The sequence below is a fragment of the Salmo salar genome, chromosome 12, assembly GCF_965601325.2.
Source record: "Salmo salar chromosome 12, fSalSal1, whole genome shotgun sequence".
NCBI classification, from domain to species: Eukaryota; Metazoa; Chordata; class Actinopteri; order Salmoniformes; family Salmonidae; genus Salmo; species Salmo salar.
Window position 1 is genome coordinate 99,017,287 of NC_138302.1, and position 72,089 is coordinate 99,089,375.

The window sequence follows — 72,089 nt, forward strand, 5'->3', positions numbered from 1 at the left end:
CTCTCTCAATCCCTCTCTCTCTCTCTATCCCTCTCTCTCTCTATCCCTCTCTCTCTAACTCTCTCTCTATCCCTCTCTCTTTCTATCCCTCTCTCTCTATCCCTCTCTCTTTTTCTATCCCTCACTCTGTATCCCTCTCTCTCTATCCCTCTCTTTCTATCCCTCTCTCTCTATCCCTCTCTCTATCCCTCTCTCTCTATCCCTCTCTCTCTCTCTATCCCTCTCTCTCTATCCCTCTCTCTCTATCCCTCTCTCTCTATCCCTCTCTTTCTATCCCTTTCTCTTTCTATCCTTCTCTCTCTCTATCCCTCTCTATCTATCCCCCTCTCTCTCTATCCCTCTCTCTCTCTATCCCTCTCTTTCTATCCCTCTCTCTTTCTCTGTGTAGACTGTCGGGCTACACCACTCCTACTCTCTCTGTAGTATAAAGGGATTATTGGGAGGGTGAGGAGAGGAGAGGAGAGGAGAGGAGAGGAGAGGAGAGGAGAGGAGAGGAGAGGAGAGGAGAGGAGAGGAGAGGAGAGGAGAGGAGAGTTGGGGCTAGGAGGGAGAGGAGAGGAGAGGAGAGGAGAGGAGAGGAGAGGAGAGGAGAGGAGAGGAGAGGAGAGGAGAGGAGAGGAGAGGAGAGGAGAGGAGAGGAGAGGAGAGGAGAGGAGAGGAGAGGAGAGGAGAGTTGGGGCTAGGAGGGAGAGGAGAGGAGAGGAGAGGAGAGGAGAGGAGAGGAGAGGAGAGGAGAGGAGAGGAGAGGAGAGGAGAGGAGAGGAGAGGAGAGGAGAGGAGAGGAGAGGAGAGGAGAGGAGTGGAGAGGAGAGGAGAGGAGAGGAGAGGAGAGGAGAGGAGAGGACCTGCTTGCTCTGTCAGCTTGTTGTTGCTGAAACTCAAAACCTTATGTGGGAGGGAATCTACACTAACTTAGTCATGTCTAATGCTTGGCTGAGAGTCCCTTAAAGCTGGAATCCTTAATGGAGAATGGCCTTGTCACGTTTGTGATATGACATCAACAAAGAAGTTACAGCAAATAAAGACCGTTCTTTCCCCTCGGATGTCATTGCACGCGCGATAGGAGAGCACCATATCTACCGTGGATTCCAACTTTAAGATGAGGTTGCAGGTTATTACATTTGCAAAAGGATAAAAATGATGGAATGCAGCACAACGAAGAGTTAGAGACATTTCACAAGATAATCATTGGGTACAGAAGCACAACGAAGAGTTAGTGACATTTCACAAGATAATCATTGGGTACAGAAGCACAGCGAAGAGTTAGAGACATTTCACAAGATAATCATTGGGTACAGAAGCACAACGAAGAGTTAGTGACATTTCACAAGATAATCATTGGGTACAGAAGCACAGCGAAGAGTTAGAGACATTTCACAAGATAATCATTGGGTACAGAAGCACAGCGAAGAGTTAGAGACATTTCACAAGATAATCATTGGGTACAGAAGCACAACGAAGAGTTAGAGACATTTCACAAGATAATCATTGGGTACAGAAGCACAGCGAAGAGTTAGAGGCAACGCCATCACGGAGTTCTCAACATCCCACTGATGTCAACAAAGGAAATGTTGACAGCCGTACGCAGTCCCTGTCAAATAAATATAATAAATTAATAATAAATATCAGTGAGGATTAGTATGGGATGCGTTCCAAATGGTCCCCATATTCCCTACGTAGCGCACTTCTGGTCTAAAGTAGTGCACTATGTAGGGAATAGGGTGCCATTTGAGACACACCCTTAGTCCTCCCTCATGTCTGGGGTGAGTATTATCTATCTATCTATCTATCTATCTATCTATCTATCTATCTATCTATCTATCTATCTATCTATCTATCTATCTATCTATCTATCTATCTATCTATCTATCTATCTATCTATCTATCTATCTATCTGTCTGTCTGTCTGTCTGTCTGTCTGTCTGTCTGTCTGTCTGTCTGTCTGTCTGTCTGTCTGTCTGTCTGTCTGTCTGTCTGTCTGTCTGTCTGTCTGTCTGTCTGTCTGTCTGTCTGTCATCATTATGTTAAGGAGGCAGTCTATCTATCTATCTATCTATCTATCTATCTATCTATCTATCTATCTATCTATCTATCTATCTATCTATCTATCTATCTATCTATCTATCTATCTATCTATCTATCTATCTATCTATCTATCTATCTATCTATCTATCTATCTATCTATCTATCTATCTATCTATCTATCTATAATCATGAAGCACTGAAACTTGTTCCTCCAACTATCCAGCCAGTTGTTTAAGGTCAACCTTAGAAGTCTGGTCACTCGCCAGAAACTCATTTTGGTGCAGAACACATCATCTCAATATCCTCACTGTGTACTCTCTCTTATCGTCCCTCAAACTGTGATGAAAGCCAGACTCACTCCTACAGGTCCTTCTGGGTCACCTTTCAATTATCTATTCCAATAAAATAGTAATATTTCTGTAACACCTTCAATTCAGTTGCTGTTTGCATAGAAATGCTGCAAAAACATGTGTTGTTACATAGTACTTTAGTAATTACATAGGTATGAAGTCGAGCGTTTTTTGTTGTTGTTGTCATTAGACAAATGAAACAAGGACATCAATTAACCAATTAACCAATTTAACAAGCATCTTTTTTTTTTACATAAATAGAAAGGGGTATTCAGTGAGGGAGAGCGAGCGATGGCGAGCGAGGAATAGGACACTAAAGAACAAACTGAAGTGGAGCTTCGGGTCTCCCAGGTTAGAACTATAGCCACGGGTATGCATCCAGAGAGACATATTCTAACAGTATTATTCAAAAGTAATTGGTATAACAAATACCACAAAATCCTCCACTAAATACATTTATTCTGACAAAAGGACAAACTGTTAGCACTTTAGCCGAAAGGAAACACATTATTATAGTTTCAGTAGTTCCAGACAATGTGTTATTATTATTATTATTATAACAATTTATTATAGTTTCACCTCCAGTAAATGTGCAATTTAAATGCAAAAATCCTATATTAAGTCATGTGGGTTTGCTCTGCTTTGGCATTGCTCACAAAGACAATATAAAACATTTTATTTAACTAGGCAAGACACTTAAGAACAAATTCTTATTTTACAAGGACGGCTTACCCCGGCCAAACCCTCCCCTAACCCGGAAGACTCTGGGACAATTGTGCGGCGCCCAATGGGACTCCCCGAGCACGGTCGTTTGTGATACAGCCCAGGTTCGAACCAGGGTCTGTAGTGACGCCTCTAGCACTGAGATGCAGTGCCTTAGACCTCTGCACCACTCGGGAACCCCACTAAAAGTAATACTATTTATGCTTTTGTTTTGAAGCCATACGAGACATATAATGTCATTGTGATAGTCTAACTACTGTATACACCTATTGGCCTACAGTGGAATTGTACTGTGAATTTAAAAGACATTTCATTGTCATGAAGAAGAGATGCAATAGGTAAAAAATGAGGTGCCCAGCTAGCTCACAGGCGACACGGGAAGAGGCCCCACAGGGAAATAATACATGATGCACAGAAAACGTCAACACATTGATTTAGCCTGCTAAGAAGAAAAACACAAATAGCAGAAACGCAGTGAGGAACTCGGGGACAATGTTACGTGACGATGTTATGTGATTCCTCCAACCACTAATAACTTCTAGAAGTCATAGCTCTTGGAGTATAACTATCTTTAATCCCACAAACTTGACAGGAGAGCTCTATAGCCCTCAGCATTCTTATATCAAAGAGCAGTGTAGTCAAAGACAGTACAGATAGTGAGTCAAACAATACATTCAGCTTTACATACAGTAATAGTAGCATAGAGTAGTCATAGAGTAGTCCCACTGACCATACAGTACATTAAGCCAGAGAAATATGTTGAGCAAAAAGGCTTTTTCATTTTTGTTTCCCCGCATTAAAAATACAGGTCTTATGTAACGCTAGACGTGTGGGAGATATTTCCTTCAACAAATCACAACATTCTGTATAGATGACCTACTTGTTGTGTGTCTGTACTGACATGTATGTATGTAACTGATAAATGCACACACACACACACACACACACACACACACACACACACACACACACACACACACACACACACACACACACACACACACACACACACACACACACACACACACACACTACATTTTAATGTTATTAAATGTATGTGAATTGTAAAATATTTTGTCTGTGATGTCTTTTTCGTTATGTGTCGGACCTCAGTAAGACTAGCTGTCGTTGTTTGGCGTAGGCTTACGGGGGATCCTAATAAAATCACATCAAATCAAATAGCTGGTCACCTGTGAGACCTACTTTTGTATCATAGTTTCGGTAGTTGTTGAAATCTACTCTGTGATAGTCATGCGTGATTGTGTAAGAACTTTACAAACGGGCTATAGGCATTGGGTCAGCACCATACTGTTTTACCATGGTCTAAGTCAGCGGTGGGCAACACCAGTCCTCAGGGGTCTGATTGGTGTCACACTGTTTCTCCATCCATAGCAAACACAGCTGATTAATCACATTGCATTCTAACCTGAAGATCATGATTAGGTGATTATTGGAGACTGGTGTGTTAGCTGGGGACCTGGGGGCAAAACAGTGACACCAATCAGGCCCTCGAGGACTGGAGTTGCCCACCCGTGGTCTAAGTCATGCTTGGGTTATACACAATACACACATATCCTGTCGACTAATAGAGCTGATACACTTATTGCTGATGTAAACAGGATTAAATGATACATATGAATATCTAATCTTGCCGACTACGCCAAATGTAATGTGGGGGTTCACTGCTAACAAAGGTGTGTTCAACAACTCTACCTAATGTAATGTGGGGGTTCACTGCTAACAAAGGTGTGTTCAACAACTCTACCTAATGTAATGTGGGGGTTCACTGCTAACAAAGGTGTGTTCAACAACTCTACCTAATGTAATGTGGGGGTTCACTGCTAACAAAGGTGTGTTCAACAACTCTACCTAATGTAATGTGGGGGTTCACTGCAAACAAAGGTGTGTTCAACAACTCTACCCTGTTACACTGATTATTGCTTTCACATAGAGATTATATAATTAATCCATCGTAGATCTGCCCTATGGTGACGTTGAGCTTCTATGTTCCAATCTATCATTTAAATGTCATACTACAGTACCGGCTCTGAATACAAACACATTGTTAAGGAATCAAATGAGTACTTTTTTAAAGGTACATACCACAGGCTGCTGTACACTGTGGAAGTTTAGTTGCTAATTCATTACGTCAAATTATGCCTTGAATATCGGCATTATTGTTTCTATAATTATGAAGTTAACTATTAATCAAATGCGTCTCTATTCCAAGGACTTCCATTTCACCATCGAAATTCAGTCTGTAAAACCATTCAAAGTGACGTCTCATTAAAATTAAAATTTACACATCCAACATTTCAATGTCATGGGACAGATGACGGATAAGCGTAAGAGTAGCAATTAATAATTTGGTAAGTACGGCAGGGCGCCATAGCGATATTCAAAAGACCTTATTAAGCAAAGAATCTATCACGGGAGGTTTCAGGATATGATGTAAAGGCTTACTGAAGTATTTCCTCTTGTGATAGCCCTTCCCTTCATCTCTAGGTCTGTGTCACAACTGGCACCCTATTCCTTATATGGTGCTGTACTATTGACCAGAGCCCTCTGAGCCTTATAGGCCCTGGTCTAAAGTAGTGTACTATATAGGGAATAGGACCCTGGTCTAAAGTAGTGTACTATATAGGGAATAGGGTATTTCTTTTAAATGACTTTTTCTTTATTGCGTAAATTGCAAACAAGTTCCAATCGGGCTGCCACACTGTGAGCCCGGGGAGCTGTTGTTGTGGGGGGTTAACTGCCTAGCTCAAGGGCAGAACGACAGATTTTTCACCCTGTCGGCTCGGGGATTTGAACTAACAACTGTTCGATTGCTCTAACCGCTAGGCTGCCTGACATTTGGGACAAAGCCTAAGTCATCAATCAGAGTGAATGAGGAGCTGGTTTTATGGCTCAATCTAGAGATGTCATCTCTCCAATATTTTTCATCTCTGTCCACAGACAGAAAATGAAAGTACAGATCTCATCTAGGCCCAGGACCCCTTATCTAGGCCCAGGACCCCTTATCTAGGCCCAGTACACCTTATCTAGGTCCAATACACCTTATCTAGATCCAATACACCTTATCAAGGCCCAGGACACCTTATCTAGGCCCAGGACCACTTATCTAGGCCCAGTACACCTTATCTAGGCCCAGGACCCCTTATCTAGGCCCAGTACACCTTATCTAGGCCCAGGACCCCTTATCTAGGTCCAGGACCCCTTATCTAGGTCCAATACACCTCATCTAGATCCAATACACATTATCTAAGCCAAGGACCCCTTATCTAGGCCCAGTACACCTTATCTAGGCCCAGTACACCTTATCTAGGCCCAGGACCTCTTATCTAGGCCCAGTACACCTTATCTAGGCCCAGGACCCCTTATCTAGGTCCAATACCCCTTATCTAGGCCCAGTACACCTTATCTAGGCCCAATACACCTTATCTAGGCCCAGGACCCCTTATCTAGGCCCAGGACCCCTTATCTAGGCCCAGGACCCCTTATCTAGGCACATGACCCCTTATCTAGGCCCAGGACCGCTTATCTAGGTCCAATACACCTTATCTAGGCACAGTACACCTTATCAGACATGGACCAATAGCTCATCAAGACCAATAGTCTTCACCATGTGTTGATAGTCTTCACCATGAGTTGATAGTCTTGACCATGCGTCGATAGTCTTGACCATGTGTCGATAGTCTTGACAATGCAGTTGTCAGGGAACAGTCAGTAAATAAAAATAATTAGGCTATTCACTCAAACGTGTCCATGCAATAGAAACCTGAGCCAAAGTCATGTCAAAGTACTCCACTAGTGGAGGCTAAAGACCTGCTGAATTCAGGCCCAGTTTAACTAGTGGAGTCTACAGAGTTAAACACAGGCCCAGTTTAACTAGTGGAGTCTACAGAGTTAAACACAGGCCCAGTTTAACTAGTGGAGTCTACAGAGTTAAACACAGGCCCAGTTTAACTAGTGGAGGCTAAAGATTTAAACACAGGCCCAGTTTAACTAGTGGAGTCTACAGAGTTAAACACAGGCCCAGTTTAACTAGTGGAGTCTACAGCGTTAAACACAGGCCCAGTTTAACTAGTGGAGTCTACAGAGTTAAACACAGGCCCAGTTTAACTAGTGGAGTCTACAGAGTTAAACACAGGCCCAGTTTAACTAGTGGAGGCTAAAGATTTAAACACAGGCCCAGTTTAACTAGTGGAGGCTAAAGACCTGCTGAATTCAGGCCCAGTTTAACTAGTGGAGGCTAAAAACCTGCTGAATTCAGGCCCAGTTTAACTACTGGAGACTAAAGACCTGCTGAATTCAGGCCCAGTTTAACTAGTGGAGGCTAAAAATGTGTTGAACTCAGAGCTGGGAATTGCCAGGGACGTCATGATACAATGTTATCACAATACCTAGGTGCTGATACGATATGTATAGTGATTCTCGCAACTCTCATGATTCTATGTATTGTGATTAGATACAGCCATTTATTCCGATTAAATGTTCCAAACACCTTCCCAAGTTCTCTCACGTCTCCCCGCTCCTCCGCACACTCCACTGGCTTCCAGTTGAAGCTCGCATCTGCTACAAGACCATGGTGCTTGCCTACGGAGCTGTGAGGGGAACGGCACCTCCATACCTTCAGGCTCTGATCAGGCCCTACACCCAAACAAGGGCACTGCGTTCATCCACCTCTGGCCTGCTGGCCCCCCTACCTCTGCGGAAGCACAGTTCCCGCTCAGCCCAGTCAAAACTGTTCGCTGCTCTGGCACCCCAATGGTGGAACAAGCTCCCTCACGACGCCAGGACAGCGGAGTCAATCACCACCTTCCGGAGACACCTGAAACCCCACCTCTTTAAGGAATACCTGGGATAGGATAAAGTAATCCTTCTAACCCCCCCCCCCCAAAAAAAAAAGATATAGATGTACTATTGTAAAGTGGTTGTTCCACTGGATATCATAAGGTGAATGCACCAATTTGTAAGTCGCTCTGGATAAGAGCGTCTGCTAAATGTCGTAAATGTAAATGTAAATTTAGGAATCCTTGTGAGTAAGTATTAGCTAGGTAGCCACTTGTTGTTCGCCTATTGAAATTGAACTTCAGTTCATGAAAATTAACTAGTCAGCAACTTAACCCTGTTGCCCAAAGCTAACGTTATAAGCGGCCAGCTAGCTTCATCTAGCTAGTGAGGCTTGACCGCACTGGGTTACGTGTTGTGAAGCTAGCCACAATAAGGATTAGGCACAATAGTGGAATTTGCGGTTTGCCTTCAAAATAAAAGTAATGCAAATGAATACAAATAGTAGAATTATGCCATACTTTTATTTTGAAGGCTAACCACATAGTCCAATATTGTGGCTAATCCTTATTGTGGCTAGTTTCACATAGAAGGGTCCGACCACCATTAATCAAATAATAACTGTTTTATAAATTAGGGTTATTTTAGATGATGACACCTAGCTATATAGTTAGCTAGCTAACATGAAACAGATGTTGTGTTATTTGACATGTCAAATAGTGTTTATTTGACGTGTATATTTTTTGACACGCAAAGACCCAAACAACGTTATATAGAAATCCTGGTTGAGAATGAAACGACTGAACAAATGAACAATGAATCAGCACTGCAAGTAAGTGAAAGAAATAGGTTTTGATTACGTTTTACTTAATGGGGACATACGTAAATGCCCAAAAAATAACTTTTTTTTTGGTCAGTGTGGTGTGTGTGTGTGTGTGTGTGTGTGTGTAACCTTTATTTAACTAGGCAAGTCAGTTAAGAAAAATGTCTTATTTACAATGACGGCCCGGATGATGCTGGTCCAATTGTGCGCCGCACTGTGGGACACCCAATCAAGGGCCAGATATGATACAGCCTGGATTCGAACCAGAGACTGTAGTGATGCCTCTTGCACTGAGATGCAGTGCTTTAGAACCCTGACCTGTTCACCGGACGTGCTACCTGTCCCAGACCTGCTGTTTTCAACTCTCTAGAGACAGCAGGAGCGGTAGAGATACTCTCAAAGATCGGCTATGAAAAAGCCAACTGACACTTACTCTTGTGTTACTGACTTGTTGCACCCTCGACAACTACTATGATTATTATTATTTGACAATGCTGGTCATTTATGAACATTTGAATATCTAGGCCTGTTATAATCTCCACCCCTCATAGCCTGGTTCCTCTCTAGATTTCTTCCTAGGTTTTGGCCTTTCTAGGGAGTTTTTCCTAGCCACCGTGCTTCTACACCTACATTACTTGCTGTTTGGGGTTTTAGGCTGGGTTTCTGTTCAGCATTTTGAGATATCAGCTGATGTAAGAAGGGCTATATAAATAAATTTGATTTGATTTGATTTTGACCGCTGCGTCCGTGTGTGTGTGTGTTAACTACTTAACTGTACGAGAATGCTTAAAAGGCCGCTAAAATGATAAATATCGGTTATCGGTATCGTTATTTTTGTCAAGGAAAATATTGGATATCGGTATCGGGTAAAAACGTCATATCGGTGCATCACTACATATTACTCAACATATCTCTGCTGCAGAGGGACAAGAAAGAGCCATGAGCGTTGATCAGTCATGGAAATAAATGTGCTGAAAACAAATTGGCTCACTATTTAAAATGAAGATGAAAAACAAGCTATGGTGGAAAAATACTGGAGTTTTGGTGCAGCCAACTATCCCAAAAATAATACTGCAATATATCGTCAAAAATAATATCCTGATTTATAAATGTATCCATTTTTTTTCACCATCACTAGTAAAACACAGGCCCAGTTTAGCTAGTGGAGTCTGAAGAAGTTAAACACAGGCCCAGTTTAGCTAGTGGAGTCTAAAGAGTTAAACACAGGCCCAGTTTAACTAGTGGAGACTAAAGAGTTAAACACAGGCCCAGTTTAACTAGTGGAGTCTAAAGAGTTAAACACAGGCCTAGTTTAACTAGTGGAGACTAAAGAGTTAAAAACAGGCCCAGTTTAACTAGTGGAGTCGAAAGAGTTAAACACAGGCCTAGTTTAACTAGTGGAGACTAAAGAGTTACACACAGGCCCAGTTTAACTAGTGGAGTCTAAAGAGTTAAACACAGGCCTAGTTTAACTAGTGGAGACTAAAGAGTTACACACAGGCCCAGTTTAACTAGTGGAGTCTAAAAAGTTAAACACAGGCCCAGTTTAACTAGTGGAGACTAAATAGTTAAACACAGGCCCAGTTTAACTAGTGGAGTCTAAATAGTTAAACACAGGCCCAGTTTAACTAGTGGAGTCTAGATAGTTAAACACAGGCCCAGTTTAACTAGTGGAGTCTAAAGAGTTAAACACAGGCCTAGTTTAACTAGTGGAGACTAAAGAGTTACACACAGGCCCAGTTTAACTAGTGGAGTCTAAATAGTTAAACACAGGCCCAGTTTAACTAGTGGAGACTAAATAGTTAAACACAGGCCCAGTTTAACTAGTGGAGTCTAAATAGTTAAACACAGGCCCAGTTTAACTAGTGGAGTCTAGATAGTTAAACACAGTCCCAGTTTAGCTAGTGGAGTTTAACTAGTGGAGACTAAAGAGTTAAACACAGGCCCAGTTTAACTAGTGGAGTCTAAAGAAGTTAAACACAGGCCCAGTTTAACTAGTGGAGTCTAAAGAGTTAAACATAGGCCCAGTTTAACTAGTGGAGACTAAAGAGTTAAACACAGGCCCAGTTTAACTAGTGGAGTCTAAAGAAGTTAAACACAGGCCCAGTTTAACTAGTGGAGTCTAAAGAGTTAAACACAGGCCCAGTTTAACTAGTGGAGACTAAAGAGTTAAACACAGGCCCAGTTTAACTAGTGGAGTCTAAAGAGTTAAACGCAGGCCCAGTTTAACTAGTGGAGTCTAAAGAAGTTAAACACAGGCCCAGTTTAACTAGTGGAGTCTAAAGAGTTAAACACAGGCCCAGCTTAACTAGTGGAGTCTAAATAGTTAAACACAGGCCCAGTTTAACTAGTGGAGTCTAAAGAGTTAAACACAGGCCCAGTTTAACTAGTGGAGTCGAAAGAGTTAAACACAGGCCTAGTTTAACTAGTGGAGACTAAAGAGTTACACACAGGCCCAGTTTAACTAGTGGAGTCTAAAGAGTTAAACACAGGCCTAGTTTAACTAGTGGAGACTAAAGAGTTACACACAGGCCCAGTTTAACTAGTGGAGTCTAAATAGTTAAACACAGGCCCAGTTTAACTAGTGGAGTCTAAATAGTTAAACACAGGCCCAGTTTAACTAGTGGAGACTAAATAGTTAAACACAGGCCCAGTTTAACTAGTGGAGTCTAAATAGTTAAACACAGGCCCAGTTTAACTAGTGGAGTCTAGATAGTTAAACACAGGTCCAGTTTAGCTAGTGGAGTCTAAAGAGTTAAACACAGGCCCAGTTTAACTAGTGGAGACTAAAGAGTTAAACACAGGCCCAGTTTAACTAGTGGAGTCTAAAGAAGTTAAACACAGGCCCAGTTTAACTAGTGGAGTCTAAAGAGTTAAACACAGGCCCAGTTTAACTAGTGGAGACTAAAGAGTTAAACACAGGCCCAGTTTAACTAGTGGAGTCTAAAGAGTTAAACGCAGGCCCAGTTTAACTAGTGGAGTCTAAAGAAGTTAAACACAGGCCCAGTTTAACTAGTGGAGACTAAAGAGTTAAACACAGGCCCAGTTTAACTAGTGGAGTCTAAAGAGTTAAACACAGGCCCAGTTTAACTAGTGGAGGCTAAAGATTTAAACACAGGCCCAGTTTAACTAGTGGAGTCTAAAGAGTTAAACACAGGTCCAGTTTAGCTAGTGGAGTCTAAAGAGTTAAACACAGGCCCAGTTTAACTAGTGGAGTCTAAAGAGTTAAACACAGGCCTAGTTTAACTAGTGGAGACTAAAGAGTTACACACAGGCCCAGTTTAACTAGTGGAGTCTAAAGAGTTAAACACAGGCCTAGTTTAACTAGTGGAGACTAAAGAGTTACACACAGGCCCAGTTTAACTAGTGGAGTCTAAATAGTTAAACACAGGCCCAGTTTAACTAGTGGAGACTAAATAGTTAAACACAGGCCCAGTTTAACTAGTGGAGTCTAAATAGTTAAACACAGGCCCAGTTTAACTAGTGGAGTCTAGATAGTTAAACACAGGTCCAGTTTAGCTAGTGGAGTCTAAAGAGTTAAACACAGGCCCAGTTTAACTAGTGGAGACTAAAGAGTTAAACACAGGCCCAGTTTAACTAGTGGAGTCTAAAGAAGTTAAACACAGGCCCAGTTTAACTAGTGGAGTCTAAAGAGTTAAACACAGGCCCAGTTTAACTAGTGGAGACTAAAGAGTTAAACACAGGCCCAGTTTAACTAGTGGAGTCTAAAGAGTTAAACGCAGGCCCAGTTTAACTAGTGGAGATTAAAGAGTTAAACACAGGCCCAGTTTAACTAGTGGAGTCTAAAGAGTTAAACACAGGCCCAGTTTAACTAGTGGAGTCTAAAGAAGTTAAACACAGGCCCAGTTTAACTAGTGGAGTCTAAAGAAGTTAAACACAGGCCCAGTTTAACTAGTGGAGTCTAGATAGTTAAACACAGGCCCAGTTTAGCTAGTGGAGTCTAAATAGTTAAACACAGGCCCAGTTTAACTAGTGGAGTCTAGATAGTTAAACACAGGCCCAGTTTAGCTAGTGGAGTCTAAAGAAGTTAAACACAGGCCCAGTTTAACTAGTGGAGTCTAGATAGTTAAACACAGGCCCAGTTTAGCTAGTGGAGTCTAAAGAGTTAAACACAGGCCCAGTTTAACTAGTGGAGTCTAAAGAGTTAAACACAGGCTCAGTTTAACTACTGGAGTCTAAAGAGTTAAACACAGGCCCAGTTTAACTAGTGGAGTCTAAAGAGTTAAACACAGGCCCAGTTTAGCTAGTGGAGTCTAAAGAGTTAAACACAGGCCCAGTTTAACTAGTGGAGACTAAAGAGTTAAACACAGGCCCAGTTTAACTAGTGGAGTCGAAAGAGTTAAACACAGGCCCAGTTTAACTAGTGGAGTCTAAATAGTTAAACACAGGCCCAGTTTAGCTAGTGGAGTCTAAAGAGTTAAACACAGGCCCAGTTTAACTAGTGGAGACTAAAGAGTTAAACACAGGCCCAGTTTAGCTAGTGGAGTCTAAAGAAGTGTAACTTTCCCTTCCTCAGCTATTTTTTTATGTTATTTATTCAACCTTTATTTAACAAGGCAAGTCAGTTAATAAGAACAAATTCTTATTTACAATTACAGTCTACCCCGGCCAAACTCTAATCCAGACGACGCTGGGCCAATTGTGCTCCGCCCTATGGGACTCTCAATCACAGCCGGTTGTGATACAGCCCGGAATCAAACCAGGGTCTGTAGTGCCGCCTCTAGCACTGAGATGCAGTGCCTTAGACCGCCGAGCCACTCAGGAGCTTTAATTGATTTGTGAGGAGCAACTTTGTGATCGAACCTTTCTGTTGCTAATAATCCATTTTAGAAGGACACTATTGATTACAAAAGTAGAACACAAAACTTTCTCTCACTAAAATCAACAATAACTATGGCAACTATAAACCCTTGGTAAAGCCGTTAGACGTAGAGTTTCCTTGTATTTGGGGTCAAAGATGAGATGAGAGAATAAACAGATCCATGACAAATGACGTTTCAGGAACACTAGAAGGAACACTAGAAGGAACACTGGAAGGAACACTAGAAGAAGGAACACTAGAAGGAACACTGGAAGGAACACTGGAAGGAACACTAGAAGGAACACTAGAAGGAACACTAGAAGGAACACTAGAAGAAGGAACACTAGAAGGAACACTGGAAGGAACACTAGAAGGAACACTAGAAGGAACACTAGAAGAAGGAACACTAGAAGGAACACTAGAAGGAACACTGGAAGGAACACTAGAAGGAACACTAGAAGGAACACTAGAAGGAACACTAGAAGGAACACTAGAAGGAACACTGGAAGGAACACTAGAAGGAACACTAGAAGGAACACTAGAAGGAACACTGGAAGGAACACTAGAAGGAACACTAGAAGGAACACTAGAAGGAACACTAGAAGGAACACTAGAAGGAACACTGGAAGGAACACTAGAAGGAACACTAGAAGGAACACTAGAAGGAACACTGGTGGGAACACTAGAAGGAACACTAGAAGGAACACTGGAAGGAACACTAGAAGGAACACTGGAAGGAACACTAGAAGGAACACTAGAAGGAACACTGGTGGGAACACTAGAAGGAACACTAGAAGGAACACTGGAAGGAACACTAGAAGGAACACTAGAAGGAACACTAGAAGGAACACTAGAAGGAACACTAGAAGGAACACTGGTGGGAACACTAGAAGGAACACTAGAAGGAACACTGGAAGGAACACTAGAAGGAACACTAGAAGGAACATTAGAAGGAACACTAGAAGGAACACTGGAAGGAACACTGGAAGGAACACTGGAAGGAACACTAGAAGGAACACTAGAAGGAACACTAGAAGGAACACTAGAAGGAACACTGGAAGGAACACTGGAAGGAACACTAGAAGGAACACTAGAAGGAACATTAGAAGGAACACTAGAAGGAACACTGGAAGGAACACTGGAAGGAACACTGGAAGGAACACTAGAAGGAACACTAGAAGGAACACTAGAAGGAACATTAGAAGGAACACTGGAAGGAACACTGGAAGGAACACTAGAAGGAACACTAGAAGGAACACTAGAAGGAACATTAGAAGGAACACTAGAAGGAACACTAGAAGGAACACTGGAAGGAACACTAGAAGGAACACTAGAAGGAACACTAGAAGGAACACTAGAAGGAACATTAGAAGGAACACTAGAAGGAACACTAGAAGGAACACTGGAAGGAACACTGGAAGGAACACTGGAAGGAACACTAGAAGGAACTCTGGAAGTTCCAAAGGGAAGTCAAATACAGTACATATAAAGCGTCATTAAAATAAAGACAAATGCAAATAAAATCTTGAATATTATTTTTTTTTAATTGTGTATTAACACGTTAAATGAACTCCTACAGTGACATACACAATGACGCCCCTTTCGGTCAACATTGTATTTCATCATCTAGTCTAGGACATGCCTCAGATCCAGCCAGACTTGATGAGACCAAGCCATTTGTCAAAGTGAAACTCGTTGATGCTCCAACTATCCAATTGGGACAGACGCTGGGAGACGAGAAGCTAGAACAGGGAGTGAATATTTAATAAATAACAGACATGAAATAAAACACAGACAGCGTCTGGACAAGGCAAACATAACGACATTAATGCAGACACGGGGATGAAACTGAGGAATAGACAGATATAGGGGAGGCAATCAATAAAGTGATGGAGTCCAGGTGAGTCCAATGAAGCACTGATGCGCGTAACGATGGTGACAGGTGTGCGTAATGATGGGCAGCCCGGCGTCGTCGAGTGCCAGAGAGGAGGAGCGGGAGCAGGCGTGCCACTCATACCATCAACAGCAGAGCTTCATGAATCTGTTTAATCATGGCCGCAGAAAATTAACTTCTAAATCACAGCCTTATTATCTAGCTCTTGGAAGGCAAACATTTGGAAGAAAATTAAATATACAAAGTGGCAAGACAATATTCTTTTTAGAATAACAAAACAAGAAAACATGAAACAAACATTATATGAATTCCAGGGAAAACAAAAGGTGGATGTATTTGCAAATGCAAATCAAGTCATGCATTCAAACTGCTGCATAAATAACATTGAATTTTCTAACTCGAGTCAGTGAGCGCCTTTGAAGTAAACAGTACAAAAGATTAGGATTGGGCGGTATCCAGATTTTCATACTTTCATACCGTTCCGGTACCATACTGGGGTATACGGTAATATGGGCAGTGCACACAAGTGGAGCCATTTATTTCCAAACATACATCTTTTTTTTTTAACGAACTAAACAAATTTAGGCAGCAGGGATCTTGATTCAGGAGGGAATTCATTGTCTAACTAAGAAGCTTGATCTAGCAAAATAGCCACCTAGCTAGCAAGTTACCAAACCAAATGCATAACTGAAGCCATGAGCTGAAGATTGCTCAGGCCTCCCCATACCTTCGGTATTTCAGCACACACACACACACACACACACACACACACACACACACACACACACACACACACACACACACACACACACACACACACACACACACACACACACACACACACACACACACACACACACACACACACACTTGAAAGCTCTGCTCTGTTCCATAACTACATCTCAACGGTACTGTACAAAAATATCTCACATGACATTCCAACATGAATCATAGTGAAACAGCTCTCAGAACAGAGCTCTGCCTAACACTCTAACCATGCAATTCTAGAACCCCAACATTCGGTTCTATGGATTCAATTCCACAAGAACAGAAGATGAATATGAAAACACAACAACCCCACATCATATGTCAGTGAGCATTGAATCTCAGCTCTGATCAGGTCAGAAACAGCAAAGATAAATGCTTTTTAAACCATCCAACCCTTTATTATAATCCCCAGTCCGACCCTCTCACTCTTTCTCCCAGCCACACACACACACACACACACACACACACACACACACACACACACACACACACACACACACACACACACACACACACACACACACACACAGAGTAAAGCGTTAGTTGGAAGAAAATGCTGCATTGTAACAACATCAACAACAATACCCTACCCTTGATCCTTCGTCTGATGACCCCCAGTCGGCACTTGAGCGAAACAGAAAACATATCCTCCTTTCTCCTCCTACTTTCCTCATCGACTCATTGTTAAAAAAAAAAGGAAGAGACTTCGGAGGAGAGGAGCGAGAGGAGAGGAGCGCTCTGTAACAAGTCACATTGTACTCAGCTCAGAGGGGCGAACCGTCTCAGTCAAGTTCTCTCTCTCTCTCTCTCTCTCTCTCTCTCCCTCTCCCTTTCTGTTTCTCTCTCCCTCTCTATTTCTCTCTCCCTCTCTATTTCTCTCTCCCTCTCTCTCTGTCGCTTGCTCTCCTTGCTTTCAACACATTAAACCTCCCTTCCTTCAGACTAGAGAAACTCTCTACACATTAAACCTCCCTTCCTTCAGACTAGAGAAACTCAACACATTAAACCTCCCTTCCTTCAGACTAGAGAAACTCAACACATTAAACCTCCCTTCGTTCAGACTAGAGAAACTCTCTACACATTAAACCTCCCTTCCTTCAGACTAGAGAAACTCAACACATTAAACCTCCCTTCCTTCAGACTAGAGAAACTCTCTACACATTAAACCTCCCTTCCTTCAGACTAGAGAAACTCAACACATTAAATCTCCCTTCCTTCCTTCAGACTAGAGAAACTCAACACATTAAACCTCCCTTCCTTCAGACTAGAGAAACTCTCTACACATTAAACCTCCCTTCCTTCAGACTAGAGAAACTCAACACATTAAACCTTCCTTCCTTCAGACTAGAGAAACTCTCTACACATTAAACCTCCCTTCCTTCAGACTAGAGAAACTCAACACATTAAACCTCCCTTCCTTCAGACTAGAGAAACTCAACACATTAAACCTCCCTTCCTTCAGACTAGAGAAACTCAACACATTAAACCTCCCTTCCTTCAGACTAGAGAAACTCTCTACACATTAAACCTTCCTTCCTTCCTTCAGACTAGAGAAACTCTCTACACATTAAACCTCCCTTCGTTCAGACTAGAGAAACTCAACACATTAAACCTTCCTTCCTTCAGACTAGAGAAACTTCAAGCGCCTTAAGGTGAGGTAGTGGCATCAACCAGAAGCCAGAAGAGGATGAGCGCATGTCAAGAGAGATACTGAGAGAACAACAATCAGATACAGAGCCAGATAAAACCAACAGCAACACACTGTAAAGAGAAAGGAGGCTAAGCAGCATTGAGAATTAATGCTGGAAGCTTCCTGTCATTCATTGCGATCAGCACAGGAATACTGACTAATCAATATTCATAAACCTCTGTTTCTGGAGGCGGGCTCAGCTTCACTCTGCTTCCCACTTTCCTCCCTCCTCCTGTTTCAGTCTTTCATGTCTACACCTTTTCTTTCTCCTCCCTCCTTTTTCTCTCCTTCTCTTTTCCCTATATTATCTCTCTAGTCTCTTCTCTTTCTACTCTCCTCTCTTCTCTCTCCTCTCTCTCTCTCTACTCTCCTCTCTCTCTCCCTCTTTCTCTCACAGCACTGTATGACAGAAAAGTTGTAGGGAATTGTTCAGAATTACATGGTTCCTTATTTGAGTTCCTTCCAGCAGCAGTGTCAGCTCTCCCAAACAGACAGTGTTATTAATCACTACAGTGTGTATAGGTTTAATAACCTTCCAGACATCGGCACACACAACAGAACACAGCAATCAGCTTTATTAGTCCCAACAAACTGTGAACAGTACTGTAAGTGTAGGCCAGAAGTGAGGAGAGAAGTCACCTCTCTATTCTCAAGATGAAAAATGACACAGCGCCTAGAGCACAAAGAGAAATCTAACACTGTACCAATCAGTACACAGATGAGTACACAGATCAGTACACAGATGAGTACACAGATCAGCACACAGATGAGTACACAGATCAGCACACAGATGAGTACACAGATCAGCACACAGATGAGTACACAGATCAGCACACAAATGAGTACACAGATGAGTACACAGATGAGTACACAGATGAGTACACAGATCAGCACACAGATTAGTACACAGATGAGTACACAGATCAGCACACAGATTAGTACACAGATGAGTACACAGATCAGCACACAGATTAGTACACAGATGAGCACACAGATCAGCACACAGATTAGTACACAGATGAGCACACAGATCAGCACACAGATGAGTACACAGATGAGTACACAGATGAGTACACAGATGAGTACACAGATGAGTACACAGATCAGCACACAGATTAGTACACAGATGAGTACACAGATCAGCACACAGATTAGTACACAGATGAGCACACAGATCAGCACACAGATTAGTACACAGATGAGCACACCATCAGCACACAGATGAGTACACAGATGAGTACACAGATGAGTACACAGATGAGTACACAGATCAGCACACAGATTAGTACACAACATGTATCATGAAAGGAAAAATAAACATGAGGAGAGAAGTGTCACCTGTTTTTTTTCTTCACCAAACACTACAAGATGAAACATTACACAGATCTTCAACGACCATCATTGTACCAGTCAAGTACACACTAGAACCAAGTCAAGAGACAACATGCATCTGAGGTAAAACGCGAACATATACGAGGAAACATTGCAAGAAACTAATAGATGAAAAAAACCAACATGAAGCATCGGACGACTCCTTGTAGTCTCTGTTAAACATCTCTGACTTGTGATGATAATCATAACCTATTGGTGATATGCTGATTTCAAATACAGCTATATTCTTCCACTCAACCCCCACCAGTGTGTCACATTCAGGCACAACAGAGAGACATAGAATATGATTAAAACGGTGACAGGATCCGGGCCACTAATCTGACAATATTGTCTTCATCATTATTTTTTACTCTATAACATCTGGTGTTTAAACAGTAAAACGTTTCAACTTCCACATATACAGTGCCTTGCAAAAGTATTCATCCCCCTTGGCGTTTTTCCTATTTTGTTGCATTATAACCTGTAATTGAAATATATTTTTATTTGGATTTCATGTAATGGACATACACAAAATAGTCCAAATTGGTGAAGAGAAAAAAAATGACTTGTTTCAAAACGGAAAAGTGGTGGGTGCATATTTATTCACCCCCTTTACTATGAAGTCCCTAAATAAGATCTGGGGCAACCAATTACCTTCAGAAGTCACATAATTAGTTAAATAAAGTCCACCTGTATGCAATCTAAGTGTCACATGATCTGTCACATGATCTCAGTATATATACACCTGTTCTGAAAGGCCCCAGAGTCTGCAACACCACTAAGCAAGGGGCACCACCAAGCAAGCAGCACTATGAAGACCAAGGATCTCTCCAAACAGGTCAGGGACAAAGTTGTGGAGAAGTACAGATCAGGGTTGGGTTATAAAAAAATATCAGAAACTTTGAACATCCCACAGAGCACCATTAAATCCATTATTATAAAATGGAAAGAATATGGCACCACAACAAACCAGCCAAGAGAGGGCTGCCCACCAAAACTCACGGACCAGGCAAGGAGGGCATTAATCAGAGAGCCAACAAAGGGACCAAAGATAACCCTGAAGGAGCTGCAAAGCTCCACAGCGGAGATTGGAGAATCTGTCCATATGACCACTTCAAGCCGTACACTCCACAGAGCTGGGTTTAATAGAAGAGTGGCCAGAAAAAAAGCCATTGCTTAAAGAAAAAAATAAGCAAACACGTTTGGTGTTCGCCAAAAGGCATGTGGGAGACTCCCCAAACATATGGAAGAAGGTACTCTGGTTAGATGAGACTAAAATTTAGCTTTTGGCCATCAAGGAAAACGCTATGTCTGGCACAAACCCAACACCTCTCATCACCACGAGAACACCATCCCCACAGTGAAGCATGGTGGTGGCAGCATCATGTGGTGGGGATGTTTTTCATCAGCAGGGACTGGGAAACTGGTCACAATTGAAGGAATGATGATAGCACTAAATACAGGGAAATTCTTGAGGGAAACCTGTTTCAGTCTTCCAGAGATTTGAGACTGGGATGGATTTCCACCTTCCAGCAGGACAATGACCCTAAGCATATTGCTAAAGCAACACTCAAGTGGTTTAAGGGGAAACATTTAAATGTCTTGGAATGACCTAGTCAAAGCCCAGACCTCAATCCAATTGAGAATCTGTGGTATAACTTCAACATTGCTGTACACCAGCGGAACCCATCCAACTTGAAGGAGCTGGAGTAGTTTTGCCTTGAAGAAAGGGCAACAATCCCAGTGGCTAGATGTGCCAAGCTTATAGAGACATACCCCAAGAGACTTGCAGCTGTAATTGCTGCAAAAGGTGGCTCTACAAAGTATTGACTTTTTTGGGGGGGAGGGGGGGTGAATAGTTATGCACGCTTAAGTTTTCATTTTTTTTCTTATTTCTTGTTTGTTCCACAATAAAATATATTTTGCATCTTCAAAGTGGTAGGGTTGTAAGGCAACAAAATAGGAAAAATGCCAAGGGGGGTGAATACTTTCGCAAGCCGCTGTATTTTATAATACAATAATGCACTCCTTACTGTAAGTCTCTCTGGATAAGAGCATCTGCCAAATTACTAAAATGTAAATGTACTATTATAATATGCCATTAAGGAGACGCTTTAATCCAAACTACATAGTCATACGTGCATACGTTTTACAAATTGGATGGTCCCGGGAATCAAACCCACTATCCTGGCATTGCAAGTATGGGAGTAGTGTATACATAGTCAATCATGGGCTATATATGTTAGCTACATTATATCCCAAGGGAATAGCTCTGGCAGACACAATAGACGAGATCATTCTCTTTGAAGGGAATCTGGGAGAGTTTTCAGACAAGAGTGTGTCACAGCCTGACAAATGAACTTCAACTCGAGCAATTTAGACAGTGTCCCAAAATGGCGCCGTATTCCCTTTATAGTGCATTACTTTTGATCAGAGCACATAAGCACTATAAAGTGAACAGGGTATGATTTTGGATGCAGCCTTCCGTTTGCAGTCTACTTCAGTCCGATTGAGAAACTAAAAAAAAATAAAAAGCTGATTTAGAGTTTGGATTAAAGTCTCACAATATAAAAAAATCTAAATGATCTCTTCCAACAAACAGCTAAACTATCAGATTATAAAATCTGGGGCCAATATTGATCTGATGATGAAAGATGTCTTCCAAAAAGCTATGCCTTTGATAGCATTAAATTAGCATCGAAATCTCTTTTCTCTCTGCAGATTGAAACACTGTCTGTATATTTGATGAGACAGAGCCACAATCATGATGTGTCAGTGCATTCTGGGTGATCACATTAACACCATCAACAAACAAAAACTCTACAAGGACAGCACAGCACAGCTCAGTGTGTGACAAGCATCGATACTAGTCTGAATCGTGCCTGGCACAGTATTACAAACAAAATCATTGTCACCAACATCCTCTGTCATGTGAATCAATTGACTGGAGAGGAATTTATTCAACAAGCCCTGGCACCTCTGTGACTAGCATCCATACTGAAGAGGTATTTATTGTTCAGCTAAACTTCAGTATGTACACGATTAGCAAAACCTATTAATCTTATTGATTAACGATACCTTTTGTTGTCAAGATGATCTATTGCGAAGATAAACCATGACCAGAACACAGCAAGTGAACTGAGAATCAATCAAATCAAATTTTATTTGTCACATGCGCCGAATACAACAGGTGTAGTAGACCTTACAGTGAAATGCTTTACTTACAAGCCTTTAACCAACAATGCAGTTCAAGAAATAGAGTTAAGAAAATATTTACTATATAACCTAAGGTAAAAAATAAAATGAAAAGTAACACAATAAAATAACAATAACGTGGCTATATACAGGAGGTACCGGTAGTGAGTCAGAGTGCAGGGATACAGGTTAGTCCAGGTGATTTGTACATGTAGGTGGGGGTAAAGTGTCTATATACAGGAGGTACCGGTAGTGAGTCAGAGTGCAGGGATACAGGTTAGTCCAGGTGATTTGTACATGTAGGTGGGGGTAAAGTGTCTATATACAGGAGGTACCGGTAGTGAGTCAGAGTGCAGGGATACAGGTTAGTCCAGGTGATTTGTACATGTAGGTGGGGGTAAAGTGTCTATATACAGGAGGTACTGGTAGTGAGTCAGAGTGCAGGGATACAGGTTAGTCCAGGTGATTTGTACATGTAGGTGGGGGTAAAGTAACTGATCATAAACATTAAATGAGTCTTCCTATAAATAATGGGGTCAATGTGTGACATTTGGGTAAAAATAAATAAAAATGAAATGGTTTGAAACCAAAAAATAAGAAGGATTTTTATAAATTGTATAAAGTTACTTGGAGGAATAACAGTGAGTATAGTCAAACTGGTGAATAACTCGACCTATACAACAACATACTGTCGACTATACATCATGTAACCCTTTCCTGCAGTCAAATGACCTAGTGGCCTCATGGGTAGAATGTTACTCATCTTTTCATAATTAATAAAGTTATAATTTGAATTATTAGAAAAATCCTGTGTTTCTATGTCAAACTGTTTTCAAACTGTTTTATTATATTTCAGTCTTCTGTGATGTATATAAAGTGTAATATTAGGATACAAACTCAAAACGTAATACATTTCACCTCTATACCTGACATGGTCCAGGTGTCTTTTTATAAGCCCATAACCATGTGTTTGAGGTGTATACTTTTGTTTAAAAGTAGATTTGTTTAAGACTACCAAGAAACACTGTGTGACCCTGATTTAGCCCACTGCAGTAATTAAGCAGGGCTCATATAGACATTGGCAAGTCAAATTCAAGGACTTCCGGGGACATTTTCAAACACTTAATTGTAATTTTCAAGGACCTCAATGTTATACAATTGTATAATTTCTATAATTGTACATATAGGGCCCAATATAGAACCCCCACCCTATCAGAAAGTATTTAAAAAGTGTAAAATATATTTTTTTTAAAGAGGCCATTACCACTTTAAGAATAATGAATTTGTTAGGCCTTGATATTCAAATTATTATTACATTGTAAAATATGTGAGAATAATGTGGACTTTGCCTGACTAAAATAGATTGGATGCATGGCGATGTGGCTGACGCAGGCCCACATAATAAAGCCTTGAACACCAGTAGCGTTCATCTCACCATGGCTGTTTTTATCATGAAAATCAACAAAAAACAATTTCCTTTTTTCATGGAAGGATTAGTATGGAAAGCCAAGTTGAAGACAACATTAGATGTTGTCGTCCTCATACTAACGGAAAGTAATTTTACCAGAACAGAGTAGCGCAACACCCTTCAATTGAAGAGAAGGGAAACAAACGAAAGTGGCCACATCTCTTACAAAAGCTGATCAAAAATTAAATCACGGATAATTATAACGCTAAAATAATTACAAGGACTTTTCAAGCACCAAATTGAGGAAATGTCTGATTTTCAAGGTAGGCCTATTCCAATAGTTGGATTTATGAGCTCCAAATTCAAGTAGGCTACTTCAAGCCCCTTGTATTGTTTAAAATTACAGGTGCAAAATGGAAAACAAAAAGTATTTGTCATGTTATTTCATTACCAGATCATGTTGTCAAGAAGCCCACTAGGCTATATTATTTGTTGTCATTATATCCAGAATAATTCATAGGAAGAGCGTTGGTATTGCGCAATAGTCTATCCTACACATTAGTCTATCCTACACAATAGTCTATCCTACACAATAGTCTATCCTACACAATAGTCTATCCTACACATTAGTCTATCCTACACAATAGTCTATCCTACCAAATACTCTATCCTACACAATAGTCTATCCTACACATTAGTCTATCCTACACAATAGTCTATCCTACACATTAGTCTATCCTACACAATAGTCTATTCTACACATTAGTCTATCCTACCCAATAGTCTATGCTACACAATAGTCTATCCTACACATTAGTCTATACTACACAATAGTCTATCCTACCCAATAGTCTATCCTACACATTAGTCTATCCTACACATGAATCTATCCTACACATTAGTCTATCCTACACATTAGTCTATCCTACACATTGGTCTATCCTACACAATAGTCTATCCTACACATTAGTCTAGCCTACACATTAGTCTATCCTACACAATAGTCTATCCTACACATTAGTCTAGCCTACACATTAGTCTATCCTACACATTAGTCTATCCTACACAATAGTCTATCCCACACATTAGTCTATCCTACAAAATAGTCTATCCTACACAATAGTCTATCCTACACAATAGTCTATCCTACCCAATAGTCTATCCTACCCAATAGTCTATCCTACACAATAGTCTATCCTACACAATAGTCTGTCCTACCCAATAGTCTATCCTACCCAATAGTCTATGCTACACAATAGTCTATCCTACACATTAGTCTATACTACACAATAGTCTATCCTACACAATAGTCTATCCTACACAATAGTCTGTTCTACCCAATAGTCTATCCTACCCATTAGTCTATCCTACACAATAGTCTATCCTACACAATAGTCTGTCCTACCCAATAGTCTATCCTACCCAATAGTCTATACTACACAATAGTCTATCCTACACAATAGTCAATCCTACACATTAGTCTATCCTACACAATAGTCTATACTACACATTAGTCTATCCTACACATTAGTCTATCCTACACAATAGTCTATCCTACACGTTAGTCTATACTACACATTAGTCTATCCTACACAATAGTCTATCCTACACATTAGTCTATCCTACACAATAGTCTGTCCTACACATTAGTCTATCCTACACAATAGTCTATCCTACACATTAGTCTATCCTACACATTAGTCTATCCTACACATTAGTATATCCTACACAATAGTATATCCTACACAATAGTATATCCTACACATTAGTCTATCCTACACATTAGTCTATCCTACACTACACATTAGTCTATCCTACACATTAGTCTATCCTACACAATAGTCTATCCTACACAATAGTCTATACTACACAATAGTCTATCCTACACAATAGTCTATCCTACACAATAGTCTATCCTACACATTAGTCTATCCTACACAATAGTCTATCCTACACATTAGTCTATCCTACAGATTAGTCTGTCCTACACATTAGTCTATCCTACCCAATAGTCTATCCTACCCAATAGTCTATCCTACCCAATAGTCTATCCTACACATTAATCTATCCTACACATTAGTCTATGCTACACATTAATCTATCCTACACATTAGTCTATCCTACCCAATAGTCTATCCTACCCAATAGTCTATCCTACACATTAGTCTATCCTACACATTAGTCCATACTACACATTAATCTATCCTACACATTAGTCTATCCTACCCAATAGTCTATCCTACACATTAGTCTATACTACACATTAGTCTATCCTACACAATAGTCTGTCCTACACATTAGTATATCCTACACAATAGTATATCCTACACATTAGTCTATCCTACACATTAGTCTATCCTACACATTAGTCTATCCTACCCAATAGTCTATCCTACACATTAGTCTATCCTACCCAATAGTCTATCCTACACATTAGTCTATCCTACACATGAATCTATCCTACACATTAGTCTATCCTACACATTAGTCTATCCTACACATTAGTCTATCCTACACATTAGTCTAGCCTACACAATAGTCTATCCTACACATTAGTCTATACTACACATTAGTCTATCCTACACAATAGTCTATCCTACACATTAGTCTATCCTACACAATAGTCTGTCCTACACATTAGTCTATCCTACACAATAGTCTGTCCTACACATTAGTATATCCTACACAATAGTATATCCTACACATTAGTCTATCCTACACATTAGTCTATCCTACACATTAGTCTATCCTACCCAATAGTCTATCCTACACATTAGTCTATCCTACCCAATAGTCTATCCTACACATTAGTCTATCCTACACATGAATCTATCCTACACATTAGTCTATCCTACACAATAGTCTATACTACACATTAGTCTATCCTACACATTAGTCTATCCTACACAATAGTCTATCCTACACGTTAGTCTATACTACACATTAGTCTATCCTACACAATAGTCTATCCTACACATTAGTCTATCCTACACAATAGTCTGTCCTACACATTAGTCTATCCTACACAATAGTCTATCCTACACATTAGTCTATCCTACACATTAGTCTATCCTACACATTAGTAGATCCTTCATAATAGTATATCCTACACAATAGTATATCCTACACATTAGTCTATCCTACACATTAGTCTATCCTACACATTAGTCTATCCTACACATTAGTCTATCCTACACTACACATTAGTATATCCTACACATTAGTCTATCCTACACATTAGTCTATCCTACACATTAGTCTATCCTACACATTAGTCTATCCTACACAATAGTCTATACTACACAATAGTCTATCCTACACAATAGTCTGTCCTACACATTAGTCTATCCTACACAATAGTCTATCCTACACAATAGTATATCCTACACAATAGTCTGTCCTACACATTAGTCTATCCTACACAATAGTCTATCCTACACAATAGTCTATCCTACACAATAGTCTATCCTACACATTAGTCTATCCTACACAATAGTCTATCCTACACATTAGTCTATCCTACACATTAGTCTATCCTACACAATAGTCTATCCTACACATTAGTCTATCCTACACAATAGTCTATACTACACATTAGTCTATCCTACACAATAGTCTATCCTACACAATAGTCTATCCTACACAATAGTCTATCCTACACATTAGTCTATCCTACACAATAGTCTATACTACACATTAGTCTATCCTACACATTAGTCTATCCTACACAATAGTCTATCCTACACGTTAGTCTATACTACACATTAGTCTATCCTACACAATAGTCTATCCTACACATTAGTCTATCCTACACAATAGTCTGTCCTACACATTAGTCTATCCTACACAATAGTCTATCCTACACATTAGTCTATCCTACACATTAGTCTATCCTACACATTAGTATATCCTACACAATAGTATATCCTACACAATAGTATATCCTACACATTAGTCTATCCTACACATTAGTCTATCCTACACATTAGTCTATCCTACACTACACATTAGTATATCCTACACATTAGTCTATCCTACACATTAGTCTATCCTACACATTAGTCTATCCTACACATTAGTTTATCCTACACATTAGTCTATACTACACAATAGTCTATCCTACACAATAGTCTATCCTACACAATAGTCTATCCTACACAATAGTCTATCCTACACAATAGTCTATCCTACACATTAGTCTATCCTACAGATTAGTCTGTCCTACACATTAGTCTATCCTACCCAATAGTCTATCCTACCCAATAGTCTATCCTACACATTAATCTATCCTACACATTAGTCTATACTACACATTAATCTATCCTACACATTAGTCTATCCTACCCAATAGTCTATCCTACCCAATAGTCTATCCTACACATTAGTCTATCCTACACATTAGTCCATATTACACATTAATCTATCCTACACATTAGTTTATCCTACCCAATAGTCTATCCTACACATTAGTCTATACTACACATTAGTCTATCCTACACAATAGTCTGTCCTACACATTACTATATCCTACACAATAGTATATCCTACACATTAGTCTATCCTACACATTAGTCTATCCTACACATTAGTCTATCCTACCCAATAGTCTATCCTACACATTAGGCTATCCTACACATGAATCTATCCTACACATTAGTCTATCCTACACATTAGTCTATCCTACACATTAGTCTATCCTACACATTAGTCTAGCCTACACATTAGTCTATCCTACACATTAGTCTATCCTACACAATAGTCTATACTACACATTAGTATATCCTACACAATAGTCTATACTACACATTAGTCTATCCTACACAATAGTCTATACTACACATTAGTCTATCCTACACAATAGTCTATCCTACACATTAGTCTATCCTACACAATAGTCTGTCCTACACATTAGTCTATCCTACACAATAGTCTATCCTACACATTAGTCTATCCTACACATTAGTCTATCCTACACATTAGTATATCCTACACAATAGTATATCCTACACAATAGTATATCCTACACATTAGTCTATCCTACACATTAGTCTATCCTACACATTAGTCTATCCTACACTACACATTAGTATATCCTACACATTAGTCTATCCTACACATTAGTCTATCCTACACATTAGTCTATCCTACACATTAGTTTATCCTACACATTAGTCTATCCTACACAATAGTCTATACTACACAATAGTCTATCCTACACAATAGTCTATCCTACACAATAGTCTATCCTACACATTAGTCTATCCTACACAATAGTCTATCCTACACATTAGTCTATCCTACAGATTAGTCTGTCCTACACATTAGTCTATCCTACCCAATAGTCTATCCTACCCAATAGTCTATCCTACACATTAATCTATCCTACACATTAGTCTATACTACACATTAATCTATCCTACACATTAGTCTATCCTACCCAATAGTCTATCCTACACATTAGTCTATCCTACACATGAATCTATCCTACACATTAGTCTATCCTACACATTAGTCTATCCTACACATTAGTCTATCCTACACATTAGTCTAGCCTACACAATAGTCTATCCTACACATTAGTCTATACTACACATTAGTCTATCCTACACAATAGTCTATCCTACACATTAGTCTATCCTACACAATAGTCTGTCCTACACATTAGTCTATCCTACACAATAGTCTGTCCTACACATTAGTATATCCTACACAATAGTATATCCTACACATTAGTCTATCCTACACATTAGTCTATCCTACACATTAGTCTATCCTACCCAATAGTCTATCCTACACATTAGTCTATCCTACCCAATAGTCTATCCTACACATTAGTCTATCCTACACATTAGTCTATCCTACACATGAATCTATCCTACACATTAGTCTATCCTACACAATAGTCTATACTACACATTAGTCTATCCTACACATTAGTCTATCCTACACAATAGTCTATCCTACACGTTAGTCTATACTACACATTAGTCTATCCTACACAATAGTCTATCCTACACATTAGTCTATCCTACACAATAGTCTGTCCTACACATTAGTCTATCCTACACAATAGTCTATCCTACACATTAGTCTATCCTACACATTAGTCTATCCTACACATTAGTAGATCCTTCATAATAGTATATCCTACACAATAGTATATCCTACACATTAGTCTATCCTACACATTAGTCTATCCTACACATTAGTCTATCCTACACATTAGTCTATCGTACACTACACATTAGTATATCCTACACATTAGTCTATCCTACACATTAGTCTATCCTACACATTAGTCTATCCTACACATTAGTCTATCCTACACAATAGTCTATACTACACAATAGTCTATCCTACACAATAGTCTGTCCTACACATTAGTCTATCCTACACAATAGTCTATCCTACACAATAGTATATCCTACACAATAGTCTGTCCTACACATTAGTCTATCCTACACAATAGTCTATCCTACACAATAGTCTATCCTACACAATAGTCTATCCTACACATTAGTCTATCCTACACAATAGTCTATCCTACACATTAGTCTATCCTACACATTAGTCTATCCTACACAATAGTCTATCCTACACATTAGTCTATCCTACACAATAGTCTATACTACACATTAGTCTATCCTACACAATAGTCTATCCTACACAATAGTCTATCCTACACAATAGTCTATCCTACACATTAGTCTATCCTACACAATAGTCTATACTACACATTAGTCTATCCTACACATTAGTCTATCCTACACAATAGTCTATCCTACACGTTAGTCTATACTACACATTAGTCTATCCTACACAATAGTCTATCCTACACATTAGTCTATCCTACACAATAGTCTGTCCTACACATTAGTCTATCCTACACAATAGTCTATCCTACACATTAGTCTATCCTACACATTAGTCTATCCTACACATTAGTATATCCTACACAATAGTATATCCTACACAATAGTATATCCTACACATTAGTCTATCCTACACATTAGTCTATCCTACACATTAGTCTATCCTACACTACACATTAGTATATCCTACACATTAGTCTATCCTACACATTAGTCTATCCTACACATTAGTCTATCCTACACATTAGTTTATCCTACACATTAGTCTATCCTACACAATAGTCTATACTACACAATAGTCTATCCTACACAATAGTCTATCCTACACAATAGTCTATCCTACACATTAGTCTATCCTACACAATAGTCTATCCTACACATTAGTCTATCCTACAGATTAGTCTGTCCTACACATTAGTCTATCCTACCCAATAGTCTATCCTACCCAATAGTCTATCCTACACATTAATCTATCCTACACATTAGTCTATACTACACATTAGTCTATACTACACATTAATCTATCCTACACATTAGTCTATCCTACCCAATAGTCTATCCTACCCAATAGTCTATCCTACACATTAGTCTATCCTACACATTAGTCCATATTACACATTAATCTATCCTACACATTAGTTTATCCTACCCAATAGTCTATCCTACACATTAGTCTATACTACACATTAGTCTATCCTACACAATAGTCTGTCCTACACATTACTATATCCTACACAATAGTATATCCTACACATTAGTCTATCCTACACATTAGTCTATCCTACACATTAGTCTATCCTACCCAATAGTCTATCCTACACATTAGTCTATCCTACACATGAATCTATCCTACACATTAGTCTATCCTACACATTAGTCTATCCTACACATTAGTCTATCCTACACATTAGTCTAGCCTACACATTAGTCTATCCTACACATTAGTCTATCCTACACAATAGTCTATACTACACATTAGTCTATCCTACACAATAGTCTATACTACACATTAGTCTATCCTACACAATAGTCTATACTACACATTAGTCTATCCTACACAATAGTCTATCCTACACATTAGTCTATCCTACACAATAGTCTGTCCTACACATTAGTCTATCCTACACAATAGTCTATCCTACACATTAGTCTATCCTACACATTAGTCTATCCTACACATTAGTATATCCTACACAATAGTATATCCTACACAATAGTATATCCTACACATTAGTCTATCCTACACATTAGTCTATCCTACACATTAGTCTATCCTACACTACACATTAGTCTATCCTACACATTAGTCTATCCTACACATTAGTCTATCCTACACATTAGTTTATCCTACACATTAGTCTATCCTACACAATAGTCTATACTACACAATAGTCTATCCTACACAATAGTCTATCCTACACAATAGTCTATCCTACACATTAGTCTATCCTACACAATAGTCTATCCTACACATTAGTCTACCCTACAGATTAGTCTGTCCTACACATTAGTCTATCCTACCCAATAGTCTATCCTACCCAATAGTCTATCCTACACATTAATCTATCCTACACATTAGTCTATACTACACATTAATCTATCCTACACATTAGTCTATCCTACCCAATAGTCTATCCTACCCAATAGTCTATCCTACACATTAGTCTATCCTACACATTAGTCCATATTACACATTAATCTATCCTACACATTAGTTTATCCTACCCAATAGTCTATCCTACACATTAGTCTATACTACACATTAGTCTATCCTACACAATAGTCTGTCCTACACATTACTATATCCTACACAATAGTATATCCTACACATTAGTCTATCCTACACATTAGTCTATCCTACACATTAGTCTATCCTACCCAATAGTCTATCCTACACATTAGTCTATCCTACACATGAATCTATCCTACACATTAGTCTATCCTACACATTAGTCTATCCTACACATTAGTCTATCCTACACATTAGTCTAGCCTACACATTAGTCTATCCTACACATTAGTCTATCCTACACAATAGTCTATACTACACATTAGTCTATCCTACACAATAGTCTATACTACACATTAGTCTATCCTACACAATAGTCTATACTACACATTAGTCTATCCTACACAATAGTCTATCCTACACAATAGTCTATCCTACACAATAGTATATACTACACAATAGTCTATCCTACACATTAGTCTATCCTACACAATAGTCTATACTACACATTAGTCTATCCTACACATTAGTCTATCCTACACAATAGTCTATCCTACACGTTAGTCTATACTACACATTAGTCTATCCTACACAATAGTCTATCCTACACATTAGTCTATCCTACACAATAGTCTGTCCTACACATTAGTCTATCCTACACAATAGTCTATCCTACACATTAGTCTATCCTACACATTAGTCTATCCTACACATTAGTATATCCTACACAATAGTATATCCTACACAATAATATATCCTACACATTAGTCTATCCTACACATTAGTCTATCCTACACATTAGTCTATCCTACACATTAGTCTATCCTACACTACACATTAGTATATCCTACACATTAGTCTATCCTACACATTAGTCTATCCTACACAATAGTCTATACTACACAATAGTCTATCCTACACAATAGTCTATCCTACACAATAGTCTGTCCTACACATTAGTCTATCCTACACAATAGTCTATCCTACACAATAGTATATCCTACACATTAGTCTGTCCTACACAATAGTCTATCCTACACAATAGTCTATCCTACACAATAGTCTATCCTACACATTAGTCTATCCTACACAATAGTCTATCCTACACATTAGTCTATCCTACACATTAGTCTATCCTACACAATAGTCTATCCTACACAATAGTCTATCCTACACAATAGTCTATCCTACACAATAGTCTATCCTACACATTAGTCTATCCTACACATTAGTCCATACTACACATTAATCTATCCTACACATTAGTCTATCCTACCCAATAGTCTATCCTACACATTAGTCTATACTACACATTAGTCTATCCTACACAATAGTCTGTCCTACACATTAGTATATCCTACACATTAGTCTATCCTACACATTAGTCTATCCTACACATTAGTCTATCCTACACATTAGTCTAGCCTACACATTAGTGTATCCTACACATTAGTCTATACTACACAATAGTCTATCCTACACAATTGCGCACAGTAGACTCAGTGTCTAATCTGAGGCACAAGAACATGTGAAAACATGAACTCATTACCGTGATGCTTTTTTCTGTTAAATCTAACGACACCTTGCTGTAAATCAAGTAGACTAAAACAGAGGATCAACATCAATTCCCTAGGGATATTAGATCCAACGTGGATCCAGGTACAACTGTCTTCACCGGTGTAACGAACGCGACACCAAAATATTCTGTACATTCCTCGCGAACACATTTTTTTTCTCCAACATTTGAGCAGTTGTTGCTTTGAATGCGCTATCACAACAGCTGTTCGTCCCTTGGCTGTCATTCAGAAAATTCCTTCCTGTATCAGATGATGATGTGTGTATAAAATGTCACAGCGTAATTAAACAGCTCGACACCAGAAGCGCATCCAACAAGAATTATGCATAATTATTGAAGAACCACGTTAATGACAGTATAAATTTAGGTTTTAAGATACAAGATAAGGTGACTCTTTCAGTGAGAAGAATTCGATTTTTCAAAATGAAAACTATTTTCACCCCCTAACATAAAGAGACAGAAAATGTTACGTAGTTACACTGCATTTCTGAGATCTCTATACAAAAAAAACTGTTTCCGACAGCTAGATCCAGGATTCTCACAGGGTTCCAGGTTAATGTCTAATTTAACTGATTAACGCGTAATACACTGTAGGTTATAATGTAACGACAACTTATACTGTCTTAAATGCAAGGACGTAAAAGCAATGTTTTATGTCACATGATTTTGGACTAATCTGGCAAGACCTCAACCATGTTAAACATCGGTTTTAAATCAATTCGTAAATTTGATTGAATATAGCTATGATCCCTGTTATACACTACCAGTCAAAAGTTTTAGAACATCTACTCATTCAAGGGTTTTTCTTAATTTTTGACTATTTTCTACATTGTAGAATAATAGTGACGACAACAAAACTATGAAATAACACATATGGAATCATGTAGGAACCAAACAAGTGTTAAATAAATCAAAATATATTGTATATTTGTAAGGAGTGCGTACTGGCGGCAGAGAAGTCAGACGCAGGAGAACAAAAACTGTGTTTCCAAACGGCGCAGTTTAATAACAAAAAAAACACCGGAAAACAGAACAATCAAATAATGGGTACATAACCCGACGCACACCAGGACAGACGTACACAAACACTTACAATAAACATTCACCGACAAGGACATGAGGGGAAACAGAGGGTTAAATACACAACATGTAATTGATGGGATTGGAATCAGGTGTGATGGAAGACAAGACAAAACCAAAGGAAAATGAAAAGAGGATCAGCGATGGCTGGAAGGTCGGTGGCTTCGACCGCCGAACACCGCCCGAACAAAGAGAGGGACCAACTTCGGCGGAAGTCGTGACAATATTTGAGATTCTTCAAAGTAGCCACCCTTTGCCTTGATGACAGCTTTGCACACTCTTGGCATTCTCTCAACCAGCTTCATGAGGTAGTCACATGGAATGCATTTAAATTAACAGGTGTGCCTCGTTAAAAGTTCATTTGTGGAATTTCTTTCCTTTTTAATGCGACAATCAGTCGTGTTGTGACAAGGTGGGGTGGTGTACAGAAGATAGCCCTATTTGGCAAAAGACCAAGTCCATATTATGGCAAGAACAGTACAAATAAGCAAAGAGAAACGACAGTCCATCATTACTTTAAGACATGAAGGTCAGTCAATACGGAACATTTCAAGAACTTTTAAAGTTTAAGTGCAGTCGCAAAAACCATCAAGTGTAACTGATGTGAAATGCCTAGCTAGTTAGCGGTGGTGCGCGCTAATAGCGTTTCAATCAGTGACGTCACTCGCTCTGAGACCTGATGTGGTTGTTCCCCTTGCGTTGCAAGGGCCGCGGCTTTTGTGGCGCAATGGGTAACGATGCTTCGTGGGTGTCAGTTGTTGATGTGTGCAAGGGTCCCTGGTTCGAGCCCGGGTTGGGGCAAAGAGAGGGACGGAACCTACACTGTTAAACAAGCACTATGATGAAACTGGCTCTCATGAGGACCGCCACAAAAAAGGAAGACCCAGAGTTACCTCTGCTGCAGAGGAGAAGTTCATTAGAGTTACCAGCCTCAGAAATTGCTGCCCAAATAAATTCTTCACAGAGTTCAAGTAACAGACACATCTCAATATCAACTGTTCAGAGGAGACAGCGTGAATCAGGCCTTCATGGTCGAATTGCTGCAAAGAAACCACTACTAAAGGACACCAATAAGAAGAAGAGACTTGCTTAAGGCTAAGAAACATGATCAATGGACATTAGACTGGTGGAAATCTGTCCTTTGGTCTGATGAGTCCAAATTTGAGATTATCTTTGTGAGACACAGAGTAGGTGAACGGATGATCTCCGCATGTGTTATTCCCACCGTGAAACATGGAGGAGGAGGTGTGATGGTGTGGGGGTGCTTTGCTAGTGACACTGTTGCTGATTTATTTAGAATTCAAGGCACACTTAGCCAGCATGGCTACCACAGCATTCTGCAGCGATACGCCATCCCATCTGGTTTGCGCTTAGTGGGACTTTGTTTTTCAACAGGACAATGACCCAACACACCTCCAGGCTGTGTAAGGGATATTTGACCAAGAAGGAGAGTGATGGAGTGCTGCATCAGATGACCTGGCCTCCACAATCACCCAACCTGAATCCAATTGAGATTGTTTGGGATGAGTGCTCAGCATATGTGGGAACTCCTTCAAGACTGTTAGAAAAGCATTCCGGTGAAGCTGGTTGAGAGAATGCCAAGAATGTGCAAAGAGTGTGCAAAGCTGTCATCAAGGCAAAGTGTGGCTACTTTGAAAAATCTAAAATATATTTAGATTTGTTTAACACTTTTTTGGTTACTACATGATTCCATATGTGATGATTCCATTTTTTCGATTAAAGAATTCAACTTTCCAGCTGAAATAATACATTTCATAAAAATATTATATACATATCCCGCAGCAAAAATATACATAAATAATACATTATCTGATGAAATTGCTTTAGAAAGGGGTACGAGACAGGGATGTCTTCCCTGCCCCCTTCTGTTTGCACAGGCAATTAAACCACTTGCAGAAAGAATTAGACAGGACCCAAACGTAACAGGTTTAAGTATTGGTAAACATGAATATTAACTAAACTTGGCAGGGTCTACAGTTAATCACGGACTATAACAGGAAAACCAGCCGCGTCGAGGACCAGGATGTCTTGCTACCAGACAGACTAAACAACTTCTTTGCTCGCTTTGAGGACAATACAGTGCCACTGACACGGCCCGCTACCAAAACCTGCGGGCTCTCCTTCACTGCAGCCAACGTGAGCAAAACATTTAAACGTGTCAACCCTCGCAAGGCTGCAGGCCCAGACGGCATCCCCAGCCACGTCCTCAGAGCATGCGCAGACCAGCTGGCTGGTGTGTTTACGGACATATTCAATCAATCCTTATCCCAGTCTGCTGTCCCCACATGCTTCAAGAGGGCCACCATTGTTCCTGTTCCCAAGAAAGCTAAGGTAACTGAGCTAAACGAGTATCGCCCCATAGCACTCACTTCCGTCATCATGAAGTGCTTTGAGAGACTAGTCAAGGACCATATCACCTCCACCCTACCTGACACCCAAGACCCACTCCAATTTGCTTACCGCCCCAATAGGTCCACAGCCGACGCAATCGTAATCACACTGCACACTGCCCTAACCCATCTGGACAAGAGGAATACCTATGTGAGAATGCTGTTCATCGACTACAGCTCAGCATTTAACACCATAGTACCCTCCAAACTTGTCATCAAGCTCGAGACCCTGGGTCTCGACCCCGCCCTGTGTAACTGGGTCCTGGACTTCCTGACAGGCCGCCCCCAGGTGGTGAGGGTAGGTAACAACATCTCCACCCCGCTGATCCTCAACACTGGGGCCCCACAAGGGTGCGTTCTCAGCCCTCTCCTGTACTCCCTGTTCGCCCACGACTGCGTGGCCATGCACGCCTCCAACTCAATCATCAAGTTTGCAGACGACACTACAGTGGTAGGCTTGACTACCAACAACGACGAGACGGCCTACAGGGAGGAGGTGAGGGCCCTCGGAGTGTGGTGTCAGGAAAACAACCTCACACTCAACGTCAACAAAACAAAGGAGATGATCGTGGACTTCAGGAAACAGCAGAGGGAGCACCCCCCTATCCACATCGACGGGACAGTAGTGGAGAGGGTAGAAAGTTTTAAGTTCCTCGGCGTACACATCACGGAAAAACTGAAATGGTCCACCCATCCTGTCGGGCTGCATCCTGTCGGGCTGTATCACCGCCTGGTGCGGCAACTGCTCCGCCCATAACCGTAAGGCTCTCCAGAGGGTAGTGAGATCTGCACAACGCATCACCGGGGGCAAACTACCTGCCCTCCAGGACACCTACACCACCCGATGTCACAGGAAGGCCAAAAAGATCATCAAGGACAACAACCACCCGAGCCACTGCCTGTTCACCCCGCTATCATCCAGAAGGCGAGGTCAGTACAGGTGCATCAAAGCAGGGACCGAGAGACTGAAAAATAGCTTCTATCTCAAGGCCATCAGACTGTTAAACAGCCATCACTAACATTGAGTGGCTGCTGCCAACATACTGACTCAACTCCAGCCACTTTAATAATGGAAAAATGTATGTAATAAATGTATAACTAGCCACTTTAAACAATGCCACTTCATATAATGTTCATATTTACATTTTTAGTAGAGACCCTTATCCAGAGCAACTTACAGTAGTGAATGCATACATTTCATACATTTATTTTCCGTACTGGTCCCCCGTGGAATTGAACCCACAACCCTGGTGTTGCAAACACCATGCGCTACCAACTGAGCCAAACGGGACCATACCCTTTTTACATACCCTACATTACTCATCTCATATGTATATACTGCACTCTATACCATCTACTGCATCTTGCCATCTTGATGTAATGTATCACTAGCCACTTTAAACAATGCAACTTTTATATGTTTACACATCCTACATTACTCATCTCATATGTATATACTGTACTCTATACCATCCACTGCATCTTGCCTATGCCGGTCTATAGCATCACTCATTCATATATTTTTTTACGTACATATTCTTATTCCATCCCTTTACTTAGATTTGTGTGTATAAGGTAGTTGTTGTGAAATTGTTGGTTAGATTACTCGTTAGATATTACCGCATTGTCAGAACTAGAAGCACAATCATTTCGCTACACTCGCATTAACATCTGCTAACCATGTGTATGTGACAAATAAAATTTGATTTGAACTTATTAGCCAAAGATCTGACTAATATTGATGCCCCCTTGTTAAAACTATTTTCGGAATTTTCCAAAATCTTAGGATGTAAAATGAATGTGGAAAAAACTGAAAATAATGCAAAAAGGAAAAAGAAAATTAATATCGCATGAGCTACAGCAATCCTTTACGTGGATCACAAAATATATTACATATTTAGGGTGCTTAATAAGTGACAAAACAACAAATATATAAAGGTAACTTTATCCCATTACTCAACAATATGAAAGCAGATCTAATTAAATGGAATAATCTCCACATAAATCTTACAGGTAGAATAAAACTCTTCCGAATGTTTTTATATTTATTTTATTTATTTTTCGCTAATACCAATTACCCCACTTAAAAAAGTTACTTGGCCATAACTGACTTCATATGGGCAAATAAAACTAAATAAATAGGAAAGTTTTACATGTCCCTTAATCTGAGGGTGGTTTTAACCTTCCAGATTTGTAATTGCATCAACTCTCCACCCAAGGATTTTACTTGCAACATATTGTTAATAGCTCTAAAGAGGAAAAATGGGTACATTTTTTCCGGATGCCCCAAACAATCGGAAAGGGGATTCATCAGAGAAAATGATTTTACCCCAGTCCTCAGCAGTCTAATTCCTGTACCTTTTGCAGAATATCAGTCTTTCCCTGATGTTTTTCCTGGAGAGAAGTGGCTTCTTTGCTGCCCTTCTTGACACCAGGCCATCCTCCAAAAGTATTCACCTCACTGTGCGTGCAGATGCACTCACACGTGCCTGCTGCCATTTCTGAGCAAGCTCTGTACTGGTGGTAGCCAATCCCGCAGCTTAATCAACTTTAGGAGACGGTCCTGGCGCTTGCTGGACTTTCTTGGGCGCCCTGAAGCCTTCATCACAACAATTGAACCGCTCTCCTTGAAGTGCTTGATGATCTGATAAATGGTTTATTTAGGTGCAATCTTATTGGCAGCAATATCCTTGCCTGTGAAGCCCTTTTTGTGCAAAGCAATGATGATGGCACGTGTTTCCTTGCAGATAACCATGGTTGACAGAGGAAGAACAATGATTCCAAGCACCACCCTCCTTTTGAAGCTTCCGGTCTGTTATTCGAACTCAATCAGCATGACAGAGTGATCTCCAGCCTTGTCCTCGTCAACACTCACACCTGTGTTAACGAGATAATCACTGACATGATATCAGCTAGTCCTTTTGTGGCAGGGCTGAAATGCAGTGGAAATGTTTTTTGGGGGGATTCAGTTCATTTGCATGGAAAAGAGGGACTTTGCAATTAATTGCAATTCATCTGATCACTGTTCATAACATTCTGGATTATATGCAGATTGCCATCATACTGAGGCAGCAGGCTTTGTGAAAATTAATATTTATGTCATTCTCAAAACGTTTGGCCACGACTGTAGACATTTTCATATATACTGCTCAAAAAAATAAAGGGAACACTTAAACAACACATCCTAGATCTGAATGAAAGAAATAATCTTGTTAAATACTTTTTTCTTTACATAGTTGAATGTGCTGACAACAAAATCAAACAAAAATAAACAATGGAAATCCAATTTATCAACCCATGGAGGTCTGGATTTGGAGTCACACTCAAAATTAAAGTGGAAAACCACACTACAGGCTGATCCAACTTTGATGTAATGTCCTTAAAACAAGTCAAAATGAGGCTCAGTAGTGTGTGTGGCCTCCACGTGCCTGTATGACCTCCCTACAACGCCTGTGCATGCTCCTGATGAGGTGGCGGATGGTCTCCTGAGGGATCTCCTCCCAGACCTGGACTAAAGCATCCGCCAACTCCTGGACAGTCTGTGGTGCAACGTGGCGTTGGTGGATGGAGCGAGACATGATGTCCCAGATGTGCTCAATTGGATTCAGGTCTAGGGAACAGGCGGGCCAGTCCATAGCATCAATGCCTTCCTCTTGCAGGAACTGCTGACACACTCCAGCCACATGAGGTCTAGCATTGTCTTGCATTAGGAGGAACCCAGGGCCAACCGCACCAGCATATGGTCTCACAAGGGGTCTGAGGATCTCATCTCGGTACCTAATGGCAGTCAGGCTCCGTCTGGCGAGCACGTGGAGGGCTGTGCAGCCCCCCAAAGAAATGCCACCCCACACCATGCCTGACCCACCGCCAAACCGGTCATGCTGGAGGATGTTGCAGGCAGCAGAACGTTCTCCACGGCGTCTCCAGACTCTGTCACGTCTGTCACGTGCTCAGTGTGAACCTGCTTTCATCTGTGAAGAGCACAGGGCGCCAGTGGCGAATTTGTCAATCTTGGTGTTCTCTGGCAAATGCCAACCGTCCTGCACGGTGTTGGGCTGTAAGCACAACCCCCACCTGTGGACGTCGGGCCCTCATACCACCCTCACGGAGTCTGTTTCTGACCATTTGAGCAGACACATGCACATTTGTGGCCTGCTGGAGGTCATTTTGCAGGGCTCTGGCAGTGCTTCTCCTGCTCCTCATTGCACAAAGGCGGAGGTAGCGGTCCTGCTGCTGGGTTGTTGCCCTCCTACGGCCTCCTCCACGTCTCCTGATGTACTGGCCTGTCTCCTGGTAGCGCCTCCATGCTCTGGACACTATGCTGACAGACACAGCAAACCTTCTTGCCACAGCTCCCATTGATGTGCCATCCTGGATGAGCTGCACTACCTGAGCCACTTGTGTGGGTTGTAGACTCAGTCTCATGCTACCACTAGAGTGAAAGCACCGCCAGCATTCAAAAGTGACCAAAACATCAGCCAGGAAGCATAGGAACTGAGAAGTGGTCTGTGGTCCCCACCTGCAGAACCACTCCTTTATTGAGGGTGTCTTGCTAATTGCCTAGAACTTCCACCTGTTGTCTATTCCATTTGCACAACAGCATGTGACATTTATTGTCAATCAGTGTTGCTTCCTAAGTGGACAGTTTGATTTCACAGAAGTGTGATTGACTTGGAGTTACATTGTGTTGTTTAAGTGTTCCCTTTATTTTTTTGAGCAGTGTATATTATATCATGAAATTTCAACCTGAAAGCTTTTGGACATCAGAGCAATGTTGAGAGAATCGTATTTGAGACATAAAAATATACTTATATGATAAGTAAGATATATACAGTGGCTTGCGAAAGTATTCATTTTTGACATTTTTCCTATTTTGCTGCCTTACAATCTAGAATTAGAATACATTTTGGGGGGGTTTGTATCATTCGATTTACACAACATGCCTACCACTTTGAAGATGTAACATAGTTTGTGTGCTTGAACGGACCCATCTCCACCTGACATAGACACAGTGTTACCATCCTCTCGTTTTGTAGCATACACATATTCAACACATAGTCAATACAGGGGATTTTTTTAAATGCATACAAGTATTCACCCCCCTTGGCATTTTTCCTATTTTGTTGCCTTACAACCTGTAAGTAAAATTGATTTTTGGGGGGGGTTTGTATCATTTGACTTACACAACATGCCTGCCACTTTGAAGATACAAATATCTTTTCTTGTGAAACAAACAAGAAATATAAAAAAATAAATAATGAAAACTTGAGTGTGCACACACCCCCCCCCCCCCTCAAAGTCAATACTTGTAGAGCCACCTTTTGCAGCAATTACAGCTGCAAGTCTCTTGGGGTATGTCTCTATAAGCTTGGCACATCTAGCCACTGGGATTTTTGCCCATTCTTCAAGGCAAAACTGCTCCAGCTCCTTCAAGTTGGATGGGTTCCGCTGGTGTACAACAATCTTGAAGTCATACCACAGATTCTCAATTGGATTGAGGTCTGGGCTTTGACTAGGCCATTCCAAGATATTTAAATGTTTCCCCTTAAACCACTCGAGTGTTGCTTTAGCAGTATGCATAGGGTCATTGTCCTGCTGGAAGGTGAACCTCCATCCCAGTCTCAAATCTCTGGAAGACTGAAACAGGTTTCCCTCAAGAATTTCCCTGTGTTGAGCACCATCAATCATTCCTTCAAATCTGACCAGTTTCCCAGTCTTTGCAGATGAAAAACATACCCACAGCATGATGCTGCCACCACCATGCTTCACTATGGGGATGGTATTCTCGGGGTGATGGGAGGTGTTGTGTTTGCGCTAGACGTAGCATTTTCCTTGATGGCCAAAAAGCTCAATTTTAGTCTCATCTGACCAGAGTACCTCCTTCCATATGTTTGGGGAGTCTCGCACATGCCTTTTGGCGAGCACCACATGTGTTTGCTTATTTCTTTCTTTAAGCAATAGCTTTTTTCTGGCCACTCTTCCGTAAAGCCCAGCTCTGTGGAGTGTACGGCTTGAAGTGGTCCTATGGACAGATACTCCAATCTCCGCTGTGGAGCTTTGCAGCTCCTTCAGGGTTATCTTTGGTCTCTTTGTGTAACGCCCTGGCCATAGAGAGGGTTTTTTGTTCTCTATTTTTGGTTAGGCCAGGGTGTGACATGGGTGGGCGTTCTAGGTTTCTTTTTCTATGTTGGTGGTTTTCTTTGTTTCGGCAGTGTATGGCTCTCAATCAGGAACAGGTGTAGATCGTTGTTGCTGATTGAGAGTCATACATAGGCAGCCTGTTTTTCCTTTGGGGTTTGTGGGTGAATGTTTTCTGTCTAGTGTTTTGTTATTCCTGACAGAACTGTTTGGCTGTCATTTTCGTGTTTTCTTTTGCAAGTGTTCATTTGGTCATTAAAATCATTTAAGATGAACACATCCTCCGCTGCACCTTGGTCTCATTCTGACGACGGCCGTTACACTTTGTTGCCTCTCTGATTAATGCACTCCTAGCCTGGTCCGTGCGTTTTGGTGGGCAGCCCTCTATTGGCAGGTTTGTTGTGGTGCCATATTCTTTCCATTTTTTAATAATGGATTTAATGTTGCTCTGTGGGATGTTCAAAGTTTCTGTTATTTTTTTATAACACAGATTGCAGAATCTGGGGCCTTTCAGAAAAGGTACTGAGATCATGTGACAGATCATGTGTCACTTGGATTGCACACAGGTGCACTTTATTTAACTAATTATGTAACTTCTGAAGGTAATTGGTTGCACCGGATCTTATTTAGGGGCTTCATAGCAAAGGGGGTGAATACATATGCACGCACCACTTTTCCGTTTTTTATTTTTTTGAATTTTTTGAAACAAGTAATTTTTTTCATTTCACTTCACCAATTTGGACTATTTTGAGTATGTCCATTACATGAAATCCAAATATAAATCTATTTAAATTACAGGTTGTAATGCAACAAAATAGGAAAAATGCCAAGGGGGTGAATACTTTTGCAAGGCACTGTAAAAGAGATATAGATATCCCATCTGGTTTCAACAGGACAATGACCCAACACACCTCCAGGATGTATAAGGGCTATTTTACCAAGAAGTAGAGTGATGGAGTGCTGCATCAGATGACCTGGCCTCCACAATCCCCCGACCTCAACCAAATTGAGATGGTTTGGGATGAGTCGGACCGCAGAGTGAAGGAAAAGCAGCCAACAAGTGTTCAGCATGTGAGGGAACTCCTTCAAGACTGTTGGAAAAGAATTCCAGGTGAAGATGGTTGAGAGAATGCCAAGAGTGTGCAAAGCTGTCATCAAGTCAAATGGTGGCTATTGGAAGAATCTGAAATATAAATCATATTTTGATTTATTTAACACTTTTTTGGTTACTACATAATTCCATGTGTTAATTCATAGTTTTGATATCTTCACTGTTATTCTACAATGTAGAAAATAGTAAAAATAAAGAAAAACCCTTGAATGAGTCGGTGTTCTAAAACTTTTGACCGGTAGTGTATGTTATTTGTTTATTATCCCAAAAAGCCCTCATGTAAAAAAGGCATTTCATTTACCAAAATGTTTGGCTATTGAAATAAAGGCATCAGATAGTTCCTACTTCAGCGATTCTAACACCTGATAAGTAAAACAAAATTGTAATTCTTTTTTATTGATACATTTACCAGATAGGTGCAGTGTAATGTGTTGTTTTACAGGGTCAGCCGTGTAATATGATAGATGCAGTGTAATGTCTTGTTTTACAGGGTCAGCCATAGTATTACACCAACCCTGGAGCAAATTAGGGTTAAGTGCATTGCTCAAGGACACAGACAGATTTTTTACCTTGTCGGCTCAGCTATTCGAACATACAACCTTTCCGTTACTGGCCCAACCGCTAGGCTACCTGCTGCCCTAATCAAATCTGAAAGAAATAATTAAATCAGTGATGCATAGCTTTGGGAAATTAGGCTGTTAATTACATTGAATATATTATTTAGTCTAGTTCTAAGGTCTACAAGTTTCAATGATTTGTGCAATTCTTACATGCTGTATACTCCAGCACTACACTGCTCATATGTACCTATCCAGAACCTTCAGATGTACAAACATCAAAGCATTGGAGCCAAGGGGAATGGGTTGGGAGAGAATTGGGTCTGGCTTTATGTTACAAAACATCTTTATTAATTAACATGTTACCTAATAATTGATGGCCTATCCTTCCTCTGCCTCCTTCTGGCTGAGAATCTGTTTCCAGAAGCTTGTCTAATGCTAATGTGCAGACCTGGTTTCAAATAGTATTTCAAATCATTTAAGACATTTCAGCTGGGCTTGATTAAGCTTGCCTGGCTCAATAGAACCAATGGTAGAGTCTTAAAAGTACAAACTCTGACTATTTGGCGCTCCAGACTGGCTCAAACAAACGCTCAAGGAATTTGAAATACTATTTGCACCCAGGTCTGCTAGTATGGTAGTACTTCTAGGACTCCGGAAAGCAGTGTTGTAGCCATGCTGTTAGCCTTCCGCTATGCTAGCTCAGTCTCAGTACTTCTAGGACTCCGGAAAGCAGTGCTGTAGCCATGCTGTTAGCCTTCCGCTACGCTAGCTCAGTCTCTGTACTTCTAGGTCTCAGGAAAGCAGTGCTGTCGCCATGCTGTTAGCCTTCCGTTACGCTAGCTCAGTCTCAGTACTTCTAGGACTCCGGAAAGCAGTGCTGTAGCCATGCTGTTAGCCTTCCGCTACGCTAGCTCAGTCTCAGTACTTCTAGGACTCCGGAAAGCAGTGCTGTAGCCATGCTGTTAGCCTTCCGCTACGCTAGCTCAGTCTCAGTACTTCTAGGACTCCGGAAAGCAGTGCTGTAGCCATGCTGTTAGCCTTCCGCTATGCTAGCTCAGTCTCAGTACTTCTAGGACTCCGGAAAGCAGTGCTGTAGCCATGCTGTTAGCCTTCCGCTACGCTAGCTCAGTCTCAGTACTTCTAGGTCTAGGTAAAGCATTGTTGTAGCAATGCTGTTAGCCTTCTGCTACACTAGCTCAGTCTCAGTACTTCTAGGACTCCGGAAAGCATTGTTGTAGCAATGCTGTTAGCCTTCCGCTACGCTAGCTCAGTCTCAGTACTTCTAGGACTCCGGAAAGCAGTGCTGTAGCCATGCTGTTAGCCTTCTGCTACGCTAGCTCAGTCTCAGTACTTCTAGGACTCCGGAAAACCGTGATGTAGCAATGCTGTTAGCCTTCCGCTACACTAGCTCAGTCTCTGACAGATCCCATTCAACACAGGGAAATCTATTTTTACTTCAGCTTTACATTGGAAAGCCTGGCTTATAGCCTCCTGTCTCTGTTCACTGTGACACGCTTTGTGTTGCCGCTCTATCTTCTACCCTAGCTATTGGTGAAAATGGAAATCAGGTTTAATCTTTACACCACGCTTGAAGCACACACACACACACACACACACACACACACACACACACACACACACACCACACACACACACCACCACACACACACACACACACACACACACACACACACACACACACACACACACACACACACACACACACACAGCAGCAGCAGCATAAAATGCACAGCTTTCCACCCACTCTGTGTGTTTGAGAGTTAAATCTAGGATCTTTCTGAGGATGGATCATCATGTATGAGCAAAAATAGAGGTGGATTATCATGCCATGAGAAACTTGAGTTGTGGGTTAATGAGAAATGATTAGAAAGATATTTTCACTTTATATACCGAATACTAGGTCAAGGACTACAAAGATATTGATATATATGTCATATATACTAAACATTGAACCGTAAGTCTATAGAAGCTACATAATGAACAATATGTGGTATTTTAGACACCCTCATGACATATTGGCCTTCACAATCTCAAAGAAACCTCGACAGGAAATGAAACGGTCAAGTAGAAGTGGTATTCTGAACTGCCCTGAGTGAAATCAAATGTTACAATGCAGCTGTCCTCCCCCTGTACCAAGCACCACATAAGATGGTTACTCAAGCCCCGCCTGCATCCCAAATGGTGAGTGCACTTCTTTACGTAGGAAATAGGACGCCATTTTGTTTTGTTCCATTCCAGAAGCCTGTTGCCTAGCGATCACCTGTCTGAGTTCATGGATAAAAGATGTTATGTTCCATTCCAGAAGCCTGTTGCCTAGCGATCACCTGTCTGAGTTCAAGGATAAAAGATGTTATGTTCCATTCCAGAAGCCTGTTGCCTAGCGATCACCTGTCTGAGTTCATGGATAAAAGATGTTCTGTTCCATTCCAGAAGCCTGTTGCCTAGCGATCACCTGTCTGAGTTCATGGATAAAAGATGTTATGTTCCATTCCAGAAGCCTGTTGCCTAGCGATCACCTGTCTGAGTTCATGGATAAAATATGTTATGTTCCAGAAGCCTGTCGCCTAGCGATCACCTGTCTGAGTTCATGGATAAAAGATGTTCTGTTCCATTCCAGAAGCCTGTTGCCTAGCTATCACCTGTCTGAGTTCATGGATAAAAGATGTTATGTTCCATTCCAGAAGCCTGTTGCCTAGCGATCACCTGTCTGAGTTCATGGATAAAAGATGTTATGTTCCAGAAGCCTGTTGGCTAGCGATCACCTGTCTGAGTTCATGGATAAAAGATGTTATGTTCCATTCCAGAAGCCTGTTGCCTAGCGATCACCTGTCTGAGTTCATGGATAAAAGATGTTCTGTTCCATTCCAGAAGCCTGTTGCCTAGCGATCACCTGTCTGAGTTCATGGATAAAAGATGTTCTGTTCCATTCCAGAAGCCTGTTGCCTAGCGATCACCTGTCTGAGTTCATGGATAAAAGATGTTATGTTCCATTCCAGAAGCCTGTTGCCTAGCGATCACCTGTCTGAGTTCATGGATAAAAGATGTTATGTTCCAGAAGCCTGTTGCCTAGCGATCACCTGTCTGAGTTCATGGATAAAAGATGTTCTGTTCCATTCCAGAAGCCTGTTGCCTAGCGATCACCTGTCTGAGTTCATGGATAAAAGATGTTCTGTTCACGTTTTCTTTCAAATCCACAATTTGGATCCCTCTTCAGCCTCATAGAGGATCTAGATACTTTTTCTAACCTCTCTGGATTACAACCAAATTATGATCAGTGGACTATATTACGTATTGGATCACAAAAAAATACAACTTTAACATTACCGTGTAGTTTACCAATAAAATGGTCTGACGGTGATGTGGACATACTCTGTATTCATATCCAGAAATAAATAAATTCTCACTACAATACATTTTTATAGAAAGTTAGCAAAATTAGATCAAATCTTGCTTCCATTGAAAGGAAAATACCTGTCTATTTGTGGGAAAATCACCCTGATTAACTTTTGAGTCATATCCCAGTTTACCCTGATTAACTCTTTAGTCATATCCCAGTTTACCCTGATTAACTCTTTAGTCATATCCCAGTTTACTCTGATTAACTCTTTAGTCATATCCCAGTTTACCCTGATTAACTCTTTAGTCATATCCCAGTTTACCCTGATTAACTCTTTAGTCATATCCCAGTTTACTCTGATTAACTCTTTAGTCATATCCCAGTTTACTCTGATTAACTCTTTAGTCATATCCCAGTTTACCCTGATTAACTCTTTAGTCATATCCCAGTTTACTCTGATTAACTCTTTAGTCATATCCCAGTTTACTCTGATTAACTCTTTAGTCATATCCCAGTTTACCTATTTGCTTATGGTCTTGCCGACACCTTGCGACTAGTTTTTTTAAATTATATGATAAAAAAAATACATATATTTTTTAAATATGGTAAACTAGACAAAATTAAACGGCCCTATTTGTACAATGAATACAAATTCGGAGCGCATAAATTATTCAATATTAAAGAATTAGACCTCTCACTAAAGGCTTCAGTCATACAAAAGTTATACTAAAATCTGAACTGGTTCACTAGCGGATTAGTAAGAATGTCTCACCCCATGTTCAAGAATGGCCTTTTTCCATTCATTCAAATTACAACCTCTCACTTTCGGTTATTTGAAAATGAAATCATATCCAAAATAGCACTATTTTTAAAACAAGCCGTACAAATTTGGTAGCAATTTCAGTATATTCCACCAGAAAAGACAGAACAAATATTACAACAAATTTTATGGTTAAACTCAAATATACTAATTGATCAAAAAACACATTTTTTTTTAAACTGTATAATATTCTTAAATTAAATCATAAATAGGACAGGTGGAGTTATGTCACACATGCAGCTAACAAAAATATATGGAAATGTCTGCTTAAATAGCATAGGTGCATTGGCCCAAAGTGGGCATGTTCGCTGGGAAAAGATAAGCTTCTTTCAGGTAAAGTTAGGACTATCTTCACCAGATATGGGCTGCCCACACTGGGCCAATGCCTTGGGGGTCAACATGGAGCCGATAACCAAAGGTTCATCGACCTAATGTAGGCAGTCTACATGGGGCCAATATTTTAGCCTGCAGTGGGGCCACATCGTGCCAATGTGGACATGTTTGCTGGGCCCCTATTCCCTTATACGGGACGTTCTACACGCAGAATGCACCATTAGTAGTAGTAGTAGTAGTAGTAGTAGTATAATTGTTCTATTTTGTAAGGAGCAGCCCAAAGTAAATAGTGCCTCATATGAGGAGAATCCCTGACTCCTTATACAGTGCACTACATTTGGCCAGAAAGACACCTTATTCCCTACAAAGTGCACTACATTGTGAAAAAGCCACCCCTTCTTCCCTCCATCTATTCCAGTAATCATATCTAAGTGATGCAACACAATGAAACAGCAATTAGACATCAGGCCTCCGTTCCAAGTCCCACAGGCAACATTTCCAAGAACAGAGAGGGGACTGAAAAATGGATTGTTCATCGCAGTCTCCAACACTAGGGAATAATGAGAGAGTGGGGAGGGTGGGGCAGAGAGATGGAATTGTGAGAGAGAGAGAGCGAGAGAGCGAGAGAGAGAGAGAGAAGGATATTAGTGTAGAGGGAACCGGAGCTTGGTTAGAAATTGTACCCTTCATTTATGAGCAAAGCTTTCACTAAATGGTTAACAAAGTTCTGTGTTGGCTAAATGCAAGGACAGCACCATTCAAAATGGCGTACAGTAGACTCTTAGACACCATAGGCTACCCAGACTCCTTGCGCCACCAAACGCTACGCCACGCCCACAGACGTAAGTTTCTTCTCCGCAATGCGGTCTTGGATTAGAGTACGAATGCGAACACATTCAGGGCCATCTGATTGGTCCAGATACCGATGGGTTGGGCCAGAGTACACGTGGGTAAAGCGGTCACTGGCTTTGATTGGTTAGAGACTATCCAGTCGCTGATGACTTTGTTTTGTACAACGCCCTTCGTACCCCTCGTAACCACAAAGGACTTCGACGATGGCAGTCTCAGACTAAAGTATGTAGCGAACGACAGAGCAGCGGGAGAATTTAGTTGAGTCATCAGGCTAATAAGAGAACCATTTGAAGTACCCTTTTAGGTTCCAGGTAGAACCCTTTTGGTTCCAGGTAGAACCATATTGGGTTCCATGTAGAACTCTTCCCCAGAGGATTCTACATGGAACCCAAAACAGTTCTACGTAGGTCTGTGACGGTAACTGAATGACTGAAGGTTATAGATGAAGACAGTCATGAAAATAAAATAACTGTCAACTGTTTATACATTCATTTTAGTATTTATTTTATTTGTATTTTATAATTAGAAAAACTTTACCTAATAGTGGGAGTGTGTACTAAAAGTTATAAGGAATTGTTTTGCTACCAGTCTGTTTATTCAACTTTCTACATGTCCACCTCTTTCCAACTGTCCTTCGATGCTCCAGCAGCTAATCTTCTACATGTACAGAAATATAGGTTATGGCACTTCAGTCCAGAAATGTGCCGCCCTTTCCCAGCATTGTAGAAAATTAGCCGAGGCTATAGAGTGTCGACCCACAATGCACTTCTATGTAGTTTACCGTTTGTAAAACAGGCAGTTTACCGTTAATCCCTGTCATCCTTGTCAGGGCTCCCGAGTGGCGAAACGGTCTAAGGCTCTGCATCTCAGTGCTTGAGGTGTCACTACAGACACCCTGGTTCGAATCCAGGCTGTATCACAACCGGCTGTGTTTGGGAGTCCCATAGGGTGACGCACAATTGGCCCAGCGTCGTCCGGGTTTGTCCCGGTGTAGGCCGTCATTGTAAATAAGAATTTGTTCTTAACTGACTTGTCTAGTTAAATTAAAAATAGGTTACATTAATTTCTGTTAATGTATGTATTAAGTTCAGTCATTTACTGTTCTCATTCAAATATTGTTTGCAGAGCTCACAACCTGCTACACGACACATCATGTATGCAATGAGCAGGTGTCTGGTTTCTCTGTCCTGTTAATGTTGGCGGGGGGGGTTAGCAGATTCTCTCTATAGGCCTACATGTCTATTCAGAACATGTCCTAAATTAGCCTGTCTGGACTCCATCTCTGTCATGTTTTCATTTTGTAAAAGGCCTATTTTGTTCTCATTACGGCATCCTCTCTTCGAAGAACATATGCCAATTCCACTGCCATCGAATGAACGCAGCAGCAGGGTTTGTGACGTTATGTGAATATTTCAGGAAAAGTGGGAGAAAACCCATCGGTCTTTGTTTGAATGGTTTTGTGCGTCGAAATAGGATCTGTATTTATTTTTTTTACATGCAGAAAAGCCAACAGACAAGGACAACTTATATATACAGTGAATTCTGAAAGTATTCAGACCCCTTGACTTTTTCTGCATTTTGTTACATTACAACCTTTTTCTAAAATGGATTTAATCTTCTTTTTTTTTATTCATCAATCTACACACAAAACCCCATAATGACATCACAATACCCCATAATGACATCACAAAACCCCATAATGACATCACAATACCCCATAATGACATCACAAAACCCCATAATGACAAAGCAAAAACAGGTTTTCAGAAATATTTGCACATTTATATAAAAAAATCTGAAATATCACATTTACATAAGTATTCAGACCCTTTACTCAGTACTTTGCTGAAGCACCTTTGGCAGAGATTACAGCCTCGAGTCTACTTGGGTATGACGCTACAAGCTTGGCACACCTGTATTTGGGGAGTTTCTCCCATTCTTCTCTGCAGATCCTCTCAAGCTCTGTCAGGTTGGATGGGGAGCGTCACTGCACTGCTATTTTCAGGTCTCTCCAGAGATGTTTGATCAGGTTCAAGTTGATCCAGGTTCAAGATGGTTGTCCTTCTGGAAGGTTCTCCCATCCCTTGGAGCTCTGTCAGAGTGATCATCGGGTTCTTGGTCACCTCCCTGGCCAAGGCCCTTCTACCCCGATTGCTCAGTTTGGCCGAGCGGCCAGCTCTAGGAAGAGTCTTGGTGGTTCCAAACTTCTTCCATTTAAGAATTATGGAGGCCACTGTGTTCTTGGTGACCTTCAATGCTGAAGAAATGTTTTGGTACCCTTCCCCAGATCTGTGGCTCGACACAATCCTTTCTCGGAGCTCATCGTACAATTCCTTCGACCTCATGGCTTGGTTTTTGCTCTAACACGCACTATCAACTGTGGGACCTTATATAGACAGATGTGTGCCTTTCCAAATCATGTCCAATCAATTGAATTTACCAAAGGTGGACTCCAATCAAGTTGTAGAAACATCTCAAGGATGATCAATGGAAACAGGATGCACCTGAGCTCAATTTAGAGTCTCATAGCGAAGGGTCTGAATACTTATGTAAATAAGGTATCTATTTGTTTTTGTTTTTATTTGCTAAAATTTCTAAGAACCTGTTTTTCCTCTGTCATTATGTTGTATTGTGTTGTGTGTAGATTGATGAGGGGAAAAAAAATATTTAATTAATTTTAGAATAAGTCTGTAACGTAACAAAATGTGGAAAAAGTCAAGGTGTCTGAATACTGTCCGAATGCGCTGTATCTTTATTTCGACAACGTTAATATTGATCCTCTCCAACCTGGCCTTTCAAATTTGTTGATTCATATTTATAAGTAATAACCTGATAATGATAATAACAAAGTGTAATGGCTTGTTTCAAATAGGTTTTGTTAAGAAGCATATCAATGTAAACAAGTGTACAATCCCAATTGTGACCCCCCCCCTTTTTTTGACCCATATCTGAAAGTGTTACCATGGTGTTGCTTCCTGTATATGTAACCAATGACTGAAGGCTAACAAACACACAGTGGATTGAGCAAGAGAGGAAGGAGGGGAACTGACCTCATTTTCATATTTAACATTATAGAGATTGTGTCTGTGAATCAGTTTACTCTATGAGGCCATACTTGCAAACAAAAGTTTAAGTTAAAGGTTCAATTTATGCATCAGCCAAAATCGTTGACGTAGTGTCACGGGATAGAATGCTGCATTGTAGCTGGTCCAATTAGATAGATCACCAGGTGGCAGTGATTATTTCCTGTAACAAATTTCTCATTAGCCTATCAAAGATTTGAAACGTTTTCTCCTCAAACCAATAGCATTTCTAAAAAAAAATTAAAAACAAAAAGGAAACTCGGTCACCAGAGGAATACATTTAAACCTTGAATTTGGAGGTTTGCAATGTATCCCTCTGGTGGCTGAGTTGACCTATTTTAGTATGTTCCCCCTATCTGTTCAGTCTAGTATGTGCCTAGTTAACATGCTGGATAATTGGAAGAATGAAGCTCTATTTCATCCAAGAAATGTAAACGTCTGGAGATCGCTAAACGACATTGGCACTTGGATCGGAACCTGTGCTTAGCCAGATATGACATGAAAATAGAGGTCTGTGGCCACGCCAACCAGTAGTGGGTTTGTAGTTGAAAGAAAGATGCATATTTAGAAAATAACCTCGTCCCTACTGTAAAATATGGTGGTGGATTTTTGATGTTATGGGGCTATTTTCCTTCCACTGGTCCTGGGGCCCTTGTTAAGGTCAACGACGGCATCATGAACTTTACCCAGGTCATTTCAGCCAAAAACCTGGTTGCCTCTGCCAGGAGGCTGACACTTAGCCTCAAATGGTTCTTCCAGCAAGACAATAACCCCAAGCACACATCAAAATCCACAAGGAAATTGTGTATTTTTTAATTTTTTTTTATTTAAATGTACATTTTGCAATGGCCATCTCAGTCTCTGGACTTGAACCCCATTGAAATCCTGTGGTTTGAATTGAAAAGAGCAGTCGAAGGATATCAATGATCTGGAAAGATTCTGTATAGGAGAAATGGTGTAAGATCCCTCCCAATGTGTTTTTTTATTAAATAAATAATATATATATATCTATATAAAGGTGAGGGTGCTGGAGTACTGAAAACAGGGAATCCAAGGTGAGGGAGATGTGTTCTCTAATCTCATATAACACGTTAGAAAAAAGGCTCAGTGTTGTTATCCTCGCAAAGTGAGGTATTAAAAGTTATTGAAAACAGGGGTGACAATCATTTTTACCCGTCTTTTTTTGAGAAAAAAAAGATAAATATATATATTTTTTATAAGTTATCTGAGCAATTGTATTAGTATAAAATAAAACATTTAATATTTTTTGCTAATCTTTATCAAAAGTGCCAATCATTTTTGACCTGAATGTATATGTAAAGGTTGGTCAGTGAACCACGCTCATGTGATTAGTAACTTTGTCTGAAACCTGAAAACTTGTGTTAGTTCCCAGAGCGAAATGCCAAGGCTTAAGCTCAGCAGGCTAGCAAGAATGACACAAGCAGGATACTTTTTTTGTTTGTTGTCAGTCTTATTTTTTTACCAGTCAGAAAAGAGCTGAAGCTTGCTGAATAGCGGTTCCCCAAAATACTTCAGAAAAAAACTGGAGAAACTCTGTCAGTTCCAATGATGTAGGTGATATTTTTTTATACTTTACTTGGAGAAAAGTTTCCCTGACACCTGCTGAAGCCGAAGTTTCAAAACTAAAAACTGCTGCCTCACAAATCATTCTGAAATTCCCTCCTCAGCCAGAGAAGAGCTTCTAACCCCTTTTTCCATCATTCCGTTATTCAAAATTCACAAAGAAAACAGGTGAGCTGTGTCTCTCAGCATAAGACGCAATGATGTGTTCATCTGCTGGAGAGCAGGAGAATGCAGACTAGCAAAGACACCAGGCAGGAATACTGTGATACTGCACAAGTAGGCAATTCTCTCTCTCCTTCTTTCCTTTTTTCTCTCCTTTCTACCTTTCTTGCTTTTCTCTGTTTGTGTGCTGTCATAAAATATTTAGCAAGATACTGTTCGCTCCTCATTACTGCTCTGTGTCAGAGAAGAGAGAGAGAGAGAGAGAGAGAGAGAGAGAGAGAGAGAGAGAAAGAAATAGTGAAACAGACAGAAGGATGAGAGAGAGAGGCAGGGAGAGAGAGGCAGAGAGAGAGAGAAGAGAGAGAAAGAGGAAGAGAAATAGTGAAACAGGCAGAGAGAGAGGCAGGGAGAGAGAGGCAGAGAGAGAGAGAAGAGAGAGAAAGAGGAAGAGAAATAGTGAAACAGACAGAGAGAGAGGCAGGGAGAGAGAGGCAGAGAGAGAGAGAAGAGAGAGAAAGAGGAAGAGAAATAGTGAAACAGACAGAAGGATGAGAGAGAGAGGCAGAGAGAGAGAGAGGAAGAGAAATAGTGAAACAGGCAGAGAGAGAGGCAGGGAGAGAGAGGCAGAGAGAGAGAGAAGAGAGAGAAAGAGGAAGAGAAATAGTGAAACAGACAGAAGGATGAGAGAGAGAGGCAGAGAGAGAGAGAGGAAGAGAAATAGTGAAACAGACAGATAGAAAGAGAGAGGCAGAAAGAGAGAGAGAGAGAGAGAGAGAGAGAGAGAGAGAGAGAGAGAGAGAGAAATAGTGAAACAGACAGATAGAAAGAGAGAGGCAGAAAGAGAGAGAGAGAGAGAGAGAGAGAGAGAGAGAGAGAGAGAGAGAAATAGTGAAACAGACAGAAGGACGACAGAGGGAGAGAGAGAGAGACTGCTGTGTTCCTTGCCCCCTTCCTCTGTCCCCTTTCCTCTCCCCCTCCCACCTTTGACACAGAGGAACAGAGGCTGCGTCCTAAATGGCTCCCTAAACCCTTTAAAGGATTCTGGTTAAAAACAGTGCACTATATTAAAGGATTAGCGTGCCATTTGGAAAACATTCAATTCTGGCTAAAATAGAGACCCACAACAACAAAAAACTGGACCAAAAGTCACCAACATCAATACTGTATCCTTGGGGCGGCAGGTAGCCTAGTGGTTAGAGCGTTGGGGCGGCAGGTAGCCTAGTGGTTAGAGTGGGGAGGCGGCAGGTTGCCTAGTGGTTAGAGTGTAGAGGCGGCAGGTAGCCTAGTGGTTAGAGTGTAGAGGCGGCAGGTAGCCTAGTGGTTAGAGTATAGGGGCGGCAGGTAGCCTAGTGGTTAGAGCGTTGGGGCGGCAGGTAGCCTAGTGGTTAGAGTGTAGAGGAGGCAGGTAGTCTATTGGTTAGAGTGTAGAGGAGGCAGGTAGCCTAGTGGTTAGAGCGTTGGGGCGGCAGGTAGCCTAGTGGTTAGAGTGTAGGGGCGGCAGGTAGCCTAGTGGTTAGAGGGGGGAGGCAGGTAGCCTAGTGGTTAGAGGGGGGAGGCAGGTAGTCTAGTGGTTAGAGTGGAGGGGCGGCAGGTAGCCTAGTGGTTAGAGTGTAGAGGCGGCAGGTAGCCTAGTGGTTAGAGCGTTGGGGCGGCAGGTAGCCTAGTGGTTAGAGTGGGGAGGCGGCAGGTTGCCTAGTGGTTAGAGTGTAGAGGCGGCAGGTAGCCTAGTGGTTAGAGTGGGGAGGCGGCAGGTTGCCTAGTGGTTAGAGTGTAGAGGCGGCAGGTAGCCTAGTGGTTAGAGTGTAGAGGCGGCAGGTAGCCTAGTGGTTAGAGTATAGGGGCGGCAGGTAGCCTAGTGGTTAGAGCGTTGGGGCGGCAGGTAGCCTATTGGTTAGAGTGTAGAGGAGGCAGGTAGCCTAGTGGTTAGAGCGTTGGGGCGACAGGTAGCCTAGTGGTTAGAGCGTAGAGGCGGCAGGTAGCCTAGTGGTTAGAGGGGGGAGGCAGGTAGCCTAGTGGTTAGAGCGTAGAGGCGGCAGGTAGCCTAGTGGTTAGAGCGTTGGGGCAGCAGGTAGCCTAGTGGTTAGAGCGTTGGGGCGGCAGGTAGCCTAGTGGTTAGAGTGTAGAGGAGGCAGGTAGCCTAGTGGTTAGAGTGTAGGGGCGGCAGGTAGCCTAGTGGTTAGAGCGTTGGGGCGGCAGGTAGCCTAGTGGTTAGAGTGTAGGGGCGGCAGGTAGCCTAGTGGTTAGAGTGTAGAGGCGGCAGGTAGCCTAGTGGTTAGAGCGTTGGGGCGGCAGGTAGCCTAGTGGTTAGAGTGTAGGGGCGGCAGGTAGCCTAGTGGTTAGAGTGTAGAGGCGGCAGGTAGCCTAGTGGTTAGAGCGTTGGGGCGGCAGGTAGTCTAGTGGTTAGAGTGGAGGGGCGGCAGGTAGCCTAGTGGTTAGAGTGTAGAGGCGGCAGGTAGCCTAGTGGTTAGAGCGTTGGGGCGGCAGGTAGCCTAGTGGTTAGAGTGGGGAGGCGGCAGGTTGCCTAGTGGTTAGAGTGTAGAGGCGGCAGGTAGCCTAGTAGTTAGAGTGTAGAGGCGGCAGGTAGCCTAGTGGTTAGAGCGTTGGGGCGGCAGGTAGCCTAGTGGTTAGAGGGTTGGGGCGACAGGTAGCCTAGTGGTTAGAGCGTCTGTCGTTCTGCCCCTGAACAAGGCAGTTAACCCACTGTTCCTAGGCTGCCATTGAAAATACGTATTTGTTCTTAACTGACTTACCTAGTTAAATAAAAGGTCAAATATAAAATCCTCCAGTCAGTGTTGAATGTGCTGATTGATCAGTTTGTGTCATCTTGCCAACTGGTCATTGGCAACACATCTGGAACCAGGCTACTAAAATACTATGATAACCAGGGGGAAGATCAGCCAGTCTTAATGACCAGTAATAACTCTATTATAAAGAACAAAGCTAGTCCCACCTTTACAAGCTAAGAAACTGGTGTATCTTATTAGGGGGGGTAGGTAGCCTTTTTGTTAGATACTGGTAAAGATGGCCTATATAGGGGCTTAGCCTTTTTTATTAATTTTACCTTTATTTAACTAGGCAAATCAGTTAAGAACAAATTCTTATTTTCAATAATGGCCTAGGAACAGTGGGTTAACTGCCTTGTTCAGGGGCAGAACGACAGATGTTTTACCTTGTGAGCTCATGGATTCGATCTTGCAACCTTTTGGTTACTAGTCCAACGCTCTAACTACTAGGCTACCTGCCACCAATAAGCCATTATATAGGCCATCTTTACCAGTAGTCACTAGTGCACTACTTTTGACCAGGGCCCATAGGGAAGAGGGTGCACTACTTTTGACCAGGGCCCATAGGGAAGAGGGTGCACTACTTTTGACCAGGGCCCATAGGGAAGAGGGTGCACTACTTTTGACCAGGGCCCATAGGGAAGAGGCTGCACTACTTTTGACCAGGGCCCATAGGGAAGAGGGTGCCATTTGGGACACTGCTCCTTGAGTGCAGTATGTGGAAAAAACGTAGGACCATTTAACTTGTACTGTGAGGTGTTATCTTTCTGGATCCCCTTCAAAACAGTGAGGTAAATTAAGCCAAGTGTACACTACACAATTTTGGCCTCGATTTGGCTGCCCCAGACAAGTTTTTTGAGATCGGAGACAAAATCCCCATGTCGTTGCCTACTCGGGGTGCAGTCCGTCACCGAAGCTTGTTTAATGTGAGCTGGTCAGAGACTCAATCTGAGGGATACCGATCCAGGCTTTGAGCCTTCCCAGGCGTCACAAATATTTTCAAACATGTTGGATTTTATTGGCACAAAATCTGCAATTCTTTTTTTTGTGTGAGATGTACAACGACAAGTTTCTGAGAACAGTGATGAGCAATAGCCAATGAGAGCTCGCCAGAGAAGAAGCCTGTGAGTTGACGTGGTATCGCACACAGAAATCTTATTTAATTACTAGTATTCCTAATTTGTATGGTATCCCATCACCCAGAATGTGTAGACTGTCGAGCAGGAGCGATGACTACCACTAGTATGTAGTTCACAATCAATGTTATTCAATTCAAAATGTGTCGGCTAGATATTTCAACTCTGTATGACTGAACATATTTCTGAGGCTGCTTTGAGCCACAGCTCGTTTAGCTAGCTACCTTATCACATCATCACATCATTGTTTTCACAAGACACTGTGGTATGGAGAATCCTCACGACCAAGTGATGAATCTTGTATTGTGGGAGCCCGTACTGTGCCACATCGTTTAGTGTGCGCACCACTACGCAGGCAAGACAAACAACTACAGGAAAGTTGGTCGTTTAATGTGAGAGGTTCACATGCTGACCACACTGCTCGCGCACGTCTGCGTAGCCAGGCGTTAAAATAGAACATGGTTCTATTTGTGATGCTTGACGCACTGCAAGTCCCGCCTCTCCCATCTCCTCATTGGTTTTTAGGAGCATATACACACGTGGGTGATTGGAAGATGAACTGACGTCCACACTCTGGTGTTTACTTAACGACCTGTCCCCAAATTAATATAAACTCAGCAAAAAAAGAAACGTCCTCTCACTGTCAACTGCATTTATTTTCAGCAAACTGAACATCTGTAAATATTTGTATGAACATAAGACTAAACAACTGAGACATAAACTGAACAAGTTCCACAGACATGTGACTGACAGAAATGGAATAATGTGCCCTGAACAAAGGGGGGGGGGTCAAAATCAAAAGTAACAGTTAGTATCTGGTGTGGCCACCAGCTGCATTAAGTACTGCAGTGCATCTCCTCATGGACTGCACCAGATTTGCCAGTTCTTGCTGTGAGATGTTACCCCACTCTTTCACCAAGGCACCTGCAAGTTCCCAGACATTTCTGGAGGGAATGGCCCTAACCCTCACCCTACGATCCAACAGGTCCCAGGCGTGCTCAATGGGATTGAGATCCGGGCTCTTCGCTGGCCATGGCAGAACACTGACAGTCCTCATGCCTCCTTGCAGCATGCCTAAGGCACGTTCAGGCAGATGAGCAGGGACCCTGGGCATCTTTCTTTTGGTGTTTTTCAGAGTCAGTAGAAAGGCCTCTTTAGTGTCCTACATTTTCATAACTGACCTTAATTGCCTACCATCTGTAAGCTGTTAGTGTCTTAACGACCGTTGCACAGGTGCATATTCATTAATTGTTTATGGTTCATTGAATAAGCATGGGAAACAGTGTTTAAACCCTTTACAATGAAGATCTGTGAAGTTATTTGGATTTTTTACAAATTATCTTTGAAAGACAGGGTCCTGAAAAAGGGACATTTTTTTTTCAGAGTTTAGTTGGTTCAGAGTTCGTTTGGATATTTCAACCTGCGTGTCCTGATGGCGTCTGGGGTGGACAAAAATCAACATGCGCGCGATGACAGACGCACGTGCGCGAGCGTTCTGGTCTGCATGTCAGCGATGTTAGGATTTTAAAAGTCATATAACGTACGCCCGGTATTACTGAGAGCACTGAGGGTTTCCCATCCCTTCCTGGATGCTTCTCCAAGGTAAGTTACTAAAATAGAGCAACAAAACTGATGAATGCATCTCTTCGGACAGTAAATCTCAGAGGGATAACCCTCTGGTTCCAGAGGAGTATTACTTGTACTGAGCACATAGCTCCCTGTTCCTCACACTGGAAGTTATGGAAAATAACTATGTTACTAAAAACAGCCATCGCATCAATAACCATACCATCTGTCTGTGATTTAACATGATCCATCCCAGGCAAAAGATGTGGGATACCAGAGAATATGTGCTTCCTTAAAAAGGGTTTTGGGGATAACCCATTGTTTTACATCATCTAGCGCAACATCGTCAGAACACTGAGGGTCTAGCGCTGCATAGGAGTGACGTCCCCTAACGTAAGTCAATGGGGATACTGCAAACGTATGTGGACACCCCTTCAAAATTAGTAGATTTGGCTATTTCAGCCACACCCATTGCTGACAGGTGTATAAAATCGAGCACACAGCCATGCAATCTCCATAGACGAACATTGGCAGTAGAATGGCCTTAGTGAGGAGCTCAGTGACTTTCAACGTGGCACCGTCATTGGATGCCACCTTTCCAACTAGTCAGTTCCTAAAATGTCTGCCCTGCTAGAGCTGCCATGGTTAACTGTAAGTGATGTTATTGCGAAGTGGAAACCTCTAGGAGCAACAACGGTTCAGCCGCGAAGTGGTAGGCCACACAACCTCACAAAACAGGACCGCCGATCGCTGAAGCGCGAAGTGCGTAAAAATAGTCTGTCCTCTGATACAACTACCGAGTTCCAAACTGCCTCTAGAAGCAACGGCAGCACAATAACTGTTTTTCTGGAGATTCATGAAATAGGTTTCCATGGCTGAGCAGCCACACACAAGCCTAAGATCACTATGCGCAATGCCAAGCGTCGGCTGGAGTGGTGTAAAGCTCACCACCATTGGACTCTGGAGCAGTGGAAACATGTTCTCTGGAGTGATTAATCACACTTTACCATCTGGCAGTCCAACGGACGAATCTGGGTTTGGCGGATGCCAGGAGAACGCTACCTGCCCGAATGCACAGTGCCAACTGTAAAGTTTGGTGGAGTTCCAGTGAAGGGAAATCTTAACGCTACTGCATACAATGATATTCTAGACGATTCTGTGCTTACAACTTTGTGGCAACAGTTTGGGGAAGGACCTTTCCTGTTTCAGCAATGACAATGCCCCGTGCACAAAGCGAGGTCCATACAGAAATGGTTTGTTGAGATTGATGTGAAAGAACTTGACTGGCCTGTACAGAGCCCTGACCTCAACCCCATTGAACAACTTAGGGATAAATTGGAACGCCGACTGCGAGCCAGACCTAATCGCCCAACATCAGTGTTCGACCTCACTAATGCTCTTGTGGCTGAATGGAAGCAAGTCCCCCGCAGCAATGTTCCAACATCTAGTGGAATGCCTTCCCAGAAGAGTGGGAAAGAGGGGCAAAGAAGGGACCACTTCCATATTGATGCCCATGACAAGCATACTTTTGACCATGTAGTGTACTTCACGTCTTCGACCCAGTTCAATTTAATGTTCGTGACCACTATGCAGTTCTGCGATGTGTCAAGCACAGAACTAGAATGGGATTCTATACTGAACAAAAATATAAACTCAACATTTTCAATGATTTTACTGAGTTCATGCATGGAAATCAGTCAATTGAAATTAATTAATTAGGCCCTAATCTATGGATTTCACATTACTGGGCAGGAGCGCAGCCATGGGTGGGCCCGGGAAGAACATAGGCAGAATGGGATTTTCCCCACAAAAGGGCTTTATTACAGACAGAAATCCTCCTCAGCACCCCCCCACCCCCCCTCAGATGATCCCACAGGTGAAGAAGCCGGATGTGGAGGTCCTGGGCTGGCGTGGTTACACGTGGTCTGCCGGTTGGAAGTACACCCAAATTCTCTAAAACGACGTTGGAGGTGGCTTATGGTAGAGAAATTAACATTAAATTCCCTGTCAACAGCTCTGGTGGACATTCCTGCAGTCAGCATGCCAATTGCACGCTCCCTCAAAACTTGAGACATCTGTGGCATTGTGTTGTGTGACAAAACTGCACATTTTAGAGTGGCCTTTTATTGTCCCCAGCACAAGGTGCACCTGTATAACGATCATCCTGTTTAATCAGCTTCTTGATATGACACAGGTCAGGAAATGCTCACTAACAGGGATGTAAACAAATTTGTGCACAACAATTTTTGAGAAATAAGCTTTTTGTGTGTATGGAACATTTCTGGGATCTTTTATTTCAGTTTATGAAACATGGGACTAACACTTTACATGTTGCATTTATTCCATGATGTATATAACAGAAGTTGTTTTGGAATGTGAATACAGTCAAATGAATGGCGACTAGCCCCAGATAAATAAGGTTTTGAGGCCTCATTGTACAAACACTGGTGCAGTGCATGAACAGCCATGACACTTCTGCATCTCCCTTGTCCATCTGTCTGACTAGACTATCAGAAGCTCAGCCATGGTAATTATGAGTAACTTAAATGGTCTGGTTTCTGAGGAGGTCCAGTAATTTACTCAATAAATCAGAATGGACCCCTATCAGAGAACCTACTATGTTTCAGTGGTAATATTTTCACTTCTACTTTCCTTTCAGATAATAACATTAAAGCTCAACTCAAGCCATTAATCAACAGTGCTTCAAGTGATTCCCACACCTTTTGCTAGCTTTCAGTCAGACAAACAAACAAGACAAATCCATAGTGATTCACTATTTACAACTACAACACTACAACATAGGCAAACTGTAGCAAGTATTGACAAGAAGAAGAAGAAGAAGGGAGGAATAGAAAAAGAGAGAACGAACAAAAGAAAGAAACGAGAGAACATCAAGAGAAAGAAGTAAAGCTAACAGAAAGAACAGAGAGAGAGTTAGTGTGTGTGTTAGCCCTGTGGCAGCAAGCGTCCTCAGACTCCTCACCACTGATGCAGAGACTGAGGGAACAGAGGCTCTCCTCGCAGGTCTCAGGGCTCTCCAGCTCCCCCAGGGAGGGGGACGTCCTCCCCCTCTCTCCCCCTCTCTTCCTCGGGGACATCTGCCTCACTATCTTCAGCACCCGGTTTACTCTGTCCATCCTGTTGTCTTATCCTGGAACTAATCCTCCGTCCGTTCACTCTGATCTCCACAAAACAGTCCCCCAACACAGTTCCCAGTACAACTCCTCCTGGTCCAATAGCGCTACACTTGTGTAATGTCACATTAGCTGAGAAACATGTAGGCTACGGCAGTATCGAAATACATCAGGGATTGAAGAGAGGAGGGTGGCAGCGAGTGGCATGCTGCCTGGTTGTTTCCCTCTGGTTGGAAACTGGAAAGTCTCTCTCTCTCTCTCTCGCTCTCTCTCTCTCTCTCTCTCTCTCTCTCGTTTTACCTCCTCTCTCCTTTTCTTCCCTCTCTTCCCATCTCCTCTTTAATCTCTCTCATTATATACAATATCTCTTTAAATGAGTTAATCATTAACTGTTTAACTTGACTAAGAATCCGAAGTTAACCTCGGTCCAGAAAAGGGACCATCCCCACTGCTACACAGCCAGAGGAGTGAGATGAGGATGATGATGATGATGATGATACCGAGGTAATAGTACAAAGCATAATAAGTCCAGTCACCAAACTGTGGCTATTTCAATAGCTCCATGGGGTGCTTAGGCAAAAAAAACGACTCAACTTCGAAAAGAGAGAAACGTCGCAACCATGCTGTGACTAATTTAACAGACAATGAAAAGCTTTTCATTTCAAAATGGTTTGGTGACTGGACTTATTATGCTTTGTACTATTACCTCGGTATCATCATCATCGTCATCATTTTAGTACTAAAATTACCAGGATGAAGAGTAAAAGAGGTTCACTTGGACACTTTTATGTCGATTATTGTTCAGGGTCATTCCACCTCAAACATTTCTACACCCACCATGTCAGATTGTTCTGAGGTCGTTTCTGTTGTTAGAAACAGATAAGTTTAGCATTGCACCCAAATTGGACATTTTAATTCTATATAATATTCAATAAATATAGTACCTAACATCTGATTTGGACCAAATGTTTTTTCGAAACAATTGGTTAGACATGAGGAATCCAAATAAATGGTCAGAAGCTGCACCAATCCTATAACTAGTGGACAAAACATTAGGAACACCTGCTCTATCCATGACATAGACTGACCAGGTGAATCCAGGTGAAAGCTATGATCCCTTATTGATGTCACCTGTTAAATCCACTTCAATCAGTATAGATGAAGGACAGGAGACAGGATAAAGAAGGATTTTTAAGCCTTGAAACAGTTGAGACACGGATTGTGTATGTGTGCCATTCAGAGGGTGAATGGGCAAGACAAGACATTGAAGTGCCTTTAAACGGGGTATGGTAGTAGGTACCAGGCACACTGGTTTGTGTCAAGAACTGCAACACTGCTGGGTTTTTCACACTCAACAGTTTCCTGTGTGTATCAAGAATGGTCCACCACCCAAAGGATATTCAGTCAACTTGACACAACTGTGGGAAGCATTGGAGTCAACATGGGCCAGCATCCCTCGACACCTTGTAGAGTCCATGCCCCAATGAATTGAGGCTGTTCTGAGGGCAAGGGGGAGGGGGGGGGGGGGGGGGGGGTGAAAGTCAATATTATGAAAGTGTTCTTAATGTTTTGAACACTCAGTGTATAATGTCAGTTCTCTAAGTCTGACCAGTAGTATGGAGCTGCAGCTCTGAGTATTGTTTCATCATCCTATACATCCTGATATTACAGGTTCTGACCACTAGATGGTGCTGTTCCAGCTTAAAGGGATAGTTCACCCAAATGACATTTGGGTTTCTTACCCTGTAAGCAGTCTGTGGGAATCCATTTCCACGGATTCCTCGTCTTCCTCATTGTTAGAAAAAAGATCGAATGTTAGGTACTATATTTATTGATTATTATATGAACCCTAATAATTAACGATGGCCAATTTGGGTGCAATGAATTAGCTCAGAGATCAAATTATATTTAAACAGAATAATATTCCAGGAATGCTAATCTTATCTGTTTCTAACTACAAAAACTGATTTCAAAACAATTAGAGATGATGGGTTTGCTGAAATGACATGGAACGATCCGCGAGGCATCTTTATAAACCATTGAGTTTCTCATCCATTTGCTTCCAACCGTCATAAATAAATGAACTAAAATGAAACTATGACGGCTGCAGGGGTGATGATGATGATGAGGATGAAGATTCTGCTGCTGCAGGGGCGACAACTACAACGATGACTACGACACTCAGTGAGTCGTGACTTTTCTGATTATGACTCTGTAGGATTACCAGACAATTTTACACAATCCTATTATTGCAGATTACACAACATTAATCTTTTGTAATTCCCTTGTTTTAACCACATCTCCCTGGGAATGCCGTCTTATTTCTATCCTTTAGTCTCCCAGAATTACCACACGACTTGTCCCTTTTTCACGCTGCTTTCCTCTGAGTCCCACCCACACAGTGAGACAGGCAGAGAGAAAGAATGGAGGTAAAAGTGAGAAGAGGAGAGGAGAGAAAGAGGAAGAGAAAGACCGAGAGAGTCAGTCAAGAGGGAAACGCGTGGAGGTAAAAGTGGAGATGGAGTTTTGTATCTAAGTACTTTGCTTTAAAGCTTCCATTAGCTGTTATCATCTTGTATGTCTGAAGGGGAGAAAGCCTACCACCCACAGAGGATTGTCTCTTTAATCCTGTAGATTCTAGAACACACACACACACACACACACCACACACACACACACACACACACACACACACACACACACACACACACATACAGTTTTAAAAAGTTCTAAGAACTCTCCAAAGTTTCACCAGCTGATAAAGGCTTGTTGATTATAGAAGTATTAAAGGGGAAGGGGGCGATAATTCAATACTATATATCTTGTTTGCATGTAGCTAGCTAGTGCAATACAATACTGGATGTTCTAGAAACATATGATACAGGAATGATACGTTTTAGTTTGAAACGATTCGGTTTAATTAGAGAACAAATCGATTTGATTCGGTTTGATGCAATACGATTCGATACACTAACATTTGTTGCATAAACATACATTTTTTACAATCTGCAGCCGCATGAGCTGGGCCTCTCTGAGCTGGGCCTCTCTGAGCTGGGCCTCTCTGAGCTGGGCCCCCTCTGAGCTGGGCCCTCTCTGAGCTGGCAGCTCTCTGAGCTGGGCCTCCTCTGAGCTGGGCCCCCTCTGAGCTGGGCCCCCTCTGAGCTGGGCCCTCTCTGAGCAGGGCCCTCTCTGAGCTGGGCCTCTGAGCTGGGCCTCTGAGCTGGGCCTCTCTGAGCTGGGCCCTCTCTGAGCTGGGCCTCTCTGAGCTGGACCCCCTCTGAGCTGGGCCCTCTCTGAGCTAGGCCTCTGAGCTGGGCCTCTCTGAGCTGGGCCCCCTCTGAGCTGGGCCCCCTCTGAGCTGGGCCCCCTCTGAGCTGGGCCCCCTCTGAGCTGGGCCCTCTCTGAGCAGGGCCCTTTCTGAGCTGGGCCGCATGAGCTGGGCCGCATGAGCTGGGCCTCTCTGGGCTGGGCCTCTCTGAGCGGACTGCTTTGAGCGTGTGTGTGTGTGTGTGTGTGTGTGTGTGTATGTATAATGTATGTCCATGGTGTATGGCTCCTGTAAGGCATTTCAAGGCTGCCTAAAGACAATGACTTCTCAATGACCCAAGATCAGCTCAGCAAATCCCTACCATTGTTACAATGAGTTGTCATTATGCTGTAGCAAATGTACATGATCCTGTACATGATCCCAGGGGTGTTGGCAGACACAATGTAAGTAACTTAATTTGTGCCCCTAATTGCCCTGAATACCTCTGTTGATCCTACAGCTATTGTATGCTGTAATCATGTGCCTATGAACCAGAGTTACACTGTTAGCACTGAGGCGGTGTGCCCTAAAAGGAAGTCCACTCTGTCGGGACTTTACTTTCATAAATCTGATGACAGTAAGTTGATTAGATAAATAACAATGTTTAATTGTTACCCGATTAAATTAATAATTTAACAATTAACTCATTAGGAATTTGGGGCACCACGAGAGCGGTTGTTTAAAGAGTTACTATCTCCCGAATTAAACTCTAAAGGTCTTTACCTATCACATCTATAAAAAAGTAAACTTATTAATCATAACCTCGTATCATATTCTGAAAAGTCGTAACCTCCTGCATTTGCAAAAACCACAGCCTTACTTATGATTCAGTACTACCGAAATTGGTTTATTTATTTACTAGCTAAATAAATGCTAAACACAGGATAAACACACACACTTAATACATTAACACCAGGTTCCTAGCAAACTGACACAATATTGTGGCTTGTTACAGAAGACATCGAGAGAGAGAGAGAGAGAGAGAGAGAGAGAGAGAGAGAGAGAGAGAGAGAGAGAGAGCTATAATACTTTGGTACATTTAGAAACTATTCTCACAGTAATCATATACTTTGTAAACTAACTGCCGCCTGTTTGGAGTAAGATTTCATGTATTTACATGTAAATGTATTGGTTCTTCGTGTATTTCTGTCGGAACCAGACCTTCTTGGAAAGGTTATCGGGCCTTTTTGCGACACGTTTGCAAAGCTCTGATTGTCCAAAACAGGGTCCCCACCCGTCTTCTACTGTTGTTAATCTCTGCTGTCGTCCCGTATCCGGTGACCTGTCGTGTAGTCCTGAACACAACTACAGAGTTTATTTTCCTTCCATTTGCACCTGAAGCTGCCTCTTTGAAGACAGGCTAGCCAGCCGTGTAAATGGTTCCCATTGGGTGATGAGAGTAGCATACTACGATGATTTGAAGAGTAGTAAGATGGTCACACTTAAGTTCACTTTTCTAGATACTTTACCTAGGACAGCTAATCCGCTGTACCAGTGATTGTCCGGGAGTGGAGTTTATCGTCTCTACCTCGTGTTGAGATTTCAGAGTTCGAACCACTATGGACATGAGCTGCAGCTCAACGTCTCTCTGGTCTGATATGTTAATTCATAACCCATCGTATTATACAGTTCATTTAAAAAGTGGCTTCCCAGTAAAGCATTAAAAACAATCAAGCAACCCAGAAAAGTGCTAAAAAATAGCCCATATTAACATATGTAGCCTAAGAAACAAGGTTCATGAAGTGAATAACTTGCTTGTAACAGATGACATTCATATTCTGACTTTCTCTGAAAGTCACTTAGATAATACCTTTGTTGATACAGTGGTAGCAATAAATGGTTATAACATCTACAGAAAATACAGAAATGCTAACGGGGGTGGTGTTGTGGTCTATATTCAGAACCACATTCCTGTAAAGATTAGAGAGGATCTCATGTTAAATACTGTTGAAGTAATATGACTACAGCTTCACCTGCCTAAAGCCCATTCTGGTGGGAAGCTGCTACAGACCACCAAGTGCTAACAGTCAGTATCTGGATAATACTGTATGTGTGAAATGTTAGATAATGTATGTGATATCAACAGAGAAGTATATTTTCTGGGTGTATTAAATATTGACTGGCATTTATCTAGTGCCTGCAACCTAGTTCAGGTTATCAGTCAACCTACCAGGGTAGTTACAAACAGCACAGGTAATAAATCATCAACATGTATTGATCACATATTTACTAATGCTGCAGAAATTGGCTTCAAAGCAGTATCCAAATCCATAGGATGTAGTGATCACAGTATTATAGCCATGTCTAGGAAAAACAAAGTTCCAAAGGCTGGGCCTAATATAGTGTATAAGAGATCATACAAGAAGTGTTGTAGTGATTCATATGTTGATGATGTAAAGAATATTTGCTGGTCTGTGGTGTGTAATGAGGATCAACCAGACGATGCACTTCACACATTTATTAAATAAGAAGTGTTGACAAGCTGAATGTACCGAGCTCTGTTTAAACTACTATCACACAGCTCAGACACCCATGAATACCCCACAAGACATGCCACCAGAGGTCTCTTCACAATTCAAGTCAAGAACAGACTATGGGAGGCACACAGTACTACATAGAGTCATGACTACATGGAACTCTATTCCACATAAAGTAACTGATGCAAGATTTTAAAAAACTGGTAAAAATACACCTTATGGAACAGCGGGGACTGTGAAGAGACACACACAAAAAAGTACAGACACACGCATAAGCGTACATTGTAATATTGTTGTATGGTGAAATTATACACGTTGTATTGTAGATATGTAGTGGTATAATAATGTTATATGATCTACTGTTTTATCTTTTGTTTTATATGTAATACTAATGCCTTAATGTGTTTGGACCACAGGAAGAGTAGCTGCTGCCTTGGCAGGAACTAATGTGGATCCTTAATAAACCCCAGGAAGAGTAGCTGCTGCCTTGGCAGGAACTAATGGGGATCCTTAATAAACCCCAGGAAGAGTAGCTGCTGCCTTGGCAGGAACTAATGGGGATCCATAATAAACCCCAGGAAGAGTAGCTGCTGCCTTGGCAGGAACTAATGGGGATCCATAATAAACCCCAGGAAGAGTAGCTGCTGCCTTGGCAGGAACTAAATGGGGATCCATAATAAACCCCGGGAAGAGTAGCTGCTGCCTTGGCAGGAACTAAATGGGGATCCATAATAAACCCCAGGAAGAGTAGCTGCTGCATTGACAGGAACTAATGGGGATCCATAATAAACCCCAGGAAGAGTAGCTGCTGCCTTGGCAGGAACTAATGGGGATCCATAATAAACCCCAGGAAGAGTAGCTGCTGCCTTGGCAGGAACTAATGGGGATCCATAATAAACCCCAGGAAGAGTAGCTGCTGCCTTGGCAGGAACTAAATGGGGATCCATAATAAACCCCGGGAAGAGTAGCTGCTGCCTTGGCAGGAACTAAATGGGGATCCATAATAAACCCCGGGAAGAGTAGCTGCTGCCTTGGCAGGAACTAAATGGGGATCCATAATAAACCCCGGGAAGAGTAGCTGCTGCCTTGGCAGGAACTAAATGGGGATCCATAATAAACCCCAGGAAGAGTAGCTGCTGCCTTGGCAGGAACTAATGAGGATCCATAATAAACCCCGGGAAGAGTAGCTGCTGCCTTGGCAGGAACTAAATGGGGATCCATAATAAACCCCAGGAAGAGTAGCTGCTGCCTTGGAAGGAACTAATGGGGATCCATAATAAACCCCAGGAAGAGTAGCTGCTGCCTTGGCAGGAACTAAATGGGGATCCATAATAAACCCCAGGAAGAGTAGCTGCTGCCTTGGCAGGAACTAATGGGGATCCTTAATAAATACAGTTACTATGTAGGCACCTGATCTGAGCCATAAGGCAATGTACCGTACCCTGTTTTTTTGTCTCCCTCACTTTGAAATCACCGAGTAATTAACTGTCATTTTTGCAGATGAAGAGTTTCTGCTAGTAATGTATCAATATTGATCATTTATAAAATAGCGATGACATAGCCAATGAAGATATAGGACTATTTGTGTTTTCACCCCTCGTCTCAAAATCAAAAGGATATTTTTACTGGATTGATCTCCCCTTCTTCTCTTGCTTTGACCATGCAGTGTACATCATGCATACCTCATGCATGCTCTTGTATGGTAAACATTTGAATCAGGGACTGACGTGTATTGGTGAATAATTACATCCAAACTTTTACCCTCACCTTACACTTGTTATTCCAAAAGAACAGACAGTTTGGAGGATGATGTGTTGTTGTGTTTTAAAGTCTGGAAGAACAGACCCAGGGAGAGTGACAGGAAGCGCATAAACAAATTACAGATTCTCTAAACAGTGTCAGAGTACAGTACCCATCACCACCCTCTGTATCTCTGTGTTCTGGGCCTCCGAGTCCAAACAGTGTCAGACTACAGTACCCATCACCATCCTCTGTGTTCTGGGCCTCCGAGTACAAACGGTGTCACAGTACAGTGCCTGCCTGCCTTCAACCTCAGTTCCCTGCCTCAATTGAACACTCTCTGTGTCAGCGTCCCAAATAATCACCATATTCCCTACACAGTGCACTACTTTTAACCAGAGCCCTATGGGCCCC